The 72089-nt window shown below is 38.2% G+C and overlaps 1 protein-coding gene and 1 pseudogene across 1 annotated transcript; one reads left to right on the forward strand and one right to left on the reverse strand.

The window, feature by feature from the left end:
• The first annotated feature begins 1843 nt into the window (after positions 1 to 1843).
• Positions 1844 to 2800, forward strand: LOC132602326 (uncharacterized). Its single transcript, XM_060315223.1, has one exon. The coding sequence runs from the start codon at positions 2038 to 2040 to the stop codon at positions 2740 to 2742; it is 705 nt and encodes a 234-aa protein (XP_060171206.1). The 5' UTR covers positions 1844 to 2037; the 3' UTR covers positions 2743 to 2800.
• A 13406-nt stretch (positions 2801 to 16206) lies between these two features.
• On the reverse strand, positions 16207 to 25194 carry LOC132603561 (uncharacterized; annotated as a pseudogene).
• Positions 25195 to 72089: the final 46895 nt, after the last annotated feature.

The following is a 72089-nucleotide window of genomic DNA, read 5'->3' on the forward strand; positions in this document are numbered from 1 at the left end:
AATCAATTAAATTTGTGAGTGGGTATAAGATATGTGGTTAAGTCTCAATCTTCTTGATAAGAGAAAGATATATATATAGGTATGATATGAAGAGAGCAATGATAATCGGTGGTTTGCTCTAGACTCGAGTATCTACTAGCAAATGAGTGTTATTTGATTTAGAAAACGTAAGAGATAAAACACAGCAAATATGGACCGAAATCTGATATGAGAGAGATTCTTATATATAGTTTTCTATTACAAAGTGTTCTTGATATGATCAAGCCAACCCCTTAAGAGGGGGACAATGCCCCTTATTTATAGTAGTGCCCTATGGGCTTCATACAACATGAACAATAAAATAATGATGAAAAAGCTCTGAGTTGGATTAGGTTGGGTTAGGTTGGCCGTACGGTCTGACACCCGTACGATTGACAGTTGAGCATGGCAGAACGCTATTGACGCGTGGCAACCGAGTAACGGATCTCCCAGATCAACGGCCATGACCAAAACGGGCTAACGGCTAGGATCTCCCGGACTAACGACCACGATCTCCCGGACTAACGGCCACGATCAAACGGACTGACGGCTATGATCAAACGGACCAATGACCACGATCAATTAGGCTATGGAGAAATCGGACCAGATGATGATCTTCCCTCTTTTCCTTCGATCTCTGGTCTTACCGGTTCTAACATATGTCCGATTTTTACTGTATACAAAAGGATTGATTATGCTTTAAGATAGAAGCTCAAGTCCTATCTCTATCGTAATTGTGTGGCAATAAACCAGTAGTTGGTAAGTGGCAAAGTATTCCTCAACTTCAAGAATACAAAAGACAAAAGCAAGAAATAATGTAGGCGTGCATTGTATGCTAATACTTGAACTAAAGTTCTACCACTTGACGTGCTAGTGTGTATTGATGGCTATGTTGTTCCAAGTCTCTAAAAATATTCTTGTACTTGTGTTGGATCCTTCAATAATAAATTATTTTTGAAAAGGTCTGTCACACATTCAACAATATTTTTAAAGAGTATGAGCAACATAGATTGATGTCTCCCTAATTATTTGATTGCAGCATGACCAATAATAGGCTCTAGTGACACCATCCCCCGTTAACCTTGAATGCAATTTTGCATTGCAAGCACATAGAAAACTTTTGCCCATTTGAATCAGCTTGGACCTACGGTCCTACACTGAGTTACTGATGGTAATTTTTTAAACTCGTAGAATAGAATGTGACACGATAAGATAGAATCTACCATAAACAAAGACTTCCTTAAGACTTTGGAACATAAATGTGCATGCTTGGTTGTATAGTCCATTATAATTTGAGGATGTTTTAAAATTGTCATATCTTGATTCGGTACTCTTGCAAACCAACATAAATTACTAAATTTGGACAGTAAAGCATAATGGTAAAGAATGATATCCACGGTATAAAGTTAATTCAGTTACTTGTTCAAAAGTAAAAGTAGACTTTTTTTTTTTTTGGTCGTTGTAGGAAGTTAACTCTCATAGAGTTATTGTACTTCTTAACTCCCTCTGCATGGGACCGGACTTGCCTTTCATCTTTAAATTCATACTGCTCCTTCAGTTTCAATTTAAGTGTCTTGTATTTTTTTTTAATCTGTTTAAAAAAGAGTATCTTTCTATATTTAGTAAATTTTTCAATTTCAACATTCAACATGACAAGTTTAAGATCACAAAATTTAAAAGTCTACACATATAATTAATTTAAGACAACGAGATTCAAAAATATTATTTTATTTTTTAAACTCCGTGTTCAGTCAAATTAAGAAACTTTAAATTGGAATGGAGCGAGTAGTTTTCTTTTTCTTTTTACTTTTTGACATTAAAGCCATTATTCCTCCTGTCTACTACTACTAAAGCCCCCCGAGAAACCAGACCATATTTCTAGCCTTTCTTCTTTTGACTTTTTTTTTTTCCACTTCACATTTGAATCTTGTCTTCTCACCACAACAATCCCAAAGATTTAGTCTTTTCTTTCCAATTTACTCTCAGTAATTGTAGTACCAAATAAAAATAACAAAATACATGGCAATTGGCATGATCTCAGAGGCTCCAAGCATTGTTACAAGTCCAAGAGTCTCATTTTCAGACGATCTTTGCAACAAAGATGCTAATGCAGTCATTGAAGATTTCCAACATCAATCAGATCATTCTAATTCTGATTTCGATTTCTGTATTAACAACAACACTAATACAGAAACTTCTTCGGCAGACGAGCTTTTTTTAGATGGCTTAATTCGCCCGCTTCAACTACAAGAAAAGTTTGTCACGTTAAATCAACAAGTTCCTTTATCCAAGAGTACTCAAACTTTATCTTCTCCTCAAAATAAACCAACCCCAAATGAAATCTTGAAACAAAATGTTGTTACAACTACTAGAAGAAGTAGTAGTCTACATTGTGTCAATGGCAATAAGAAAAGCTCTTTTTGGTCTTTACCTTTACTATCAAGAAGCAATTCTACCGGTTCAGCGCCTAATCCAAAGAATTCAACAAAGGAAGGTCACAAACAGAATGCACAATTCAAGCAAATGAAGAATATGAATTTCCCATCATCACAAAAGCCTCCACTGAGAAAGAATTATGGTCACGGAGGGCTTAGTTATGGTAATGGGGTTAGTGTTAATCCTGTTTTAAATGTGCCACCTACTTTTATTCCAAAGGGTACTGCTAATCTCTTTGGTTTGGGATCTTTCTTTGCTAATGGAAAAGAAAAGAAGAGTAAGAAGTGATTTGTGTTGTACTTTGTACTTGCTCTAATTGTTCTTTATAAATTATTGAATTCCATCATATTGTGTTTATAATTTTAATGTTCTTTCACCTCTGGTTATTTAACAGATGATAAGAACTGTACTAAGGATATCTGCATAAGCTGGGTACTTTTTGTCCCTTGTGTCCATCTAAATAAACAATTAAAGTCACAAAATAATACCGAGTTAATTAAATACTACAGAGGCGATGAACGGAGACAGGAATAGGAGGATTCGGTCGATTGAATTAGCACTAGGAATGTCCATAAATATCTAAGGGTCGTTTGATAGGATGTATAAGAATAATATTGAATATGGTGTATTAGTAATGCTAAGATTAGTTATATTGAAATTAGTTAATGACATTATTTTTTATCGACGGTTTGATTTGTTGTATTAACTATCATGCATTGCATAATTTCTAAATAGTATTGAATAGGGTGTATAAGTATAAGAATAATAGTGGTATAGTTAATGTCATGGTTTCCTATATATAAGAATAGTACTGAATAAGATGTATAAGTACTATTGACATTAGTTATACCAGACTTAAATTTGTAACCAAACATTGTACTGAAATAGTACCAACATTAAAGGTGCAAATATACCCCTAACTTTATGATTTAGAGCAGATATACCCTCGTTAAAAGAAATGGTGCATATATATCCCTGCCGGTATACAAATGGTGCAAATATAGCGAAACACTGATATATTTTAAAAAAAATATTATTTAGCTTGTTTTTAGTTGAAAAAATGCCATGTGGCTTCAAAAAAATAAGTCTAGCCATTTTTTCAGTAGACCTATTATTAGAGCCACGTGGTAAATTTTTTCTCTGGTGGGTCGGGTCTGGTTTTTTTAAAAAAATTGGGTAGACTTATTTTTTTTAGAATCCAATGCGATATTTTTTTTTAAACGAACCAAACAACGCACTAGAAAAAAAATTTCCTCGTGGCTTTAAAAAATAAGTCTACTAAAAATATGAGTAGACTTACTTTTTTAGTAGACTTATATTTTCTTATAGACATAAAAACCTCACAAGTTGTGAAAACTATCAAAATATTCTCAATTCTTATACAATCATACCAAATGAGCAAGTCATAATTCATAACAAAATTAATACGCTACTAAAAGGCCTTTCTAAAAAATACAACATCAATTGATCAAACTTCAGTTCAATAAAAAAGAAAATTTAACATGAATAGTAATGTAACTACTTTTTAATATAATCCCCCCACATGGTAGACATAAATAAAGGTTGTTAAATGATTGGTGAGAGTGATTGTTAAAAATATCTACTAACTTATGGGTCTTTAAAATATAAACTTATGGATCAAATTTTATATTTAAAATTTCTGAAATCATGAGATGAAATGCATGTCCAAAAGCTGATTTCATCTCGATTTCAAATTGCATGTTCACGGGATATGCACTCGCTCGATATGACTTGTGCTACCAGTAAGAGAGGGGGATTAAACAACCAAAGGACAAGCTTGGCTAAGGAGAAGAGAAGTTATAAATGAAAGGACGTGTTGTTGGGATTTTACAAAACAAGATAAGCTGGTAAAGTTAGTAGAGGCGGGTAGAATAAGTGAAGTGTAAGGAATAGATATAAAAAGCGAGTGAATGTCATAAGATAGGCGTGATGGTGCGACAAGATTCATGGTCAAATAAAAAAAAAAAGGCACGAGGAGGCAAGTGTCGGGAGTACAAGGGATGCAAGTCACGAGGTTATGCGTTCATTATGAAAAGTGAACTGGCCACTCAGGAAGGAGATATAAGCTGACCGACTTAGCACCCCGGCTAAGAAATACCAATAGTGGTTAAGTAAAATAAAAAATAAGTTAGGATCTTGGGAGACTTCGATAGTAATGGGCGTTGCAACATTTTCCCATAAGCAATTAGGAAGTGAAAAGGCGTACGATATAAGAGCGACCCTTGAAATTCAATAAGGACGACCACACTAAGGCACACATCGTGAGTAGAAATTAAGTTCATTGAGATCAAGACTGCTAATTGTGAATAAGCTGTGCGTGTAAAAGATTCAGTTGTTCCCAATAAGTGAAAGTTAAAGTACGGCGAACGATAAGTATCAGATGTGTGAAGAATTGGTAAAAGCGGAAAGGTAGGAATGTGACGCTACAGGGATAGAATGTTTAGGCATGAGATATTAGCTATTCTCCCAAGGGAGGAGGTAATGCGGTAAAGCATCGAGATAAGATTATAGAAACGCTTAATAGCATAGTGGCAATAAGAATTGCAGCTAGAGGTGAGAATCGGATGAGATAGTAGTAGTTTAAGCCCTACCAATGTGCCACGACTTAGAACGATAAGTAAGTATGAGTGCTAGGAAGGAGATAGTAATAAACTGGCAGGGATACCGCTGGATAGTAAGTACAGTTAGACATTGAGAACTTGGGGATTTATGAAGAATAAGAGAAGCCAAAGAGATAACTCAAGAGAAGATCTTTGGAAATTAATGTTTAGAAGATAGCTCGACCCGAACAACCAATAATTGACTTGTGAAAAGCCTAGGTGTGGCTATACAAGAGGTCACAGATGAGCCACTAGATCCTACAGGACTACATAAAGGCCTCGAGTGCATGAGATTTCAGTTTTGCAGGACACAGTTGCAACCCTAAGGACACTTTAACGAAAGTGATGGCCGCTAAATTTCAATATGCGTGCTTCAAATACAGAAGGGACCATTGAGCCTAAGATACAAGGAAAGCATTTAAAGCTTATGGTTAAGGAAACACTACTAGAATAAGAGAGAAAAAAGTAGTTATAGGTGGTTCAACTCACTTGAGGTGCTACGGAAAGCGCACAAGTTAGCATGACCAAGGAAGCCCTTCTAAATGTAAATCAGGGAGGAGATAGCTCAAGTTATTAAAGAATTATAATATTGACATCCTATGTTGTCCAAGCAAGCTAACGTTGTACTTGATACCGTCAGTTTCAAATTTATGACCACCCTAGCCTACTGAGGCCGAGAAGTGGAAGTTAGCTAAGTTACACCAGTTGAACTACTTAGGAGTCCGATTGCTAAAATTATAATATGGCAAGTGTTATTATTTAGAAATACGACACCTTCATTTGTAAAAGAGAGGGCGAAAATAAGAAGATCCTCCCTTGATTTGTGAGTTAAAGAAAAAGGTATGTTGGAATGAGGTAACAACATGTGAAATGGAGAAAAAATGAGGTTCCGATACGCCAAGCCAATTACATGTTGTATATGTAGTGGGACTACGACATTAAATCATGGTAGGGATACATTACTCTAGTTATCCTAATCACCCAGGGTCAACTGAGATGAAGCATTATGTCAAGAGTTTTCAAATGGGAACCTCCTTCAGATGAATCATATGGATGGTATGATTGTTAACGAAAAATGGAATATAAGGAGAACCAATCATCTGGTTAGAGTCAATTGAGGTCTGTTTTAACGGATACGTTCCAGAGTCTCGCCAATGAATTCGAGATCGTTGCTTAAGGTAAATCATATCGACAACATTAGACAATTATTATGGATCTATAGTTCTCGACTTAAGGTAAAATGTGTTAATGGCATTCAAATTGTCATTATTGGGTTGTGGAACATCCCTAAAGATAAATCTTATCGATATAGATGAACATAGTCTTCCTATAGATTAAGACGAATGTCAGACGAATAGAGTACAAGTTGGAAGGTACAAAATGAGGATCCTAGAATAGTATGTGCAAACGTCTTCATGTGTGAAGATTGATAGGCCACGAAGTGAGGCTAAAGAGGTTATGTGTCCTTGCCTAAGTGATCACATTTAGTACAAGCTTTCATCCATGGACAAATGTTCAAACGGAAGGTCTTGAGATGTTTACATCTAATATATGCTGATTGTGTAGGGACATGTATATATATGATACTTGTATGGCCCTGCAACGCACGTAGGTTGGGTTTTGGTTGTTTGCAAGTCTTGAATAGTGTCCAATTTCAGGGGAGGCTTTGTCAAAATTTTCGTAAGATTCCTAATAAGTTTACCCTCCCCATACACTTCTACATTTGAGGACGAATGTTCCTAATAGGGGGAGGATGTTACATCCCATGTTTTCGTGCGTTAGAAAGCCTGCAAGTTAAAAGACATAAGTAGGAGAAACCGAGGTTACCCCCAAGCTTATAGGTGGTTAGGATGAAGTCCCGAAACTATTGAAGACTCGAAAGTGGAATGCGGTGATTGGAAGTAATATTTTGTATGTACCGAAAGGAGCTATGGACTAGTGCCATGTCACATAATCATGACAATGAGTATATGATGTTTATGAAAAATGATTACGATTTAAGTGAATTGAGATAAAAAAAACTAATTATGTGGATAATTGCTTAAATATTGGATTTTAGTGGGGGATTAATTAGCTAATTGGTGGATTGTGGATAAAGAATTAATAAAGACACCAATTACACATGGCAGAACTGGATAATTGAACAAAGGTCAACCATGAAAAATTTAATTAGTAACCTAGGTGGCACCCTTAGGAGGATTCTTTGCAAGGTAATCTTTACAGGAATGGGACCCACTTTCCACTATGGTAAGGAATTAAAGTGATATATATATTTGGCAAAAGTAAAGGAGGTGTATCAATATATATGTGTATATACGTGCAACAATATATATACGTGCAATATATATACGTGCAACGATATATATAGGCCATTCATATTGATTTACCACCTTCTTATTTGGAGAAATTTCTCACAAGGAAATTTCGCAGCTAATTGATTCTTTTTAAATTTTAGTTATAGCAACGTATTCAGTGTGTAGATACACACAACAACGTTATTCCATGAATAGATATACACAATAATGTTATTCAATTTTGTTACGGGTTTCGCTCACCGCTTCGATCTCGTTATTCTGTTTTCTTGCGTTATTGAATTCAGACTTTCTTTGAAGTGAAGTGAGATGAAGAAAGAGGAGTTCTTGGAAAATACGGGATATGGTGCAGGTTGATACAAGTTAAATTGAAGGCTGATCGAGTGAAATTAAGGTAAGATCCTCCCCTTTTGGTGTAATTAGAGTTAAATCCATGTCATAATTAAGTGATTATCTTGTAGAATACGAAATTAATAACGAGAAATCGTATATGTTATTGTTGGTATTTTGTTAGATGTATGGGAGTTAATTCAAGTTCATTATGGTAAATTGGGTATGGTTGTTGTTGTTCTTGGTGTTGTGAACTTGGGGAAGTATTAGAGACAGGGGAGATGCTATCCGATTCATGATACGACAAGTTTTTCATTTGATATACATGGTATACCAAGTATATCCTTAGCCTAATGAGAGACGTTATCATTATTATAGGTTGTAACGCTAGACGAGCTACGAGGTTCAATTGTACAGGAAGCCATCAAGGTATGTAAGGTGTTTGTTTCCCTCTTTCTTTGGAACGAATCCAACTAGAACATAAACACGAGCGTTCCATAACAATTCACTCCATTATTATGCTTTGTACTTCAAATTTCAATGCCTTAATTATCTGATTGATTCTGGTTATGATAAATTACCTTCACTAAATGGTTTCTTGATGTTGATATGAGTTTCCATGACGTCAGCCAGGCAGGCATGTAGATATGCACAACACTGTAGTGGGCATGTTACGAGGATGATACTCCCTGGACGCGGGTTGAGGGCGATATGATGATGATGATGTACTATATACATATACTTGCATATGATTTTTAAACTCATGCATTGCATGTTGCACGTCCTTAGATGGATTAGGTTACTTCTATTCTTTTATATCTATGTCTTACTTATGTTATTGTTTCCTGCCTTACATACTCAGTACTTTCATCCGTACTGATGTCCCATTGCACAGGACGCTGCATTTCGTGCTGCAGGTCCTGACAGGCAGTTGGAGGACCATCTGATTAGGCTTGCACCGTTTAGCGGATAATCTGCAAGCTCTACTTTTTCTGAACTTGTTCGGTTTTGGTATGCGACGATATACATGCTTTATCTATATCTTTTGGGTATGGCGGGGCCCTTTCTCGACCGCTATGTTACGTTTATGCTTACTCTTAGAGGCTCATAGATTGGTGTTGTATGTATAGATGTTATATGTGGCTTGTCGGCCTTAGTTTGGTATTGGTACTGTTGTTGTGGCCTTGACGGCCGTGTGATCTTTTGTAGACATTAGTAGTGGCCTGGTCAGCCTGCGTGTATATATATAAATTACCGTGTTGGGTCTTTTCTGCGCGCAGGTGATCCTTTATGTTATATATATGTCATATGGTTCCTCATAGTTGTTATAAGTTGAGTACGTTGAATGAACGTCAGGTGGTACTCGACCAGTAAAGTCGGATGCCCGTCATGCCCCTCAATTTGGGGTGTCACATGGACTTTCTTTCCGGAATGGTTCAGTGACGTAGTCGCGCAACAGAATCGATTCATTTTTCTGACGTTTACCCCGACCCAATTGTTCCTCCGGTGTTTTATCGTTAGCCCGGATATCTTCTATCTGTACTTCCACCCTATTTTCTTTATCTGAAACAGCATCTGTCTGGTTTAATTCTGGTTCTTCCATGGATTCGTTATCCAGTGTCAGTACTTCATCTAACCGGGTTTCATTCGTTCCTACATTATCAGTCTGATCTTCCTCGAAGTCGTGTTGGTTTCTCTCTTCCTTTATTTTTTCCGGGATCACTTCTACGTAGTCGACTAAGTTACCTGATCCCACAGCAAAGGGGAACTTAGTCTCGTAGAAGTTCACATCTCTTGAGACTAAATATTCATCATTCTCCAAGTCATACAATCTCCAACCCTTTTGTCCGTAGGGATATCCCAAGAATACATACCTATTACTCCTACTCTCAAACTTGTCCCTCGTTCTTCCCTTTGTGTGTGCATAGCATAGTGACCCTAGCACCCTTAAGTGTTCATAATGGGGTGCTTCCCCGTACAAAACTTCATAGGTAGCTTTCCCATTCAAAATCGAGAATGGTGTTCTGTTGATCAAATGCCCTGTAGTCAAAACACATTCACCCAAGAACCTGATTGGAAGATGACCCTGAAATCTTAATGCGCGTGCCACATTAAGAATGTGACGGTGTTTTCTTTCGACTCTTCCATTTTGTTGTGGTGTCCCTGTGCAAGATTTTTGAAAAAGAATTCTATGTTCGAAGAAGTATTTCTTCATACATGTGAATTCAGTTCTGTTATCACTCCTAACAATCTTCACCTTTTTACCAAACTGCCTATCTATCAAGGCGAAGAAATTTTTCAAGGTTTGGGACACTTTTTTCTTATAGATTAAGAGAAAAATCCACACGACTCGCGAACGATCATCCACAATAGTCAAAACATATGAAGTAACACAAGATGAAGGGGTTCTATATGGTCCCCATAAATCACAATGAATCATATCAAAATAATCTGAAGCTATATTATCAATTAAAGGAAAAACACTTCTTGTTTGCTTTGCCCTTTGGCATACATCACATTCTTTATCTAATCAAACACTACTCTCTTATAGGTCTAATGTCGTAATAGACTTCGTAACTTATGCCGGAGGGTGACCTAACCATTTGTGCCAATGAACGAACCAATTGACTGCTTCCACTTTCATAACTCGTATCCACGACACATTCCGAAAATAGTAAAATCCAGCTCGACGCTTACCCGTTCCAAGCAGCTTCCTCGTTGGAGGGGGGGGGGGTCCTGTATAGAACACAGAATTTTGTTAAAATTTACATCACAATCTAAATAATCAACAAGTTGTGACACAGGAATAAATTTGCATGATAAATCCGAAACATAAAGGACATCCTCCAACCAAATCTTATTATTTAGCTTGATTGCTCCTTCTCTCATGGCCACCGAGCTACTTCCATTCGGAAGCCCAACCGTACACTCAGGAATGTCTCACTGGTCACTCAGTTTCTTTGGACTACCTGTCATATGGTTGGTAGCTCCAGAGTCAATGATCTAGGATGAGTTTTCGGCCTTACCGTCCATCTTGCCATTTGGGTTTATTCCTTGAGAATTTAACACGTGAATCACAGTCTTCCAGATCTCTTCGCTCAAATTGTGAGGTCATGTCCCGCCTGTGTTCGCCTGTCCTATCTCTGTATGAGCTCCTTCCTTGGAAACCACTGCGTTAGCCCAGTAGTTGCCTCTTTCACGTCCGGATCCGGGTCCAACCATCTACTGCTGTTGCTGTCCTCTTCCTCTTCCTTCGATTTTTTCATCTCCTTTTTCATTTCCTGGCCACCAATCCAGATAACAATGAGTTGAAAACATCCATCCGCGACGTGTCTCTTACAATGTGTACAGAATGAACCATCGCTTTTCCGTTCACTTTGGTCATGGTGAGGGTTTCTCCCTTGCATGGAAAAAGCCATGGTTTCACTCCAGTCCTCCATTTTTCGTGTGATTCCTGTTACACGCTCTTCTTGCACCAGCTTCGAGTAGACCTTGTTTAATGTTGGCAACAGTTCCTGGGCCAATATGTTCGACCTCACCGTTCCATACATTGCTTCATCCAATCCCATAAGGAAAAGATGTACTTTTTCTTCTTCTCTTTTGGTTTCTAGGGCCGTCCCTAGATTGCACGTGCACTTTTCACATTTGCAAGTCAGAATCTGTTCGTAATTTGTCAATTCCTCCCACAACTTAGTGAGTCTTCCATAGTAATCCACTATGGACCTTCCTTCTGCTTGCACTCCGCGAGTTCGGCCTTAAGTTGTTGCATCTCAGGGCCATTAATAACGGTGAACCGTTCTCGGATGCTCGTCCACAATTCTTCTGCTTCCTCTTTATGCCAAAATCGTTGAGCGAAGTGTTGGTTCTATGGTGTTGTGAATACATGACACCAATAGCAAGTTTATTGTCACGACTCAACCAGAGGGCCATGATGGGCACCTGAAGCTAACCTACCGAGCACCTCATAACACATATTTCATAATCATATCTATGTGGGCCACAAAACTAACTCACAAATACGATGATCTGTAAGGGACACGAGTCCAAGAAATATATGCACATCTATATACTCATCATCAAACTATGCCCATATAAATAAGCCGATAAGGCTGCCAAAAATGATATACAAAATATGAACAGAAAAGGTCATAGAACATCTAACTATATACATTTGTCTACGAGCCTCTACATGGAGTGCATAACATCATAAAGACGAGACAGGACCCCGCCATACCCATATGTACATAAAAGAATAGTACTAGTTGAACTGCAGTCGACACAAGCGGAGCGCTCCTGTACAATCGCTGATGAAGTAGCCTAGGGGTCTGGTCCGTCTCCCTGTCTACCTGTGAACATGCACGCAGCGTCCACAACAAAAGGAAGTCAGTACGGGTAATGTACTAAGTATGTAAGGCATGAATAACAACACAATAAAGATATGAATGAAACATGAGATAAGCGAAATAACCTATACATTTGAATGTCTCTTAAGGCGGACGTCATGCATGCTTAGCTTCTTTAAAAAAACATTTTTCATACATACATGTATAGTACCGTACCCGGCCATATAGGCTCGGTGTTATCATCCTATCATCCTCATCCCGCGTCCAGGGTAATATCATAACATACCCACTGCAGTGGTCTGCACATCTACGTGCCTGCCCGGTCGACTATAGCGCCGCGCGGTGTGAGAAAATTCATACATATATATAAAGCATGCATGAGATCCCAAATAAAAGCTATAAATCTATCGAAGTGACGTAAGGTCAGTAAACCTCCAATTGTCATTATGGAACTATCATCATGGGCATATCTCACCTTGAAGGAACAATAATCGTAAGATGAGATCAATGTCAATAAACAAGATCAATAATCATAAGACAATATCAATAATCAATAATCATTAAACAAGGATCAATAGTATCATAAGAGAATAAAGGACAAAAGCTTCTAGCATTTCTAGGAGTGTAGTTATTGTAGTTATCCTTCGTGTAGGTTCGTAACAATGGAATCATGCCATAAGAAAGAAAGGGACAGCCTCAACATAACTTTTTGTCTCATTAACTACTTAACGCTTATCCTCCCAAACTTGTGAATCTACATTCAAGATAATTCATACTAGAGTTAAGCCTTGAAAACTCTCATAAGATCAAACTAGAGTAATTAATGAGCTAACGAAAATTGGGCAGCACTTCCCCTATTAATTACTCTAGTTCCACCAAATTCCAAAAAAATTCCCAACTAACAATAACAACATCAAAAATACCATAATCAAGAGATTTCATTCAAATTAAACTTAAATCAATCCAAAATCCCCTTTTAAAATCAACCCATAGTCATCCACTTCAACTTGATACCTTGTAACATCTCTACTATGATTCCTTTCCTCTTTAAGACTTGTTAAACCTTTAAGTAAACTCAACCATAAGAAATAAGATGAAGAACATACCTTTTACTAGAAGAACTTCACCTCCCTCAACTTCTTCCATGACCAAATTCACCATAATTTCAAATAGAAGCAAGAACAATCATCTTCCATGAGTTAGCTTGGGTTTTGGAGTTTGATATTCTCTTTGGATGGTTTGGAAGGTTTTGGAATGATGGAGAACCTTCAAGAGCACCCTAATAATATAGAGAGAGAAGTGTGAAAAGTGAATATGAAAAATGGTATCTTTGGAGTTTAAAAAAGGCTTAAAACCGCCCCACCACCCCGTGTTGAGAGGGAGATGCGGCCCAGCAAGTGGGGAATTGCGGCCGCATACTCCCTCTAAAATATGAGGAGGTGCTGGGCAGTAAGGTCCCCCAAAAAGGGGAGTTTCTGGCCAGTATGCTACACATCAAACTCAATATGCGGCCGCAAACTGCCCACAAACTCCAATTTTCGCGAAAATGCATTCTTTTCGATTTGTTTGACCTCCAATCCTTATGACACCTTCTTGACACTTATGTAAACCTTAATCAACCATCTAAGGATCCCTATAACTCCCTCTCAAGCTATTGCTAAACAATCTATAGCACAAATGATGCAAAACCTTCCAAAAACATGACACCAATTCTAGTCTTCAACAAACTTGCTTCCACCAATTCACTTAACTCTGAAACCTTAAGGTACACACTTAGAATTTGTTAGATATCTTCCTTAGCTTTGTACGGGCTTCATGCTCACCTTGGTCTTACGTTAGTTTACTTATAATGCGAACGACGCGAAATTTTTCCAAGGTGTAACATTTATAGTCCACCAATCTTGCGACTCTTGATCCGGCTTCTTGATCATACCATTAACGAAGCCAAATTTCTTCCTAGCTCTTAGGGTTGTCCTCATAGATCTAGCCCATCCTTCATAATTTTCACCCTTCAATTGGCCTTGTGTGACCACAATTCCAGGGTTATCATTCGACGTAATGTCATAAGGCTCTTTGAGTTTTGTTTTCTTCACCGGCGATTCCTTTGCTTTTATCGCCAGTTTCTCCGTCACCTGCCATTTTTTAGGGTTTATGTGTTCTTTCTAACCTGGCCCTGATACCATGTTAAATTTAAGACAAGAATAAAAATTTAGAGTGACAGAATAATGGGAGAATTCTTTTCTACGTTTCATTCATCATAATGACCTCCTTATATACAAGTAACGTTTCTCCTTGCCCTAGTATAACAAGGTAACCCTATTCTAAAAGAACTGAAATCCTATTACCATAATCACAAATTCACCATAAATAACTATTACAATTATACCGAAATGCCGACGTGTCCGGACCAACTGGTCCGATCACATTAGGTCTCAATAGTTTTTGACCATTATCTCTATTAAATAAAGAAAGGTGTCGTTCTTTTTTAGATTGATTAAAAAGAAAAGAGTGTCATATAATTTGGGATGAGGGAGCAAGCGTTTTTGCCATCAGATGTCCAACTTCTGCTATTGTATTCACTTGCATAGTTAGAGTTCTTGTTTGACTGTGTTTACTCAAAGTGGCTAGAAAAGACGCTTCATCAATTCATGCATTATTTTTAGGTTTGGAAGGGATAGCTGTTTTGATGGGCTTTTTTAATGGGAATTGGGTCGTGGGGCAAGTATGGTGGGTCGGGGCAATCCGATTAAAGGGAAAAAATCTGGTGGGGGTTGGGGTTTTAATTTTGTCCAATAGAGAGGCACTACGTAATAAATAATAATATAGAGAGGGTTGTTGGTTTTAAGGGCAAACGCAAGCCAAAATAGATGAAACGTGAGCCAAAATAGATGAAGTGTACTTTTAGCAAAATAGGTGGATGAAGGTATTTTTAGACCTTTTCAGATAGTACAGAGGCATTTTTGGCCCTTTTTTGTTGTTTTTAATTTTTATATTTTGGTCTTCTTATACTGCAGCCTAAGTTGAAACAAACAATTCTTTAGCAGCTGCCTAAAATTATCGATTTGTTATATGATAAATGCTTCTTGTACTTATATTCTTCCCCCTACATACCTAGTCGTTGAGCAGTTATTGACCTCTCTGTTGATTCAACTAGACAAATTTTAGTAGCTAAAAAATGACATTAGCCGAATAAACTCATATGTTCGTGAAAGAGCATGATTGTTAGTAGTCATCTCTCAAGTACATATGTTCGTGAAAGAACAATCAGTGGACTAAGCCTCCGCTATGCACAAGACTTGGAAAAGGGCCAATTACATTAAGTCTATTATACAGAGTCATACTTTGTAGTTCTGCAAAATAACGTATCCACTGAAAATCACAAAATAGTTTTGAAGAAAAAGTTCCGAGTCATCTGGCTAGTTCTGTGAACTCGTTGTAAATGCTTGTCACATTAATTAGCAGCGTATCCAACTGGCCGATGAAGCAACGACTAAATAATCCTTTGATATTGCCAATGAAGCAGCGACTAAATAATTGAAATATAGAATTAAGTAATCAACAGTAAATAATTTCTTTTTTTAAAATAGGAAAATAAAGTTTCTTATTGATTTCCTGAATGAGATGAGGAATGTTGCTGAAGAGTAGAGATGAACATTCGTCTTTATTGAATTTGAGTCAAAAAAATATTGTAGAATATTCTATGACGCTTGCCACGTTTAAGAGTGTGGAAAGGAAATATACAAACTTACCTAAATCCTAAAACACATCCTCACAAGTTTGGCATCCGTACAGCTGGTTACTTAGTTTAGATATTTTAAGTTACATTAGTCATGTGTGAGCTCGCTCACATTGCCGGTCCCAAGCCCGGATAAAGGAGGAGGGTTGCCGAGGGTCAATCGGAAACAGCCTCCCTACCCAGGTAGGGGTAAGGCTGCGTACATCTTACCCTCCCCAGACCCCACTATTGTGGGATTACACTGGGTAGTGACCATTAGTCATTTTCAGTGTGTGCATAATCATGCCATCCGGGTACCCTACAACGGAACTAAAAGGTGAGAATGATCATTTAAAGCCCAGTTTAACCGGAAAAATGGTCATCTTGAAGTTTCTCCTTTCACCACTTTGCTAAAATTCTACAAGCAAGTACGACAATAAAGGGAGGACCATTGGATTTAATATCTTAAGACGAAAGGGGAAATTAGATAAAAAAAAAAGATCTATCAAAATTCCTCCAATGTACAAGTAAAGAATGATCCGTCCCCAAAGATTCCCCCCTTTTCCTCAAAAGCATCCTTTAGCAAACATCCGGCTACAGATAATGAAGGGAAGAAACCCGTGTCTAGAGTAATGCCACTGTAAAATCACTAATATTCGTCGCAACTACAAAAATTGTGGATCGCTACCGAAGACCATGACACTCTCAAGTCCGGAAACCAGGTCATCTCGTTCAAGCTACAGGTCCTCACAAATGTATACCTTGATTCTGGGCATGCCAAACCTCATTCTAGTAGTGGTGATTTGTCTATTCTTTCTTCTCTAGAACTTGAGTCACGAGACCAAGAGCGATGGTTCTTCCTGATGCCCTGAGGGACACCCTTCCAAGACCCTTACATTTAGAATGCTCTTGAACACAAATCATTCCTTGCAAAACCACCTAAACCATGACAAACAAAAAAAGTTAATCTCTTTTATAGCTATTATCCAACCTTTAACCTAGATACACAGGCAGTTGCCTTCCCACTCCTGCCCAAGTTTTTTTTTTTTTTTTCTAAAATGGAAAACATAAGCATATCAGTATACATATTAGTCGCCTTTGAGAGAAACCTCGATAATAGCATTCTGCTTTGCTAGAAGACATCTAGGTAATTTCTTGGTCTCCTTTCCAGTCTTTGGATCAAGCAATGACAAAATCCTCACAACTCTTGCAGCCTCCTTAGCATGGTGTACATGAAATTCCAACTGCACATTTTCAAATATCCAGAGCTCTAGAGTTATTAACTAAAAACAAATGTCATGAAACTCTTATTCATTTGAGGGTAAAATGATAAGAGTTGTTACCTGAGAGCCAATCAAAATTGGAACGGCAATATCCAGGATAAGAATCTTCAGTTCCAAATGATTTGTAACAGCAATAGGATATTCAGGGTGGCACAGCACATCCCCTGCCATTACACGATTCGCATCTATACCTTGTAGATTAATAGTGACATTGTCTCCAGCTTTTGCACTGCTACAAACCTGAGAATTATGTTCCAAAGAACGCACTGTAGCCATTTCTCTTGATGGCATAACTAGAACCTGACCATGTTAAGAATTTAGCATTAGAAAAGACTATTATCCTCCCAAAGAAGTCAACAATTTGCCATTCTTATTACAAGGTCAAATCTGGTTGAATAGGAAAATAATCTACACGTAACACAAAATCACCCATGGCGGATTTCTTAATAACATTAAACAATTATTGCCCACAGATGATTGCACCGTAATATAATTATGATGGCAATCCCGGTAATGACCTAACAGCATGTCCCGACAATGCACTAACAAGATGAATGCCAAACTATCTGTTAGTTATCTTAGTCACTCTGTTAACTTGAGCCCGCCCAACTATCTGTTAGTTATCTTAGTCACTCTGTTAACTTGAGCCCTTACATTCTGGTGTCTTACATTACAGGGAGAAAAAAGAAGTGTCTTTGTGTTTCACCATATACCTATCTCATTATTGTCAATGTGCAGATGTCCCTTCCAAGGCAAGTAAGCGAGATATAAAACACTGAAGTAATTAAAACCACCTCAGGTTTCAATCCAACATGGAGTCCCGCAAATCCTAGCTCAAACAACGGCCACCTTGAACTCCCATCCCCCCTCCCCAAACACGCCCCAAATAAAATTCGAAATGCTGTAGAATATACAGTGAGAAAAGAGTGTTACACTCGGAGACAAAAATGTAGAAGCACCTTGATGGAAAATTAGGATATAAAATTACTTGCCTAATGCCTCCCTCAGCCCTTCCTAATAAGAGCATGGTGTTTGGTCAGGTTAATCTGGGTGATGGTCAGACTGATTGACATAATCTATAGGCACCAGTATTAACTCCCTCGACAGTTATGACTCTAAAAGCCCAAGTCTTCTAAAAGCAGGAATATAATAAAAGGAGAAGGATCTCGTTCTCAATACGATATTTGATGAATTTAAATGTTAAGTGACAAAATAAAGGAGAAGGATCTCTCTTGCATTAGTGGTAATTGAGTACCTTATCTCCAGTTTGAAGAGCTCCTGTCTCCAACTTCCCGCATACTGACACCTGTCCTTGTGATGGTGATTTAACAAGATCACATATCGGCATTAATATAGGCTTTGAGTAATCTCTTTGGGGAGATTGGAAAGAGTCTATGGCGTCCAAAAGGCAAGGACCTTGAAACCTGAAAATAACCTTCATTATGAGCTACACAAGATAATGGGGGCTTTGCCAGCTATTTGCGTTATGACACTAAATTACGCAGAATTTTGACTCAACAGCACAATCATCATTTTATCTATTAGCTTGCAAATTTGGGTTGTCAATCTTGAGAAGACTTCGATTGTTTCAAATTCCAGTTGCATGAAGTTTAACTCGTATCTTTGTTATGTATCCTATTGTTTCCATTGTTCCGCCTCAGGCAAACTTAAAACTTCCAGAAAAGAATTTTCTTCTAAGCAATGCAAATGTGATAAAGTTGAAGATAATGAGTAACACTACGCTTCTTAGTAGTGCTAGCAGTTGGCTAGTAGACTAACCAGGACAACAATCTTGCATCAGAAGGAATTGTCACCAAATTTTGGTTTTCCATGGCACTCAGGGGAATCCACAATACTGACGAATCTTTAAACTTACAAGCACGAAGAAATGTTCCTAGTTGATTCTTAATTGTATCAAAACGTTCTTTGGTGTATCCCACTGCATCCATTTTGTTAATAGCAATTATTATTTGATCCACCCCAAAGCTTTTGATAAGTTGTGCATGCTCCCTTGTCTGGCCTCCAGTAACATCAAGGCCAGCTTCAAATGCGCCTATTGAAGCATCAACTACGAGAATTGCAGCATCTGCTTGTGTTGCACCTGATATCATATTTGGGACAAAGTCTCTATGGCCTGGGGAATCAAGCAGTACAACACGGTAACGTTTTGTGTTAAAGTAGGCAACAGCCACTGTCATAGTTATTCCCCTCTCTTTCCTCAACACTTTCATCCAATGCCCAGGCATAAGCAAAGGACCCTTTTCCCTGATTATAGACAAGAGATTTATCAACTAGTTAATCAAGATTTTGACATTATCTTACAAAAACAGATGAGAAGTGAAAAGTAGGATTACTTGCTGCTTGGCCTCCTTTTCATATTTGTGCATCTCCTTCTGAGATATCTGCCCCAAAAGATGTAGTAGTCTTCCTGATAGTGTTGACTTCCCAGAATCAACATGGCCAACCTGCATGGTGAAAATTTTGAAGTAGCGTCAGACGATTAGACATTGTAAATGCTTGAAAATCTTGAATCACATAAATGTTTAACTCACGATTGCAAGATTTAGCTGGTCTAATTTGTCTTCTAATTGATCAGCGGATACAATTTTCTTAGGTTTACTCTGTGATCTTGAAGTTGCAGTTCTACTCTCTGCATTGTGAGGATCTGATGATACAGAGATATTGCTCATGTTGTTCATGATGCCTTGATTTCCCCTAGTTTCTATAGAAGAACCTTTATCCTTCACATCATCACGTCTAACTTTTGCCATTGATGTGGAAGAGCTAGTAGGCCCTTCAGCAACCAATTCTCTTTTAACTTCACTAGCTATTTCTTTTTTACTCAATAGGACATTTGACTGTTTGACTTTGTCACTAGTAGCTGCAAAAGGAGCAGTAATGTACACGAAAGATGTCAAACTCTCAATATAGAGAACAGGCTATAAAAATATTAGAAATTAACACAACTAAATATCCATTATAAAGTTGAATAGGGACTTCATGAAGACCTATCCAAGAAAATCAGGATAAAAGGAGGACAATATTGAAAGACTTAAATAATGTTAAACTAGAAAGGCAGATAGGATTGGAAATGAACCAACTTAATTTCATCTGAATGAGAAAAATAGAAGACCACATGCATTGTACGCAACCAGTCGCCAGTTATCTCTAAATAATACCAAAAGGTCTTTATATTTTTTAGCTAACCCGTCGTTGCTATTTTTAGCAGTGTTTCTAAAAGCAAAAAGCACAAAAAGGCGACAAGGTCCATGTAGCTTGAAGCGATTAGTGAGAAGTGAAGCCACAATTTACACAAAATTAAAAAATATCAAATATATATGATTTTCATACTGCAATATCCATTTTTCAATTAAATACTAATTTCAACATCCAATATACAATAATGTTGAGATCAATCCAACCACTTAAATTTGAGATTCAAAGAACCAACTGGTTCTTATTTGGATCACTTTGCATCTTATCACTTGAAGGGCATGGCTTCACCAATGAAGCGATAACCCTTTCCTTCGTATGGAGTTAAGCAACCGATGACTTTTAAATATCGCTGCTATTTATAGCTAGAATTTTAACTATATCTCGAGAAAGGGAAAAAAACGTATGTTCCCATGGAAGCACTCATTTACCAATTCCAGAGACGAATCCAAACAAATCCTAAGAACATTAGCATAATCATGCTGAATTTTATTTTGCAACAACTAAAGCCTAATGATTGGCATGTAGTCGTTTCACTCATCCAAGAGGCCACTAGCCAGCAGGTAGAAGTTTCATGCTGAAGGGAAAATAAGTTTGTGTAGCCTTTGTTCTGGGACTAACATGCAAATTAACCTGTTGTTTCTCATTCACAGATTGTCCCTTGGCCTTTGCACTTCCAACACAAAAGGAAACTTTTTATTTTAGCATGGGAAAAGTCCAAATTTGAGCCTGAACTATGCGAAATGGTCTAACTTTGCCCTCTGTTAATAGTTGCGCCCCTCCATGTCCCTGTCATTAGAAAATTAGACTAATATTGCCCTTATTGTATAAGGTCAACTATTAAAAATTAATTAGTATATAATTAGTCTGCTTAGTACTAATTGCTTCCACTTGTCCAAAATTTCATAAAGAAAACCCTTATACCTCCCCTCTCACCGCCCCACCTCTTAATATTTTCCTCCACCACAGAAGCAAGCCGTCCCTCTTATCTTCACCGCAAAATTCTTGCGCCATGGATGCCACCTGAAAACCACCACAAAACAGCCCTTCATAAGTCCAAAACCATATCTTCGTTTCTCCATACTCCTCAGTGAAAAAAAGACGCCTTTCAAGCCGACCTTCTTAATACATGGTCTCCACCACCTCCATAGCCGCTGCCCAGCAACACCCTCACTCCACCATCACATCCTCATTTCATTATCATTGCCACAACTAGCTTCACCTCACCACCCTTGAACCATTTTCATATTTCTTCTTTTACCCATAAACAAATCCATCACACAACCATACTCCATTGCCACCAGAAAAACACCACAGAAAACCACCAGATCCGTCGTCTCATCATTGGATTATCATCTTTCCTCTAAAGGGTGGACGAACCCCGAAGCTCAAGCAATGTATTCAGAAGGTGAAAAACATACTGTAAATGGTGACTCATCAATTTTTCAAGGCTTTGTGGATTCACAAATCCACCAACTGCAACCGCAAGCTGGAGGCTTTCTTGGTGGAAAAATGGATACTCAACACTCATCCTTGACTCACATCTATGACCACGGTGGCTCCGCTGCGGCTAATTCACCAAGCAGCAAGTTGTTAAAACCATGGTTTTCGGACTTTCTCAACAAACTCGGGTTCAGAGGTTGATAACTCACGGAATATGGGCACTGAGTTTGCTGGTGAGTCTAGCAATGAGATGGGTTAAAATTGTCACGTGGAGGACATGAAGCAATCCCAAGTGTTCCCCAAGTGTTGATCATTGTATTTATAATTTAATTAGGACCAATTAATAGTCCATCTGTGAATAAGGGCATAGGTGAACTCTTTTGCTAACTTCAGGGGCTCATTTGACCAACTATTAACGGAAGGTAAAGTTAGACCATTTTGCATAACTGAGAGGAAAATTTGGACCTTTCCCTTTTGGCATTGTTATGCAATTTTACCGCCTCTTTCTCACTCACAGATTGACACTTGGCCTTTGTGGTCCATATACTTCCAATCACAAAAGGCCGCAGATAACCAAAACACTAGCATCATCAATCACAAAAGAAAGATACTACCTTAAAGTCCAGAAGCACTTTTCCCTAACTAATGTGGCAATCGCCTTCAAAAAAAACTACACTGTTTTATGAAGTAAAAAGATCTTTTCATCCTAGGTGAAACAAACACAAACACGGTATTAGAACCGTGAAGAAAGTATCATTAGCCTACAGTGGGCAACAGCATCCCGCCTGAAACTAAATCATCTGGAGATGGAGCGTCAAACTTCAAGCATTTTGAACCATAATTAGCATGCTTTGAGTAAGAAAATTAATTATAAGATATTACATGTTATGTGACAGCAAATACTGAAAATTTGGAAGAAAGATGATAATGCATGAAACCCATTTTTCAAGTATAAGGAAATAAAAACATGCGAAATTTATTTCTACAGGGTGGCATCCTGCTCTTGATCATGTGAAGGCATAGTGTCAACCTTGCAATAATTTTGACAGCTAATAGCTCCATGTATGAAAATGTCCACAAATATATCAAAGCTCGTGGAAGTTAAAGTGATCCCTCTGTTTTTGTTTTCTTAAAGTTTTGTGCTTCAAAGTGAACAGCACTTTTGGTTTCCAATGCGGCACTGATGCAAATAGATACTTGGCCATTATAGGCACCCTAAAATCTTTGCATATGCCACCGACCGCAGGAAAATAATCTACTCTATGAAGAAGCAAGCAAAATACATAAAGAACTACCTAGAATGGTATTAATTAGTGACATAGTCCATAGATGATGCAAGACACTTTCGTAAGGACCATTGCTGAAACAGAAAGGAGAATTCCCACAACCAAGCTTAACACCACATTACTTATTACCATCTACTGAGGGAAGGAAAATAAGCATGAAATAACATCACTGAGAATAATAATGCAACAAAAAATATTATCTACAGAAATAGTTCTCTCTCCCCCAGCCCTGAAAAGAACACTGTATGTGTATCAATATGAAATTTGTAACAGACATATAGCCAGTTGCTAACCTGCGCTAGATTTGCCACCACCCCCTTTGATCAATGGGTTACGCAGGACCCCACAAATATCACATAAATTTGTGGTATCTTCATTATCAAATGTGCAAATGGGACAACGCCACACCCCAGCCTTAACTGTTTCCTGTTTTGAATTTCCACAAATATCACATACATTCATACTATCTCTGTTATCAAATGTGCAAATCGAACAACGCCAGGTGCCAACCTTAACCAGATCCTGTTTTGTATTCGTTTCTGATGCCCTGCCTGTAGCAAAACGTAAACAACATATTGAGTTCTTTAAAATTAAGCTTTTATTATTTTAGGGTCATAAATTACTGAAAAGACCAATAGTCGTGGTAAAGTAACCATAAATATGAAAATTTACAAAAATCAAATGGAAATTTTCTACAAGTAGACAAATATTCCCCCTGCCCTTTTTTGTGTCACAATTTGACTTGGTGCGGAAATTTAATAAGTTATATTTAGTTTTATATAACATTGGTATAATAGATACATCATTTTGTGGTTTTAAGTTTTGATTGTTCAGAATACTTGAAAGAAGTGAAAGTTGTATAAGATGCAGTTACTTGTGAAAGTGTCAAGCAATTTGAGACATTTCAGAACAGAATGTGTCGTCATATAAAATGGAAGCGGACAGAACTTTTTAAGAGCCATTCATTAAGCTTTTGATATTATATAGCCCATAAATAGTTTTACTAACTGAACAAGTATTCATCCTTTTATCAAATCCCTGTTAGCAGTTTAGAGCAGTCCGGTACGTACAGTAACTCATATTTTCCACCAACACATTTCAAGACCATATTCAACAACCAAACAACGAAATAGAAACAAAAACATTATTCTTATCGTGTAAATTAAAACAATTTCTGATAATGCCAGATGAACAAGAAATTCAGAGGAAAATGGACACAACTAAAGCAAGTCGCATTGTAATAGTTCAATAGAAAATCACAAGTGTTTGGTATGGCTTGCATACATTGGGAGAAAAATTAGAATAGTTCTACATAAAAGATGACTATGGAGAAAAGTAACTCAGAATTATCATGAAGTGATAATCTTTATATATGATTAATATTTTCTTTCTGCTTGTTCGTTTACATTTTTTTTTTTTTGGGGGGGGGGGGGGGGGGGGGGGGGGACGTGGAGTGAGTACGGATGAAAGATGCAGCCTTCAGCTATATAGCACTGGGAAGGGCTGGAGACACTCACCATTTGTCTCTGCATATTCATATCCATCATCATAGTCATAATTGTAATCTTCATAGTCATAAAAGTCTTCCTCATAATCAACTCCATAATTTACCTTACGAGGCATGGTGACGCTTTCAGATATGCCTAAGAAAAAAACATGAGCTTGGATATCACTGTCTACATGAATCAAATCCAGGTCATCAAAGCAATGTGCAACATAAGCGAGTCATCTCAGCTATTCCGAAAGCACAAACAGAATACACTGCGCATGCTTCACCCTTCAATTAAGAATGTAATCATACCTCAAAGACGACCGTGTCAGTAGGAAAACATTTCAGATCCTATTCAACCACCAGGAAGTGCTCACCCAAGAAATACCATAAATCCAGCAAAACAATATAACTGGGACGAACTCCTCTTAAGGTCCTGAGTGGGTAAGCAAATCTACAGCTTCCTGTCTGACAAAATAAGCCACCAGTTTCAATCTATTGGAACAAGCTTTCAAAAGGAAGATAGAAAAATTCTACTTCCTGACAATACAAATCTGCAGACATGAAAACACTAATAGATGTCTTTTATCTGACAGTTTTCTGTGTTTATCCTTTTTTTATAGGAACAACTGTATTCTGTAACATATAAAACATTTCCATTTAGTACTATTTTCTACATTCCGTAGCAGAGTCAGTGACAAAGTCCTCAAGTTCTTGAGAGGATCTATAAATATAAGTCGCTCTGCCAAACCTGAGTAGTTACAAAGCATTAAGGGGCCGTTTGGTTCGAAGACAAGTTATGCTGGGATTAGTTATGCTGACATTATCATTACCGCTGTTTGGTTTGTTGATTTAATGATACATGGATTGCATAATTTCTAATAGTACTGAATAGAGTGTATAAGTATAAAAAATGTACTGGTATTGTTAATGTCATGGTTTACTATGTATAAGAATAGTACTGAATAGGGTGTATAAGTAATACTGGTATTAGTTGTTCTAGACTTACATTCACAACCAAACATTGTACTAAAATTTTATACCAACACTATTCTACCTAAGACACCCTACGAAACGACCACAGTGCGGTTAACAAAGAAGCACTTCTCCTGATGGAAATGTCATACTGTGTTACTCGACATGGATTCAGGATTACAAACGAACTCATATGAATTCTCCATCTGACCCAGAGATAAAAACTTAATGATGGTAAGTTGATTTGGTTTGTTGTATACACCCCATGCGGGTAAGTGTTTACACTGAACAGTACCCCATAAAACTGATGAGGGCTGACTACTCTTTTAGTAGTTTTGATCAATTCAAAGATTAAGTGGCAATAACATCTACAAGTCCAAAAATTACGAAAACATAGGGGTCGTTTGGTAGGATGTATTAGAGAAAATAATACATGTATTAGCCCTGGTACTATTAATTTCTTGCTTGGTAGTGTTTTTCAACCAATATTAGTTACACTCTATGCAGTACTATTCTTATACATAGCAAACCTATGTATAACTAACACCAGTACTATTCCTATTCTAATACACCCTATTCATTGAATACAACAAACCAAACAGTCAAAAGAAAATAATGCCAGCATAACTAATCCCAGCATTACTAATACACCCTATTCAGTATTATTCTTATACACCCTACCAAACGACCCCTATGTGATTGATCAAAATAAGTTACATTTCTTCAGTAATGGTGTAAACATCACTAAGTTAGTCCATCAAAGTAAATGATAACAATAACGGTAAAACTCCATTAATGAAAAATTAACCGGTCGAATAACCCTACAACACCACCCACCCCCCACACACAAAAATACTTTTCCAGCCTTGTATCCTGTGAAACAATATTTATTGTTAAATTGAAGTTTTATTTAGGAAATAACAGTTAAAAGAGTTCCTAGAATAATTAACTTGCATAGACTTCTTTCACATAAAAAAATAAAATAAAATAAAAGAAGAAGAAGAAGTAGAGATTAAAGATGGAAATTATACCGAAAGAGTTTGAAGAAAAAAACTCAGCAACGTTAGCTATAGGGAGAGAATTGAGGAAAACGAATCGTAGTTTAATCTTACCTTAATTTGTTTCAACTCCAGCGACCCTGTATTCTCCGAGACTCAGATTTTAAGGACACGTTTGGCCACGGAAATTATTCACTTTTTCCGGATTTTTTTTTCACTTTTTGGCCACAAAGTTGTATTTAGAATTTGAAAAACAACCTAATTTTTGTTTTCACTATTTTGACTTTTTATTTTTGACCCTTGCTTTTGTTTTTCCATTTTCAAATTTTACCTTAATTCTTCTATTTTTATAAATTTAATCTCATTTATTATAGTATTGGTAGTAAGACTGGGCATAAATACCAAAAATCAAAAAATCGGACTGAACCGAACCGAACTAGTTGGGTTCGGTGTTTAGTGTCCACCTTTAAAAAATCAAAACTAAAATAGTCGAACCGAAGTTTGATAAAACCAAATCGAAGAACCGAACACCCACCCAAATTTAATACATTACCCCAAAAAAATTAAAATAGTCCAGGCTTATTAAGTTTAAGCCCAAAAAACCCAATTGTAACAAGCTCTCTTTTGCTTTTGTATCCCTAATTTTTCATTTCAGTTGAGAAAATCAAATATCCTTAACAAAGGAAGGTGACTAAGATGTGTATTTAGGATTAATGCATGTCTTTTATGTGTTTTCTTAATTATTCTTACCGTATGTATATAACACCTAGTAATCCTATATCATGGTTATGATTTTCTGCTCTTGTGTATCCTGTTTGTTTGATTTTGATTTTAATTTATCAGTTTTATGTTTTATTGCGTTTGAGAATATGAATTAGTGTAAATGAAATCGCTTCTAATATCATATCAAAAAAGCCGAACCGAACTTCAAAAAATCGAAACCGAAAGAACCGAACCGAATTGAACTAGTTGGGTTCAGTGTTCAGTGTCCACCTTCAAAAAATCAAAACCAAAATAGCCGAACCGAAGTTTGATAAAACCAAACTGAAAAACCGAACGTCCACCCCTAATTGGTAGTGTTTACAATTAGTATTTGTTTTAGCTCTTGTGGGGTTTTGTATGGAGTACAAGTGCAAGGTGGGGATAGTTGCATAATAGTGTTACTCTTTCTAGCTTCACATATTCAAGAAATATGCTTAAACCTTATGAATGGCGATACATTAGTGGTAATTTATTGTTTACTTTCGGTAAAAACTTACCTACATCGGGTGTTTAACCCAACAAATAAATAAATGACACTTGTCACATTATTTAATTATATATATATATATATATATATATATATATATATATATATATATATATTAATATTCAACCATAGTTAACCAAGTATTTTGCAGGTGGTATTAATTAATAATATAAAATATTCTCACACTATTTCGGTTATCTTCTAAACAATAAGTAGATTGACTGCTTAATACTTCTATGCCAGTAATTAACCACATCCCAAAGGCCATAACTATTTTTATTTTTCATTTTCCATTCTTAGAGTAGTTAGTTTTACAAATTTATTAAAAGAAAAATTCTAGACCTTAGTTTATTATCTATGGTTAACTTAACCGAGATGGGTGTAAACATCTGGTGCTGTTGTTTTAATTCAACCAACTGGTTATGTTTATGAATTGTTTTGGATGGTTTTGCTAGTTTTTAGAAATTAGGGTAATAATCATATTTCATGTCTTTTAGAAAGAAAAAAAAATACATTCAAACAACCCCATATTATTTGCAAAAACTATAACCAAACACAACTTCAATTTCAACTTAAAAAATTTCAAATAGAGTGAATAATTTTTTGGTATCTATGGCCAAACGCCTACTAAGATTTCGTTCAAGGGGGCTTTTAGTAATAAGCCTCTTCAACCTTTCACTTGTCCTTTTGTTTTCTTTTAGTTGTGAATTGATTAAATGACCCTCTACAAAATATTACAAATCGCTTTTGTATTATGCCATAATCTACCATGTATACATAATCATATGAGACCTTTATTCATTTTTGTAAAGATCCCTTTTAACCAATTTTTTTTTTTTTTTTTGGCGAAAAAGAAAAACTTCTTGAGAAAAAACTAAGAAATAATATTAAAATATTAATATTATTGAAAAAGGGTCGAAAATTTCCTTAGACTATGCAAAATTTAACAAAAAAAATCATATGTTAATAGTTTGGTCCAAAAATGTCCCGGCTGCTTAGTTTGGCCCAAAAAAATACATGGGGCTATTTTATTTTAATTGATAAAACGAGATTAAGAAGAAGAAAAAATTACTTCCCACTTTTTAATTAGTAAAAGGGATTTTTAAGGAAAAGAACTCTTTAAGAATAATATTTATATCAGGAAAAGAATATGTTTAAAAAGAAAAGATATGTTGGTTATGAAAAGGGCATTTTTGACCTAGTTAAGTAACGATAGGGACAATTTTTACCCAATTAAGTAACAACAGGGGCAATTTTCACCAAACAATTAATGGTGGGCCATGTTTTAGCCAAACTATTAATAGATGACATTTTTGTTCAACTTCGCATAGTTTAAGGGCATTTTTGACCCTTTTCCGTAATATCAAAGATGAACGTAATGTAGTATCAAAATAAAAGTAAAAAATAAGGAGAAAAAAGAGAGAGAGTTTTTATTATTATTATTATTATTATTATTATTATTATTATTTCATTGGCGAAATGGCCTGGGAGGCCCTTGTACTTTTCCCTGATTGTCATCCCGACCCCTGCACTCCCTACTTGCCAACTGAACACTCAAACTCACTGAAACTCGACATTTTCCTTTTTTGGCCAGGTCAGTAGTGCGTGTAATACAACCGACTATACATCGATTTTCATGTCACTTTAAAAATATCATTTAGGATATTAAATGTTAAAAAATGAAATACCCAATTTCAGATTTCATTTTCTCTTTCTTCGACATAGCCCTCAATTTCAACCCTTGGTCATGTCGTCTTTCCCACGATTTTTACGATAATTTAGTATGATTTCCAGGCTACTGTGGTAAGTTTCTTCACACCTTCTTAGTTTATTTCTCTTATCTCCTTCATTTCCTTTTTTTTTTTATTTGTCATCGTCTATTTTGCCAGATTTTAGGGTTTAGGGATTTTTTTAGTAATCATGGCTTGAATATTTAGGGGTTTTGATTTATTTCTTAACTAATATAAGTGTAATAGCCATTTGTTGTTGTGTCATGCATGCGATGACATATTCCATGATTTACGATTAGATTCTATGGCTTTTTTGTAAAATCTCAAATTCGTCTAAGGTTTTTCAATGTTTTTGTGAATTACATTGGGTATTGTTCTTGTAGTTTTCCACTAAGGTATATCAGAATATTATAGGGTTTCTTTCATAGAAGATAGAAAGGAATGTTGGAAGTTTTTTCACTTAAAAATTACGGATTTTTGTTGTATTGTTTATTGATTTGTGTAAAGGGGCAGTGCTTGTCAATTAATCACTGTTATCAATGTCTTTTGTCACTTTGTAGGCATAGTAAGAAAATGACTTCAATAATAGACATACTTCAAATGTACTACAGTGGCTACATTTTATCAGACTCTGGGCTAAGATATGCTAATGGAATATCTAGTCTTGAGCTACTGAAAATTGATGTAGATGAGCTCTATATTATGTTGTTTTACAAGTTAACTAGTGAATCGGGAGTTGATAATGTTGAAACTTTTGCGTGTAAAGTTAACAAAAGGAATGACTATTACATGTTAAATATTGATGTTGATGTGCTAAGATTTCTTAATACCTTGAGGGGTGAGGACTTTTTTGATGTTTATGCGGTACATTTAATTAATACACCTCTGATTGTTGAGGATGTAACTGAAGTGCATCTAGCCCAAACGTTAACCCTAACAATGGTTAGCCAAGTGTGTTAAACGTTAGGGATCATGTGTCCCACCCCCCACCCCCCCACCCCCGCGCGCTTACCCCGGTTGTAATTAGTATGTCTCTGATTGTTCAAGATATAAATGATGATGAAAAAAAACAATTCTTTCTGTCAGAGAAATAGATTTTGGTATTGATCTTTTGTCAAAAACTCAGTCCATATCTATCCTGCCTTATCGAATGGCTCCTGTGGAGTTGAAGGAATTAAAAGAACAGTTGAAGGATCTTCTCAACAAGGGTCTTATCAGACCCAGTGTGTCACTGTGGGCCCCGATTCTATTCTTGAAAAAAGAAGTACGATTCACTTTGAATGTGCACTGACTATCGTCAATTGAACAAAGTCACAATTAAGCAAAAATAACAATTGTTGAGAATTGATGACCTATTTGATCAAATTCAATCTGCCAAATGTTTTTCCAAAATTGGTCTGAGGTTAAGGTATCATCACCTAAGAATAAAGAAGAAAGATACCCTAAAACGATTGTTTGGATGGACATTATGAATTCTTAGTGATGACCTTTGATTTAACTAATGCTCCAACTGCACCTGAACATTCAAGTCATTCCTTGATGCCTTTGTGATAGTATTCATAAATGACATCTTGGTACTCAAAGAGTAAAAAAGAGCATACCAATTGCTTCCAAATAACTTGCAGAAACTTAATGACCGGAAACTCTATGAAAATTCTTAAAATGTGAATTTTGGCTACAATCAAGTGGCATTCTTAAGCCCCGTGGTACAAAGAGAAGGCATCAGAGTAGACCCTCAAAAGATCGAAGCAGTTAAAAATTAGATAAGGCCAACCGCGCTGTTATTTTGCACAACAAAAAATCTATCCTACGTTTTGCCAAATTTTCACCTATGGGATAGACCAAGTTACTATACATGTTTCAAGCTAACGTTTGCAGAATAATAAAGAACAGGAAAATAAGGACACAGTATTGACGTGGAACCCACCAGACTCACAAGGGTGAAAAGACCACGACCTACACCTCTGCATGATTTTCCCCAAAACTCCACTATAACTGTGAGCCTATGCAAATCCATATTACAAACTCTATAACCTAGGAACTAGCTCTAATTCCAATCTCAACAATCTCTCTAAACTATCGAGCCCACTTCAAGTTGCCCTCAACTTGAAGTTGAATTTGACAAGTGTTTATACCTATCACAATTGCTTCTATTAAAGCTGGTAAAGGTACAACTCGATAAACAATCCTAATACACGATTATAGATTTGAATTTTGTAAAACACAACTCTATGAAACAGGTTCTTTAATCTTATTCTTTGTACCAGGCCGCACTTCAGGAATCAGAACACTCAATTATGGCATTGACTGTGTTTGATCAATTTCTGATTTTCTCTCTCTATGTGAGTGAGTCTCTTTCTTCATGAGAGGACTTGGATAAATATAGCTTTTGGTGTGCAGCAAGTCGGCTGAACACAAACCCTACACGATGAGTCCGATTATAAGAATTAGGGTTTGAATAGACTTGGATTTCTTGCATTCATGCGGCTTCAGTATTCCTTTAGGAGTTTGAATTGTATCTTGATAACTATGGCAAGAAATCATGTAGCTTGTCCGCCAAGGCCTTATCTGTTAATTTAAGGGTCTACTCGCAACAGGACTCTGAGCTGGAACATGTTTATGGACTCGGTTCATTCACTTTATCTCGCATATGGTACTGAGATGGAACATGGTCATTGACCTGGTTCATTCACCTTGTTCACTTTGTCAATCACAAAATATACACGAGCTAGTGCCAACAAATTACCCTTTTTTTATGATGACAAACTCATGTCCCTGATGTCTCTGTGTAACCTGTTCCAAACATCTCACAGCCTAGAAATTGAACACCAACACTGAGATTGAACTAGGTTAACATAGTAGGGTTATAAACATTACACAGTACATCTTCCCTCTTTTGGCATCATTAAAAAGTTGCTTCAGTTAAGAACCAATTGAATGTTTGCTAATATTAAACTCATGGCCACTGGGGCTATCACATATACAAACATAATAGAAACATTAGTTCAATTTATATCTTCTTGAATATTTTAGTCACACAAAATAGGCGCAAAAATATAAGAGAGAAAATAGCTTTCATTAAGCAGATATTGTAGCATCAAACCAAGGAAAACAAAACATATAGACCAAAATACACAGGGGCTAGGATTCACAACAGGAACCAGGAAGACTAAGAATGATGGGCTAAAAGAGACTAAATAAGGGGCTTGGAGGTCAAAGAGGGATCTTTGGTCAGAGTTGTGACCAAGTCCTGAATGGTCTTAGTGTTTTCCGCCCTTTCCTTGTCTAGTGTAATCTGTAGACTCAGAATCTGAGCATTAAGAACATCTTGCTCATGTCATACTTGACATACAACATATCTGTATCATACTGATACTTTTCCTTTAGTATTGCAATTTTAGCCTCCTTGGTTGCGAGTTAGTCTGTCAAGATATGCAACTTAGCATCAGCCTCCCCAATTGAAACTGGTTGATCAACTAGTTCCAAGGCTCTAATGACATACTTTGAAGTCTGATATTACCAGACTTCAACTGGAACTTGGTAATGTTCAAAGATGTTAGCCAACCAGAACTCATAGGCCAACCTGTGGCCTTTATTCTCCAACAGAGTTATCTTGTAAATGTGCTAAATCACGAGACTGGGCAGATTTATTTTGACATCAGTGTCGAGGAGTTCCATCAGGTCTATGACCAAAAAGCTTGCCTCAGCCCTACCTTCCTTCCTAGGCACAATCATATGATGCACCACTTCAAAATGAAGTTGATACAACCTGGGTGTCTCCCTCTTCTGCACCCTCTTGTGTTGCCTAGCCATCAGGTTATCTGAGAATTTTCTTATGATCTCCAAGGCACTTGCTAGCCCCTTCAAGTAACGACCATTCATTCTTAACATATTTTTCCTAACCCATAGAGGGCACATACAAAATTTCACCCAAAATTTGAGCATTCAAGGTAATCTCAACTCCCAGCATAGTGCTAGTGAGTTGCTATCCATTGAAAGTAGCATTAACATAGAATTTAGTAAAATGTTCGATGCACAACTTTCTCTTTTCTTCTCTTGGAAGGAACAGGTTAGTCCACCTTTGGTACTCAAGCCTTTCCAACAATATAGCCATCCAGGCCCCCCCGAGCTAGTGACTACTCTTCCTCCTAGCACAAACTGCTCTTGATCATCAGGATTATTTTCTTGGTTGGATACTTTACAGCATCTCATGATTCAAATTGGTTATCAATGTCCTTGAAATCTTGATCCTCGAATCATCCTTTTCGCTCTCAGTTGGCTGATCCAGCAGCTTGAACTGAGATTTCCTCTTAGATGAAACAGGTTTGCTAACCTATTTCATTGTTGCAGTTTGTCTTAACTTTGGAGTGACCATAATATTACCCTACTTTTCCTTTCCTTTTACGCAATGTCCTCTGTAGATTCCACAAATAATACTGAAACGGGCTTAGTGGCTCTAATTTTGGGAGCTGTGCGCCTTTTACTTGCTAGCATTATCTTTTTCAGTTATTCCTCAACCTTTCTCTTTTGTACCCTGGTGTGAGGGGCTCTGGGCATTGCCGAAGAACCTTTTTCCTCAGTTATTTCATCATAAGGCTTTAGAACCGGCTCACCAGATGCCTTCTATGCCTAGACCTAACGTTCTTCATAGCTAGCTCAGTAATGAGCAAATCATCATAATCTTTTGGAGCAACATTCTCACCTGGAGCAAGTTGAGAAACTTATACCATTTGGAGTATCTCCATCCATTGTTGGAACGGGTTTCTCAACATGTTTCATGGGCACATGGGTATCATCTGTTGGTAATCCTTCCTAAGCCCCAACTGAGGTTTCAAGATTCTAAACTACCTTTATTTTCTTTTCATTAACTGTAACGACCCTCTTGGTCGTTATGCGTGCGTTGACCATTCTACCCTTGCTAGTACTTTTCCGAAGTTAGGAATGAGCGGACCTAAATAAGTTGGGGCGTGTTTTATGTTGTGTTTTGCGACTTATAAGTGACTATGTGATGTGTTTTAATTTGGTTTGTGTTTTGGCTGTGTTGATAAGGCCTTAGAATGATTTGTAGAGACTAAGTATAAAAAGTGAAAATTTTCGAGCTCACTACCCAAAATCCACCGCAGCAGCGGAAGGATTTCCGCAGGAGCAAAGGGTCAGTTTTCCAAATGGCCGCCGTAGCGGACCTCAGTAAATCAGAATCCCAATTTGAATACCTTATTTCAACCCCACTCCTCACATAATCCCAAAAGTAGTTCCCAAGAGCATAGAGGCGACTTTCTAAGTCTAGGGCACTATTCTCCATCAAAGGTAATCCTTAATCACTAATTTCTACGCGTAATGTTCTTAGCTGATTCTTGTTTCAATCAAGGGACCTTTAATTGGAATTGAAGGGTAGAACACAAACATCAAGGAAAACCCTAGAATATTAATGGGTATTGTTTATTGTTGGTTAATGTTGTTTATTTATCTAAGAATAGAGATTATCGCTTCAGGGCATGAGAACTTGTTATTCAATGATGGGAATTGGTTGTTGAGACCTAAGGTTCCAATAAAAATGGAGACTTTGGCTAAAATCAGATTGGTAGGATTAAAATGATTAGAGAACCCACTAATTGAGTTCATACTCCATTACTTACTTGAGCATTATGATTTCTAGACTTTGAACATTCCGAAGCTTTGAGGAAGGAAAAGCTATTGAGGAGGGATTTCATTATTCCAGTTCGGCTTCGATGTAGGTTACGGTTTACTTGAGTTAGACTTTGATTAGTTGATTGTATATGTCGTAGAATCTATGGGAGAAAGCCTGTCTAGGACTTCGGATATGGAGTTTGGGTGATTGTTGTTAGTTGTATGATTTAATTGTGTAAAGTGATTCTCCATTGTTGAGGCTGATGAACTTGAATTGTATTCTTGAAATTGTAGAAAGGAAGGTGTTCATATATACCCTTCAGAGATGAATTGTTGTCAGTGACATGTTCTATTACATTGAGTAGATTAATTGTGAGTCTTATTGTGACTTGTTTTATTAAACTATACTTCATTGATTTTGACTTGATACGTGTTCTTGAGTCATTCCTTGTGATTTGATTATGAGACGTTGTTGATGATGATTGAGATGGAACATATACATATTTTAAGGCATGTTTGACAGAAGGTGATGATGTAGCCTAGTGTGAGCTCGTGGTCCGAGGTTCTTTCCGAAACGAGTGGTAAATGGACACTATGGGTCCCCTGCAGGTCATGGATATTTAGGGAAAACATTACCATTTAGCATGTGTGTACAAATATGTGACAGAGAGGGGAACTTCATTGTCTATTTTACTTCTTTTGGCTTGAGCATTGGTGTTCATTGTTGATAATTGGTGTCTTATTCTGAAGGTGGATTATTTGAGGGTATTATTTGTGATACATGTTTTTTGTACTTTTCTGCCTATTTCATTTATTTTATGTATGTATGCATGATACTAATCTTAGTTGGCCTATGATACCTACCAGTACATGTTGCTTGTACTGACCTACACTTGCTGCACCTTTTTTGTGAATGCAGACGTTGAGCTACAAACATCTTCTAGACCTTGCATCTAGTTGAGGTTATTCGCTACCAGATCGGAGGGTGTGCTCCTATTCCTGCCATGCCGCTTGAAGATATTTCTTTATTTTAGATGTCTATTTTCATCCCAAATATTATGTTATTTTTAGACGGTACTTCTTCTTAGACATTGTTGGTTAGAGTCCTTATACGGTGATTTTCTGGTTTTGGGGATGTAATAGCTAGATTTCCGCACTTTCCATTTATTTATATTAATGCTAGGTTCTCCTTATCATTTATTTATGAGTAATATTTTTATAATTGGTTAAGTAATTGGAATTGGCTTGGTCATGGGTTAAGGGATTAGTTCGCCCACTATAGGACTAGTATGGGTGCTATTCACGTCTGTTTGGGACGTGACAAAGTCGGTATCAGAGCTTTAGGTTCGTTGATTTTATCGTACAAGGACATGTCTAGTAGAGTCCTGCGGATCAGTACAGAATTGTCTGTACTTATCTTCAGGAGGCTATGTGACACTAGGAAACTTTAATTTTTTTTCTTTCGTGATACTTGATTCCAATTGGTATCTGGATGATTCAAATTGGTATCTGATTTTTCTTATATTCTCTCACAGATGGTGAGGACTCGTGCGGCAGCAGTAGCTAACAAAGTACCCGCGCCGGCTACTGGGGCCACAGTTCGCTGGAGAGGACAGGCCGCAGCTCGTGGAGGAAAAGGCCTGGCCGGGGGCCAGGGCGGTAGTAGAGGCAGGGGAGCAACAGCACCAGCCAGGGGCGGGGCTCCTGCGGTTGGTCAGCTACGCGTCGAGTCCCCTGAGCCTCAGCTTGTTCAGGATGAGGCAGCCGAGTTAGCACTAGAACCAGCTCAGTTGAACATTATTGCTACTCCAGTGCTGTCAGATGTTATGGTCCGAGTGTTGAACCTACTGAATGGATTAGTAGAGGCAAGTATGTTACCAGCAGCAGTAGGTAATCAGGGTGCGAGAGCAGGTGGTCTGGTTCAGACGCCAGGAGTATAGCATGCCGCAGCTGTGGCTCCACGTTTGGATGAGGCCCCAGGACCTGATTTATTCCCTAGGCTAGTGGGAGGACCTGTAATGATAGGTAATGAGCACGATCTGTTTTTGAGGTTCACTAAGATGAAGCCTCCAAAGTTCTTTGGTACTGAGGCGGAGCATGCCTATGAGTTCATTATTAATTGCCACGAGATGATCCACAAGATTGGGGAGGTTGAGAAGTATAGAGTAGAGTTCGTGACTTTTCAGCTCATGGGAGATACTAAGCTATGGTGGAGGGCGTTTGTAGAGTGTAGAGCAGCGAATTTGCCTCCATTAGCTTGGACTCTGTTCTACCAGATTTTTCTTGAGACGTATGTTCCTCATACTTTGAGGGATAGGAGGCATGATGAGTTCAGTAATATTGAGCAGGGAAATTCTTCTATGGCTGCTTACGAGTCCCGATTTCACTCCTTGGCTCGTTATGCTCTCCAGCTTTTGCCCACTGGGAGGAAAGAGTTAGACATTTTGTGAAGGGGTTGAATACTGCCCTTCAGCTGTTAGCTCTGCAGTTGGTGACCAAGGGTTGTACTTTTCAAGAGGTTGTGGATCACGTAAAGACTGTTGAGGTGTTTGTCAGGATGGCTACAACAAATATGTAGAGAAAAAGTCCCGAAACGGTGGTAATTTCAGTGGTACGTTTTCTAAGGGACAGGGATCCCAGAGTTATTCGAGTCATCAGGTTCAGTAGACTATGCTGGCTTCGGTTGAAGGCTCATCAGGAGTGTTTAGTACTCCTGAGCTCCGGATCAGGGAGGTTATTCAGCTTCTTCGGTGTTAGTTCAGAGGCCCACTCTTGATCGTACCTTTTTTAAGTGTAGCGAGAAAGGGCACATCAAGAGGTTTTGTCTTAAAATCAGGCAGGGTAACCAGAGTGGTCAATTTCAGGATCCCAGGCCCCTCGTTTCTCCGGCTAGAGAAGGGGGATCTTTCGGTGGGAATCGTGCTCAGACTGGGTGGGGTGGTCGTACAACTGGTAGAGATGGCTCTCATCCCAATAGGGGCGGTTATCAGGCTGGTAGGGGTGGTGCTCAGACGGTTCAGGGGGACCATAGAGGTTCTCAAACTAGTAGTGGGCGTGCCCATCTCTATGCTATGCCAGGCAGGCCAGAGGCCGATAGCTCAGACGCAGTTATCACAGATACTATCTCAGTCTTTCGCCGACAGGCTTCTACACTATTTGATCCAGGCTCCATATTTTCGTATGTGTCTACTTATTTTTCTAGGAGTTTTGATACGACTTGTGACTTGCTTAATATTCCTATTTTTGTGTCTACTCCGATCGGAGATTTTGTGGTGGTAAATAAAGTATTTCAGCCTTGCACTGTTACGATTATGGGTTATGGTACCTGGGTAGACTTAATGATTTTAGACATGGTATATTTTGATGTTATTCTGTGTATGAGTTGGCTATCTCCCTACCATGCGATCCTAGACTGTCAAGCTAAAACCATCACCTTAACCATGCCCAGAATACCTATACTTGAGTGGAAAGGAAACCTTAATCCCTCTCCAAAGAAAATTATCTCTTATGTTCGTGCTAAGAAACTTGTTGAGAGGGGGGGGGGGGGGGGGGGTATTAGCTTATTTGGCTCATATTCCTGATATTGATGCTGAGATCCCACCACTTGAGTCAGTTCCTATAGTTTGTGAGTTCGCAGAGGTGTTTCCTGCGGACTTACCCGGTATGCCACCAGACCGTGATATGGATTTCTGCATTGACTTAAAGTCGGGGACTTGCCCTGTTTCTATCCCTCCATATCGTATGGCTTCAGCAGAGTTGAGGGAATTGAAAGAACCGCTTTAGGACCTTCTCAGTAAGGGTTTTATTCGCCCGAGCATCTCTTCATAGGGCGCTCCTGTGCTTTTATGAAAGAAAGATGGAACTATGCGGATGTGCATTGATTACCATCATTTTAATAAAATCACCATCTGGAATAAATATCATATTCCTCGCATTGATGATCTGTTTGACCAGCTTCAGGGAGCATGTGTGTTCTCTAAATTTGAATTGAGGTCGGGCTACCATCAATTAAAGATTCGGGCTGAGGATATCCTTAAGACAGCTTTCCGGACTAGATACAGACATTATGAGTTTCTTGTCACGTATTTCGTACTTCCTAATGCCCCTGCTGCTTTTATGGATTTGATGAACCGAATTTTTAAGCCATTCTTAGATTTTTTTTATTGTATTTATTGATGATATATTGATTTATTCAACGAGCAAGGAAGACCATGAAAAGCATCTGAGGGTTGTTCTTGGATTGTTGAGGGATAGGGAGTTGTATGCTAAATTCCCTAAGTGTGAGTTTTGGCTGGATTCGGTGTCCTTCTTGGGGCATGCGGTTTTGAAAGAGGGAATTATGGTTGATCCCAAAAAGATTAAGGCCATCAGAGATTGGACTAGGCCCACGTTTATGACAGAAATCTGTAGCTTCATAGGGTTAGCTAGTTACTACCGCCGGTTTGTGAAGGGGTTTGCTTCCATTGCATCACACTTGACCCGTTTGACTCAGAAAGAGGTACCTTTTCAGTGGTTCGATGAGTGTGAAGAGAGCTTTCAAAAGCTCAAGACGTTGTTGACTACAACACCGATTCCTGCTTTGCCCGTGGAGGGTAAGGATTTGGTAGTCTATTGTGATTCTTCCTTTCAGGTTTGGGTGTTGTGTTGATGCAGGATAAGAGAGTTATTGCCTATGCTTCTAGGAAATTGAAGATTCATGAAAAGAATTATCCTACTCATGACTTAGAGCTGGCAACAGTGGTGTTTGCATTGAAGATTTGGAGGCACTATCTCTATGGTGTCCATTATGAAATATTCACTGATCATCATAGCTTGCAGCACGTGTTTACTTAGCGGAATTTAAATTCTAGGCAGCGGAGATGGATAGAATTATTGAAGGATTATGATATTACTATTTTATACTATCCTGGCAAGGCAAATATAGTGGCGGATGCCTTAAGCAGAATGTCAGCTAGTATGGGCAGCTTGGCTCGTTTGGTCACTTTTCAGGCTCTAGCTAACAGTTTGGTGCGACTTGATTTATCCGGTTTTGGCAGAGTGTTGCCTTTTATTGAAACGAGGTCATCTCTTCTAGATTAGATTAAGGCAAAACAATATGATGATTCGGGTTTATGCAAATTCGGGACAAGGTAATGAGTGGTGAGGCCAAGGAGGTTGTGATCGATGAAGAGGGCGTGTTGAGGATTAAAGGGTGCGTGTACGTTCCTCGAGTGGATAACTTGATTCAGACGATTTTAGAAAAGGCCCATAGTTCTAGATATTCTATTCATCCTGGTGCTACGAAGATGTACCGTAATATGAGGCAGCATTACTGGTGGGCTAGGATGAAGCGTCATATAGCTGAGTATGTTTCCAAATGTTTAAATTGTCAGCAGGTTAAGTAAGAGCACCAGAGGCCCGACGATACTCTTCAGAGGATGCCCATTCCTGAATGAAAGTGGGAGAGGATCGCCATGGATTTTGTTGTGGGTCTTCCAAAGACCTTGGGTAAGTTTGATTCAATCTGGTTCATTGTTGATCGGTTGACTAAATCTATACATTTTATTCCGGTCCAGCTTACTTATAACTCTGAGAAATTTGCGAAGATCTACATTTATGAGGTTGTTCGACTACATTGGGTTCCTATCTCCATCATATCCGATAGGGGCACAACGTTAGCATCTCAGTTTTGGAAGCATCTGCATTTGGAATTGGGTACTAGGTTGGACCTTAGCACAACTTTCCTCCCCCAGACAGACGATCAGTCCAAGCGGACGATTCAAGTTCTTGAGGACATGCTTCGTGCGTGTGTGATAGATTTCGGTGGTCATTGGGACCAACTTTTACCATTGGCGGAGTTCGCTTATAATAATAGTTATCATTCGAGCATTGATATGGCTCCGTTCGAGACACTCTATGAGAGGAAGTGCAGGTCACCTATCGCGTGGTTTGATGAGTTCAAAGTAAGACATTAGGATACTGATAGATTGAGAGAGTCCTTAAATAAGGTCAAGGTGATTCAACAAAAGCTCTTAGCAGCCCAGAGTAGGTTGAAAGAGTATGCAGATCGAAAGGTCCGGAATCTTGAGTTTATCGTAGGGGAACCATTGGCGGAGTTCGCCTATAATAATAGTTATCATTCGAGCATTGATATGGCTCTGTTCGAGACACTCTATGAGAGGAAGTGCAGGTCACCTATCGGGTGGTTTGATGAGTTCAAAGTAAGACATTAGCGTACTGATATATTGAGAGAGTCCTTAAATATGGTCAATGTGATTCAACAAAAGCTCTTAGCAACCCAGAGTAGGTTGAAGGAGTATGCAAATCGAAAGGTCCGGAATCTTGAGTTTATGGTAGGGGAACAATTATTGTTAAAAGTATCACCCATGAATATTGTGATGAGATATGGGAAGAAAGGTAAGCTTCATCCTAGATATATTGGCCCGTTTGAGATTCTCGATCGTATTTGGGAAGTAGCGTATGAGTTAGCTTTAACCCCCAGGTTTGTCCCGTGTTCATCCGGTGTTTCATGTCTCTATGCTGAAGAGGTGTCATGGTGATGGGTCCTATATCATTCGTTGGGATTCGGTTCTATTAGATGAGAACTTATCCTATGAGGAGGTGCCTGTTGCTATATTAGATAGGGAGGCGCGTAAGTTGAGCTCGAAAAACATCCCGACAGTTAAGGTCTAGTGGAAGAATCATCCTATTGAGGAAGCTACTTGGAAGACCGAGTAAGATATGCGTAATAAGTACCCTGATCTTTTTGCTGAGTCAGGAACCTTTTCCCATGTTTTTTTCCTCTTGTCCGTTCGGGGACGAACGGTTGTTTAATTAGTATCTGATGTAACGACCCACTTGGTCGTTATGCGTGCGTTGACCATTCTACCCTTGCTAGTAATTTCCCAAGGTTAGGAATGAGTGGACATAAATAAGTTGGGGCATGTTTTATGTTGTGTTTTGTGACTTATAAGTGATTATGTGATGTGTTTTAACTTGGTCTGTGTTTTGGCTGTGTTAATAAGGCCTTAGAATGATTTTTAGAGACTAAGTATAAAAAGTGGAATTTTTTTGAGCTCACTGCCCAAAATCCACCTCTGCAGCGGGAGGATTTTCGCTACCACGGTACCGCTGCAGCGAGGGAGGGTTCGCTGCAGCGAAGGGTCGGTTTTCCAAATGGCCGCTGCAGTGAAGGTGTTGCTCGCTATAGCGAGGCCGCTGCAGCGGACTTCAGTAAGTTAGAATCCCAATTTAAATACCTTATTTCGACGCCACTCCTCATATGATACCAAAAGTAGTTCCCAAGAGCATAGAGGCGACTTTCTAAGGTTAGGGTACTATTCTCCATCAAAGGTAATCCTTAATCACTAACTTCTACGCAAAATGTTCTTAGTTGATTCTTGTTTTAATTAAAGGACCTTTAATGGGAATTGAAGGGTAGAACACAAACACCAACGAAAACCCTAGAATAGTAATGGGTATTGTTTGTTGTTGGTTAATATTGTTTATTTATCTAAGAATAGAGATTATCGCTTCATAGCATGAGAACTTGTTATTCAATGATGGAAATTGGTATTTGAGACCTAGGGTTCCAATAAAAATGAAGACTTTGGCTAAAATCAGATTGTTAGGATTAAAATGATTAGAGAACCCACGAATTGAGTTCATACTCCATTACTTACTTGAGCATTATGATTTCTAGACTTTGAACGTTCCGAAGCTTTGTGGAAGGAAAAGCTATTGCGGAGTGATTTCATTGTTCCAGTTCGGCTTCGATGTAGGTTACGGTTTACTTGAGTTAGACTTTGATTAGTTGATTGTATATGTCATAGAATCTATGGGAGAAAGCTTGTCTAGGACTTTGGATATGGAGTTTGGGTCACTGTTGTTAGTTGTATGATTCAATTTGTAAAGTGATTCTCCAGTGTTGAGGCTGATGAACTTGAATCGTATTCTTGAAATTGTAGAAAGGAAGGTGTTCATATATACCCTTCAGAGATGAATTGGTTTTAGTTACATGTTCTATTACATTGAGTAGATTATTTGTGAGTCTTATTGTGACTTGTATTATTGAACTATACTTCATTGATTTTAACTTGATATATGTTCTTGAGTCATTCCTTGTGATTTGATTATGAGACTGTTACACCTCGGAAGTTTTCCCGTACTGGTATGATGAGTGTATGGTGTTTCACTAAGTCGGGAATGGCTAATTATGAAATCTCGGAAAAATAATAAAGTTGAAGAGAAATTCACTGCCAGTGGTCGTATATGGCACTATACGGACCGTATAGTGGTTTACGGACCGTATAGTGCACTCGTCCTTCAACCTGCCAAAAATCTCAACTTTCTGGAATTTGTTGAATATGGCTAAATACGACCCAGTTTACGGCCCGTAAACTGGTTTACGGACCGTAAACCAGGTCGTAAACTGCCCTGTCCACCAGCCAGACTCTCTGTTTTGGAGAATGCTTAAATACGATCACTGGGACGGACCGTAAATCAGAATACGGTCCGTAAACTGCACATTACGGTCACTGTTCATCCCGACAGAAATCCATTAAACATTAGCTTTTGAGTTATTAAAAGGAACATTTGGCCTCATTTTATTTCATTCATCATTCATGCAACTCAGGAAACCTCCAGAACTTTCCAAATACTCCATCCACAAGAACCCAAGAGAATCAAAGGGGATATCAAGTCCAACAACACTAAATCTATGAAACCAAGTGCAAGAACACATCAAGGCATCATCTAAGTCAAGAAATTCCCAAGAAGGTGGAACTAGGGTTTTGGCTAATTGAAGTATTTCCGCCTAAGGATCATTCAACCATCATCCAAGGTAAGTTTCATGACTATTCCATGTTTTTTGAGTGAATAGTGACACAAATGAATGATAGTGGAATTGAACTATGATCATTGAAGTGTCGTGATTTATATCATGAAACAAGCACTAAATGCATGAAAATGCAAGGATAAGCTAAAGGTAGAAATAAGGGAAAAAAATTGGAGGAAAATGATGGATTTTGCCAATCGTATGTAAATGACGAATGTTGAGTACGATATTGATAGTAGAATTATAAATGTTGGGAGTGATATGAAACATGAGAAAAATGGTATGAACGATGGAAGCGTTGTGCGACTTTTCCTAGAAGTTGCGATACGTTCTTGTAGTTAATTACTAATTCTGATACGGATTCTCTTATGAAGGTAACGACGTGATATCGACGAAGAATAAGTGAACGACATCTTAGCTAAGCGACCAAGGTATGTGAGGCTAGTCTTTCTTTCTAATGGCATGAATCTTTTGATGTAATTTCCTATTCCCTTCATGAGTTCTCACTTCCTAAGAAGTTAAAAGCCTATACCTATGAATGTCCATATGAGATAAGCTATATGATACGATGACACTAGAATGATGATGATGTTATTTCTTGCCTACGCTCACCTCATGTACTAGTCCTTTCAAGGTGAGTCATAATGTCTATGATGACTTCATAATGTAATCGGGGGATCACGACCTCACGTCACCCCGATAGACTAAAGTTGATCATGAGTCATGTGTACGCATTATGATAAGATAAGCATGTTATGATAAGCATATTATTATGAGCATTCACATTGAGCATGTCATGAGCATTTCACACCGGGCCTAGTTGGCCGGGCAGACACCGCTTCGGCGGGCGGCGATACGGATACACCACGGCCTACGGGCGTGGGCAGACACCACTAGTGGGCGGCATGAGATGGTACCCCGGACGCGGGAGGCCTGGACGCGGGCTAATGATATTGATGATTACACCGTTCCGACATGGACGGGCAGCTTGCATATGATGCATACATGTTATGATGATGACTATGAGTACGATAGCATGCAATACTGCATTTATGATTATCAGTCAGATCCATATGTTTTATGTTGATGTTTTCCTTCTTTATGTATGCCTCTCATACTCGGTACAATATTCGTACTGACGTCCTTTCTTCGGACGCTGTGTTCATGCCCACAGGTAGACATGACGGAGAGCTTGGCCCAGGTCATCAGTAGCTGTCAGCTAGAAGATAGCACTCCATTGTTCGGAGGTGCTTGTGATTACTCTCTTTTAATGTACACTCCTATATGTATATTCTGGGCATGACGGAGTCTTGTTCCGTCTATGTATTCCTTATGTTAGTAATGGCTCGTAGATACTCAGTGTGGGTTAGATGGTCTCACAAAACGGTTTTCTATGTATGTATATTATTTTGGCGGCCAATAGGCCAATGTATATGCAGTATGTATGTTTTAATTATATATGATTTTCCCACAATCAGTATGAAAAATTCATAAGAGAGTATTAAGTGAGCAGAACAAGCAGTAGAAAGAGCGGTGCTCGGTCATCTCTCCGGGTACCCGTCGCGGCCCCTAGTCGGGTCGTGACAGAGACGTTGTTGATGATGATTGAGATGGAACATATACATCTTTTAAAGCACATTTAACAAGGGGTGACGATGTAGCCTAGTGCGAGCTCATGGTCCGAGGTTCTTTCCGGAACGAGTGGTACATAGACACCATAGGTCCCCTGCAGGTCATGACTATTTGGGGAAAACATTACCATTTAGCATGTGTGTATAGATATGTGATAGAGAGGGGAACTTCATTGTTTATTTTATTTCTTTTGGCTTGAGAATTGGTGTTCGTTGTTGATAATTGGTGACTTATTCTAAAGGTGGATTATTTGAGGGTATTATTTGTGTTATATGTTTGTTGTACCTATCTGCCTATTTTATTTAGTTTATGTATTTATGCATGATACTAATCTTAGTTGGCCTATGATACCTACCAATACGTGTTGTTTGTACCAACCTACAAACCTACACTTGCTGCACCTTTTTTGTGAGTGCAGACATTGAGCTAGAGACGTCTTTCAGACCTCATATCTAGTTGAGGTTATTCGCTACAAGATCAGAAGGTGAGCTCCTATCCGTGCCATACCGCTTGAAGATCTTTCTTTATTTCAGATATCTATTTTCATCCTAGACATTATGTTATTTTTAGACAGTACTTCTTCTTAGACATTGTTGGTTAGAGTTCTTGTACGGTAACTTTCAGATTTTGGGGATGTAATAGCTAGATTTCCGCACTTGCCATTTATTTATATTATAGCTATGTTCTCCTTATCATTTATTTGTGAGTAATGTTTTATAATTGGTTAAGTAATTGAAATTGGCTGGATAATGGGTTAAGGGATTGATTCGCCCACTATAGGACTAGTATGGGTGCCACTCACGTCTGTTTGGGACGTGACATTAACCTTACATGCTTCCCAGCACATCAGATACTTCCTCTTCCACCGATTTTGCAGCTCCAACTAATTCTTCCACTAATTCAGTCTTATCACAACTACTAGAAAAACTTACCCTATCCTCAGCTTCATTTACCCCAGCAGGTGAACTGGTGTTAGTTGTGGGGTTTCCCATGAGTTCCCCCTCACTATGTGCTCTACCAATGTGTCCCTCAATTTTCTCTATTTCAACCACCAATTCCTCAATAGAGGTTGCTACATGAGCCACCCCAGAGTCACTTACCATCACAACTTTAGGAACTAAAAATGGAGTTACCTGTTCGAGAGGACCCGTATAATACACTCTTTGTAACTCAGATATTTTGTGATGGGTGTAAATTATTATTGTAATTTTATACATAAAAAAATAAGTTTTAAAATAAAACATGAATAATTATATCTTATTCTTGCATATTTTTCTGACAGAATCTTGCAGGAAAAAGAATATCCATAAGAATGAAAAATAAGCAAATGCCAAAGAGATAAGAAAATATTTCATGGGTGCAACCGCAACTCCATGTTCACAACCGTGAAATTTCACATGTGGGAATTACATAAAGACAACATTGAGAGAAGTTGCAAAATCCACGGGTGGACTACCATTGTCATACTCTCAGCCGTCAAGTCTTGCCATCAAGAAAGGAGCTACAAAGTTCACGGTTGTGACCACCACTCCAAGAAATGCATTCATGGAGAGATACTATATTTTCCTATAAATAGAGGCATCACTTTGCTTAGAGATTATCTAATCTAATCCCTTAAAAAGACATAAGAAATAGTCTTCGCTCTATTTCTCTTCTTTTTATTTTAAATTTGTAGAAGTAGTATTTTATTTTTAATTTCTTTCTTACATTCTCCTTAATGAAGTAGTTTCTTTTTGTTGGGATATTTGAAGAAGCTTGGTATGATGTTATAATAATTATCTTTAATTTTTTTCATGTCTTGATATTCAAATCTTTGATCTTGCTTCTTTTAGTCCTAATTCTCACGGAGGGATTAATTCAAGCTAGTTTATCTATTCAAAAATCTCAATATTATTTCTTTTAGTCCTAATTCTCCTGGAGGGATTAATTCAAATAATTTTGTTGGCTTAAGATTGTTATCTTATTTATTTCGGTCCTAATTCTCAGGGAGGGAATGACTCAAATAAGTTTAATGATTTGAGAGGTCTCTATTTTATTTCTTTCAGTTCTAGTTCTCGTGGAGGGACCGACTCAAATAAGTTTATTGATTTTAAGGGCTAATCGCAAGAGGTCTGTATTCCAAATAACACACATCAAGTCAAATAAGTTTTCCTATTCTTTTGTGAAATTTACTAGAATAAGATTTTATTATAATTGTACCAAGTGGATTCAATGACTCCCAACTCTTTTCTATTTAAATTTTTTAATAAATTGTTTGTTTTATTTTAAGTAATTTATAATTTCAAAACCTCTCCTTTCATCAATTTGATTCTGTCAAATAATACCCAAGACAATACGCATCTATAGCCTAAGTGGTTCCAGTGGGACGATATCTTAAACTATACTAGAATTTCACAGAGTACAAGCGAATTTTACTATGCACTTTGGCCTCGTCATTTTGTAATTCAGACTTTTAGTTTCCTCTTCCTGTACCTCAAAAAGACCCCTGGGCATCTCCAGAGCATCAGAATGGTCAAAGAAAGATGTTAGAGATGGGTCGAATTGGGAGTCATCAGAGCAAATGGGTTCATATGTGCGGCCGACTTTGGCTTTGATTCTCATTGGGGTTTGAATTTGGGGGTTAGCAGTGGGTACAATAGTAGTGGGTACTTTTGTGTTGGGTGGTTCAGTGATTGTTAGGTTGGATATTGCGGGAGTGGTTTGAGGTGTTGTAGTAGTGGTAGGAATGACGATGGTAGGGTTGAGAGTGGATGGAGAAGTGGTTTGTGGTTCTTAAGGAGTAGGAGAGGTTGATGCTTGATGTTCCATTTGCTTGATGTTCCATTTTAAGTATAGACTATGGGTGTTGAGAACTTTGAAACAAAGAAGATAAACTAGGTTAGACGATATTGCAAGAAGTAGAGGATGAAAGAAGAAACGGTCAGTGAAGTTTAAGTGGAAGGGAGAGAGAGAGAGAGAGAGAGAGAGAGAGAGAGAGAACGGGTGAGTGGATGTGGACTGGTTTCTTGTTTTAAGGAGTTTAAGTCCGTATATAAGTCTTGGGAAGTGATTGACTTGATGGTTGCATGTTTTCAAGAAAAAAGACATCATTGTCTAGGACTCTTTTAAGGATAACGATGGTGACATACATCCTTCCCTTTTTTCTTTTTTAATTACAGACTTAGTGACTGGATAGAGGATGTAAATGTTTCTTGGTCTGCATATTTATTTAAAACACAAGGATGGTGTACATACCTTTATTTGATGAACTCTCAGCAATGTCAAAATCGAGGCCAGTTACTGTGACATTCACTATCCATTAGATTTTATGAGATTAATATCTATCATGGTATAGGACATACAAGTGAGTATACAAGACTGAGTAAAATATTATTCAATTGATGCATTATTTTATTTGGGACAAATATTCTAGCCAATCATAGAGGGATAGCTAGGCAGCCTTAATCATTCCCAATTTTAACCTATTTTTCAGAGTGATTTATTTCTAAGCCTTAACAGGTGTTTCAACACACGTTCCCCCTGTCAACATGTCCTTCTTTCTTATCCAGATTTCTTCTTTCTTTCCTTTCTCATATGACATATTCCCTCCTTCTAATGCTAAGAGTGAGCAGAGTTTTTATTTATCTTCAGTCATGTGTCTGGAGCAAGCACTATTCATTTACTAGTTTCACTTGCTCCCTTCTGTCACTCTTACTTGTAAAACAATCAGAGATTAGTTTAGGAACCCAGACTAGCTTGGGTCCTTTTCCTTGAACAATGGGATGAATCAATTCATTTTTTTCCATTATAGCAATGCAACAAGGAACCCTTTTCTGTGCTTGTTCCAACTCTGTTTGTAGGTTTGGTGTTTCTGTTTACAATTTCTAGATTTCTTTCCTTATGCTTTAGGTTTAATGGGCACCCAATTTTATAATGACCAATCTTACCACAGAGAGTGCACAATTTCTCCTCCACGGGTTCTCCTTTTGCAATTCTATCATACCCTAAGCCAGTGGTTACACTATGTATTTGACTGGTGAGGTTTGTCAGCAATTGAGAGGATAGGATCCAATGGTTAGGTATTTCTAAATAAAAATCTTTCTTTAGTGAGTCTTGAGCTGATTTCTCTGGACCTTTCTCTTTCAAAGTGCAACTCGCTTTTCAGTCTTTTCAATTCAGTTTGCCTTTACTTATTTATTACTAGTTCCAACAATTACAGTGTTAATGGTTAGCTATAGAACTTTAGATTGGAGAGCCAAGATAGATGAACCAAGTTGAATGACCTATTCTTTCAGAGAACATTTTTCTTTTTCAGCCTTCTCTTACTTGTTTCAACCTCTATGAATTCATCTTTCAAGCCACTAAGAGCACTAAGTGACTCAACTCTTTTTGCACTCATATCCTGATATTTATCGATAAGGTTAATCATCAAGGACATAAGTCTTTTCTTAGAGAATATATCCAACTTATCTTAGAGGTCAAGAACATTTATCTTGGTGTCCTCTTCAGGGTTTGAGTCTGAGTCTTCAACAGCCATGAAAGTTGAGTGATTAGCTTGTTCTTTAGAATCATCATCAGATCCCAGATTACCACTGTCACATCCCGAACCATGGCCTGGACGTAACACGACACTCGGTGCCTTACTGTATGCGATCGAGCGAACCACATGGTTTGCTGAATCATCATGAGGCGTAACATAAGTGTCACGACCCAACCAATGGGCCGTGACGAGTGCCCGACGACTACTGACCAAGCACTCCTAAACTCATACTTGCCATATGCTAAATAACCTGGTGGCCCATTTCTAACTTATATCTGAATGATAGCATCTGCTGTAAAATTTATGCAATAACCTCCACCTCGAAAACTCAGAAGTTATACACAGAGATATATATAGGCATACGCGCAAAGGATAGACAACGCAGTCTGACATGGCCACTACAGGTACTGTACATGAAATAAGAGATCACAAAGCTACATGACGTTCCCATTATACACAACTGTCTACAGACCTCAATGTATTATAACTGTAGAAAAGACAGGACAAAGCCCTATCATACCCACATATCTACATAGCAAAATAGCATACCAAAAAGGGCTGCAGCTCCGGACCAATGGAGCGCACTGATTGCGGCTGAAGGGAGATCCTACTGGTCTGAATCGTCTGGCTGGCTACCTGATCCTGCGGGCATGAACACAACGTCCGCAAGAAAGGACGTCAGTACGAATAGTGTACTGAGTATGTAATGCATGAATAACCACATAATAAGAAATATAGAACACAACATGAGATAAGGATAACCTGTATGTCTGATTGCCTTTTAGGGCGAATATCATGAATGCTTAGTCTTTTTATAAAAACATTTCTCATACTTGTATAACATAATATTGCTGCGCAACGTGCATCCCGATCCGTAAATATTTTATATTGCTACGGAACGTGCAGCCCGATTCATACCCATATATCCCGCGTCAGGGCATCCCGCGTCCGGGACAATGTCATAATATACCAACTGATCAGGTGGCTATGCGTATATAACGCCTCGCCCTTTTCCCATATCCCATATATATATATATATATATATATATATATATATATATATATATATATATATATATATATATAAGCGGCATGCATGAGAGCCCAAATAAACGTTACCACTTTATCGGAGTGAAGTCAGGTCGGTTACCTCCGATTTATATTATGGAAAAATCATCATCGATTTACCTCACCTTGAAGGAATCATGATTATAAGGTGATATAAAAAATAATGAAGAAAATCAAGGGAATCATGAAATAAGCTCAAGACTCTCGTATTGGCATCAAATTCACATGCTTTGAAATTTAATAGCATTAAAATCATAAACTTTGAAACTTCTAGGAATAGGATCATTATCATCATCATTATCATCATGAAAACATAATCATCTTTAACGTCATAAGAAACTTTAAGAATCATGAATCTCTAGCTTGTGGGAAAAAGACATCATGGAAAATATGTATGAGTTCACAAGAAAGGGGTCATCATTGTCACCACGGTCATCATAGAAAACATCTTATCTTTATTGTCATAAAAACTTTGAGAAATTGGAACTTCTAGCTTTTCGAGACAAGGATGTTATAGAAGACATGCATGGAGTCATAATATAGGAATCATGCCTTTAGAAAGAAAGGGACTAGCCTTAACATACCTTTCGGTCTCCTTAGCGATTCAACGTTTATCCTTCCAAGCTCGTAAATCTACATATAAACCATTTGTACTATTCTTAGGCTCACAGTTATACACCCATCTCAAATCCTTAATTTAATTCCATTTAGAATCTACTGAAATTCGAGCAACACCTCCCCTGTTTATATGCCTAGCCCGAAATTATAATCCAACAACCAACAATAACAACAACAATACCAACATCAACAACAATATTATCATTACCAATATGATCCATAAAACAACCCTCACGATGTTATTCAAATTTCTCAACTAACCAACTCGTTATACGACTATTTAATAGTTTTAACCTCGAAACTAACCAAGATTAACATTAGTAAAAAGAGATTCATACCTTACTCCCGATAGTACTGCAATATCTTCACTTTCCACCTTGAATTCAGGCCAAAACTCGTCGCTATATGATTTTGTAATCGCAACTATATGCTATTTGGACCAGAATCCGGGGATTATACTCGATTTGCGTTAAAATTTGATGTGTGAAAGTTGGAGGAAATTTCCAGAAGGTTGACGTGATTTCCAGGGGTGGTTTGAAGGAAATAAGGGGGTAAACCCCTTTTTATAAGGTTCCGGGGTCGGGTTGCACCGACCTAAAAATTGCTCAGTGCGTTCGCGCCTGGAAGTGGCGCGTTCGCGCTGAGTTGGCTGCCCTCTTTCTGTGCGTTTGCGCCTAGTGGTGGCGCGTTCGCGTAGACCAAATTTCTAACCTTCTAGCCCGACTTGTAACGTCCATATCTCCTTACTCCGATGCCGTACCGATGAGCGGTTTGTTGCGTTGGAACTAGACTTCATGAACTTCACTTTAGGCTTTGCTTTGCCTCAAAACTTATCATGTTCTATAAGATATTCTTCCTCCAAATTGGACCAACAAACATAGTTTCCACAACTCACCTGCTATCTAATCCTTTCACAACTCACTATATGAACTAATCCTTCATAACCATAGGATACACTCATGCAATCATATATACCCTTGAAGGCAACTCCAAAGTCCATACTTGAAACGACCAACACTTACGAATTTCAACGTACAAAACTACGGGATGTAACAATAAGTGGAATACGACATAAACACGATGAGCCTTAATAAACATGAGATTTTAAAATATCAAATAAAATACTTGTTTAAAAATATGAATATGGATTTTCATAGATAATGAGCCAAAGATGGCTATTCGACTCTGAACATCTAACATAACATAATTGTTTAGTAGATGAAACCTCTAACATGAGTCTGAACTGCTAAAAATACTTACTGGGACAAGGCCCCCAATATACCTTAAATGCATACCTATCATAAAAGTAAATAATGACTAAACCCCAAAGAAGATGGGGCTCACCAAAAGATGAAACGTGGATGATCCTATAGAGTAGATCTGTCGTCCTGTAAGTCCGCACCTGCATCGTGAAATGCAGGCCCCCGGGCAATAAAAAGGGGACGTCTGCACATTGAATATACTGGTATGTAAAATAATTGGATGAAATAACATGATAAGAATTGAAACTGAAACTGTAACCTAGTCATGAACATGAATATACATAGATATGACATGAGTAAAAACATTTTAAGTAGGGAGAACATAAATATAACCTACAACATAAAGTCTGGTATTTACGCCTTACCAGCAAAGCCTCTCATACCTTGCTAGCGTAAAAGATGTAATATGACATGAAAGGATCCAATCAATATTAAGGAATCGTCCTACTAGGCGGAGCGATCCTTATCCTACGGTGGCTAACGTAGTTTCAGGCTGCTTGAAGCCTTTTTGGTAGTTAGTGCAACTCCCAAAAACATGAGCATGATATAGTTGCCTAATAAGCCCGTGAATTTCATGAAAGCATGACTTGTATTTAGCATGAATATATCTTCTATCGTGGCATGAAAATAATTACATAATGTAATTGCATGAAAACTTTTACACATGTAGAATATTTATGAAATAAGCATTTTTTTTATTTAAAAACTTGCATGTAAGAACCCATGGAATGCAAAGGATGGGTTTGTCATGGATTACAGACATATTCTCAATAACCCTAATGGAATATGAAGAACACAATAACGAATTATTTATACAAACATGGTATATCATGGTACATATACTTATGGTTATCATGAACATATCTAGAACCCTAGTTTTCATATAATCTCATACTTTCATGGAAGAACGTGGCGTGGGGAAGAACAATGATGTCCCCATACGTAGATAGAAACTCTACGTACCTCAATCGCTCCAAAAACTTGAGACAAGTCTGAATCTTGAAGAAGAATTCCAAAAGCTGTGAATTTGAAACCTTAAGAAGAGTTTTCACCATTTTTTGTAGCTACTGTTCATAGCTCAAGCCACACTACTATGGACCTCCAAATCTGATCTTGACCATTCATATTTCATAACTATATGTTGTGACCACTAAGTTAAAATTTGGGCTCGATCCAACGGTTAAATTATCGGGAAAGGCCAAGTTAATATGACTGGTCGGAGTAAAAGTCTACATAAAATACTAGGGTTTTCTCTAACTCTTTACAACTCTTGATTTTATAGGGTAACGGGATGGTTGGATTTATTCTAGTGTTTAGCAACGATGAAATCTTATAGAATACAAAAGTTCTTGATTAAAATATTTACCTTGGAGGAAACCTTAGGAAACTAGATTGCCAAACCAAACTCTTTAAGGTTTCTTGATTTTTTTTATTGCAAGAATGAGTTTCTTGCAGTTCTTGAAAGATTGAAGTGCCTAGGTTCTTTAGAGATGGAGGTGGAGAGATAAAGAATAGTCTTTTAGGTTTTATAATAGCGTTATGGGCGTTTTTATTTCATAAAATAATAAAATAGGGCGTCCCAATTCGAGTAGGAAAAGGCTCAAAACGTAACCCAAAATTTGAAAATTCTGCTCCGACTAGTATTAGTAAAAAAGGAATAAATCTTCACACAGAGCTCCATTTGAGCTCTACAAGATACCGTCGGAAATATATTTTAAAGGTCTACAACTTTCATGTTTTATGGTTTCTTAAATTCTCAACAAATAAAGGGGTTACGGGTTCCCGAATTAGGCCTGTTTACCATTTTCGCAAAAATGCACAGACTTTCAAATTCTCCGCTAAAATCCAATGATACTAATATAACCTTAGTTCTAAGATATGGGATCTAATAGACTTTATTAGATTTCAAGAACATTTTCTACACCTCCCATCTTGGTTCCATTATATTATCATCTTACGAGTCAAACGTTAGCCCGAAGGTACGAGGTGTTACAGCCACCCTAGTTTTTGCGGTCTCTTTGTCCTTCTTGTCATGGGCATGTTCCTTCTTCTTTTCTTTATCTGGTCTTTCCCTTCTCCATTCCGTTTTCCACAATCGGCAGTTTTTGTTCCTATGATCAGTCTTTTCACACTTGAAGTATTCTCCAACCCGTGGCATGTAAAAGATCTTTCCCTTTTCAGAAGTATTATTCTTGCCATATTGACTTTACTTTTTAAGGAACTTCCAGAAGTTTCTGGTAATCAGGTTTATTTGATCTTCATCATCCTTTTCTATGGCCTTGAGTGTCAGAGACCTTCCAGTACTTGCTCCTTCATTTTTTGCATTCTCCATATCCATTTCATAAGTCTTCAGATTTCCTACTAGTTCACCTAGAGACATGAATTCTATGTCCTTTGATTACCTTATGGCAGTCACCTTCATTTTGAAGGTCTTAGGTAAAGTCCTCAAGATTTGATCCACTGAGTCTTCAGTGGTGATGAGTTTTCCAATGGATGTTAGCTCATTTATAATTGAAGTGTATCTAGTGAACATTTCAACAACTTTTTCTCCAAGATTCATTTTAAAAATTTCAAAATCAGTACCAGGCATAGCCTTCCTGAACTTCCTTACTTGACTGGTTCCTTCATGAGCATTCTTTAAGGCATCCTAGATCTGCTTAGCAGTTGTACAATGGTATTTGACTAAAAGTCTATATTTCTAGCACATTATCGCTTCATATCTTGATCATATTTGTATGATTTACATTATTTCTTGGTTGTTTCAAGCTCATTACGTGTTTTATACGTGTAGGAAGTGTGTTGGATGAAAAAGGAATGAATTGGTGCAAGTGGAGTCAAGAAAATAAAGAATTGAAAAAGTAGAGCTCATCTTCCATGCTCGCCTAGACTAGCGTGGAGAACAAGCATGTGCAAAATAGTGAAGCGAAGGAATGGCAAGGAAGTTGATGAGCTAGGCCAAAAACATGCTAGAGAGGGCTCGTCAACCTCCTCGCCACACAAGCTCATAGACGAGACAGGCAAAAAACATGCCTGAGAGGGCTTGTCAACCTCCTCGCCATGCGAGCCCATAGACGAGCCCGACCAGTTTTTCTATTTCGAATTGGACTTGGTAAGGGAGACCTGCTACATGCACTAGGTTATATTTAAACCCCAAAAGATGTCTTTTGAAGGGGAGACGGTAGGTTGGTGGCGACCTTTAGGGGCAAGAACACACTATTAGCGGAAGCGACGGAAATTCGCCATAGAGTTTCACCTTCTTCCATTCTTTTACTTGTTCCTACGTAATTCTATGCTATGTTCTTAAATAATTTTATGAGTAGCTGATTTGTTTTCTAGGGTTTTGATGGAACCTTTTGTAGGATGAATTCTTGTTACGTTTTCATATAATTGAGTCGCTAGATTTTTTACTTGTTCAACTACATGCTTATTTCAATTGATTGAATGGACATCAATTAATTGTTCCTATTTGTTATGTGTTGCTCGAGAGAGAATGATCATTTAGGTAGTTTCTGAACAACGTCACTCGTTAGGTATATGAGAGATCAATACGGCGGGTTTAAAAGCGGGATTGCAGGTAACGAAGCTTTGATGTGGTCATAGTGAGCGGTGAGAAATAGCTAGCTAAAGTAGTTCGAGAGAATACATCTAGTAAATTATTGTGACTGCTCGAGAGAGAATTACGATAAGTTGAGTGCTCACGATCAGTAGGGAATAAATTGGTGAGATTATGGATAACGTAGAGAGAATAATTACGATAATTGGGGTAATCATAACCCTAGACCTTCTTAATCTTGTTTCCAACTTCATCTTTTTTAGTTGATAACTTTTACTGCTTTATTATTTATTAGTTAAGTAGTTTAAAAGAAAAATCTTAATCTTTATAATTCAGAATATTGTTCGAACTTATTTTCTTTGTAATATTGAATTGTTATAGTTATAGTTAGTTCTCTGTGTGATTCGACTATGGACTTAAAAATCAGATGATATTTGCAGCGATCGCTTTTCCTTTTACGACTGGAGTTGGGCATGATCAAATTTTGGCACCATTGCCGGGGAACTAACGGTTTAGGTGTGATGTAAATATTGCTAGGTTTCAAGTTTGAACATTTAAGTTTCTTTATTTTATTTTATTTTTTTACTTGTTAATTTGAGAAACAAAGCGTCTTGGAATTATGGGAGTGTTGATATTGGTAATTCTAATTCTGATCTTCCTTGCGCATATTGTGGAGGAGACCACCTAAGCAATATTGTCAAAACGTTCCCGGAAGAGAGTTATGTGCACCAACTCAATCTTATGTGCGGAGTGTGTGTGATATGTGTGGTGGTCAAGATGGCCAATTTTATGGTTGTGCTTATATTTCTTATCCTCCCCCAACCCCTTATTATGATGGTTCTACTTTTTCTTGTGAAGCTAATAGGAATAAAGAACCAAAGGATGCTGATATAAATGAGATCAAAGATAAGTTAAAGTGCCTCATGGAAAAAGATGTTAAGAAACAGTTACAGATACAAAGGCAAGAGAGAATTATTCGCAAGTTGGAGGCTCAATTGAGTTAACTGGTTGAAGCTTTTATAGCTCAACAGACTAATATTGTGAATTTTATCCAAGAAGAGTTCAAAGTAGAACACCAACAGCTTAACCAACAAGAAGTTGATGATGTCAATGATGGCACTTGATCAACCAAGGACCTTACAGATACAATATTAACTGACTTTAGTTCATGTTAAAAGAGGAGGTTAATGCACAGTTTTACCATAAGTCGCTATTTCTTCGGTCTTTGGCCTACCAGTGAGTCTCTTTTACCATCTTATGTTAGCATTGAGGACAATGCACAGTTTTAAGTGTGGGAGATTGTTTGGATGATTTCCTGTGCTATTTTAGTTAAGGGGATTAGTCTTTAGGATGAACAAGCAAGTAAGAAAAGGAAGAACTATAGTGTCGTAAGCGGTGTGACATGTTTTATGTTGGGTTTATGAGCTGAGCATGTGTATTGTATACCTTCTTTGGATGTCTTTAGAATTTTTATTATCTTCTTTTGATGCTTAAGCCTCGACTTTTGACTTTTATTATTGCCTCCTATGCTTGAATTATATTTATTAACTGTGCCCTATTGCTTGTAAGTGATCCTCTATGTAAGCTTTCCACTATCTAGGTACTTTCCATTAAACAATGGTCGCCTTCAGGGTGATTGGCCTTCACAATGTCTGATTGGTGGTGCAACATTCATCATGATCTTCTCTTAAGGTGTTAGCCTCTTAAGAGGACCTGCTTTGATACCAAGTGTTATTTTGCATGACCAAATATCTATCCTACGCTATGAAGAATTTTCACCTATAGGATGGACCAAGTTACTTTACCTGTTCCAAGCTAACGTTTGCGGAATAATAAAGAACATGAAAGTAATGTCACGACCCAACCAGAGGGCCATGACGGGCACTCAGAGCTAACCTACCGAGCACCTCTTAACCTGTCCTCATAATCACATCTAGGTGAGCCACAAGGCTAACTCATACTTACCATGAGCCAAATCACACGAATTTCATCAGAAGTAGGCGCTTTTATCTAAACATCACTAACTATGCCCATATATATACACAAACCGGCAAAGCTATCAAAATGATATACAAAATATGAGCCGACAAAGATGAGGGATATCTGGCTATGCACAACTATCTACGAGCCTCTACGCAGAGTATGCAATATCATAAAGACAGGACAGGACCCTGCCATGCCCATATGTACACAAAAGAATAGTACCAACTACTGCAGCTCCAAAATAAAAGGAGCTCTTCCAGGAAATCTCTGATGAAGCAACCTAAGGGTCGAGTCTATCTCCCTGTCTACCTGCAGGCATGAACACAACGTCCACAAACAAAAGGACGTCAGTACGGATAATGTACCGAGTATGTAAGGCATAAGTATTAACATGATAAAAACATGAAGGATAACATAAGATAGAAGACCATTTATACTTCTGGAGACGTTCATCATACCTACTTACCTTTTCTCTAAATAAGACCTTCCATACATATACATATACAAATAGTGATGCCATACCCGACCATGTAGCTTCGGTGTCATCCGTACCCGGCCATAACAAGGCTCAGTGTTGTCCGTACCCGAATGTAGTGGTGTGCGCGCAATAGATATCATACCCGACCATATAGGCTCGGTGTCACAACATGGCTTTATGTATATATATATATATATATATATATATATATATATATATATATATATATATATATATATATATATATATATATATATATATATATATATATATATATATATATATATTTATATATATACATACATAGGAAATACATAAGTAAGAGCAACATCATAATCATCATGATCACTATGTCTTTCCCTAAAGGGTCAACTGCCATAAGACGAGATCGATGACGATGGACAAGATCAACAAAATCATGAGCACTTTGAGAATCATGAGCTTCTAGCGTTCCTAGGAATAAGACATTTCAGATATCTTAAATAGATTCACAATAAGGAAATCATGCCTTTAGAAAGAAGGGTTAGCCTTACATACCTTTACGTCTTCTTAACTACTTAACGTTCTCCTCTAAAGCCCGAAAAATCTACATCCAAGAGGATTTATACCAAGGTTAGGTCTCAAAGACACTCTTAAGTTCAAACTGGTATAATTTGTGAGCTAGCGAAAATTGGAAAGAATTTCCCCTATTCCATCTACGTCTGCCAAACTCCAAAAAAACTCCCAATCAATGGTAACATTGTCAACAATACCATAATTAAGAGACTTCATTCAATTTATGCTCTATTCAATCCCCAAAACCCCTTTTCATAATCAACCAATAACAATTTCAACACAACTCCATATACACTTGTATACAAAGCTTCCTCTACATCATTATTACCACTCATAACTAGATTATACTCATAACATGCCAAAAATTGTAACCCAAGTTAATTTTATAGCTCAAATTATCCTCAAACTCATATCTGAACTCTCTTTTCATTTTCCTCCTTCACCCAAATTGTATGACAATCAAACAACCTTAACTACATGCAATAGATGTAAAAACTTACCTTAATCACACAAGAACAAGCCTTGGATAAGTTTACTCCACCAGAGTGAAACCTCCAACTTCAACACCAAAGGAATTCTTTAGCTCCACAAACCCTAATAAGCTTTCTAGCACTTGAATCTCTTGATCCTCTTGGGTTTGGCATAGATTAGTAGATAGACTAGGGGAGAGGGTTTTGGAGAGTTCTAGGGTATAAAATGTGGAAATAATCAATCCAAATGGGGCAAAATGAAATATAAAGATTCATTTAAAATCCCGCCGACATACTTTGACAGCCACTTTGATGGACCGTCAAAAATTCTGCGATCCGTCAAATGGACTGTCAAATTGCCCAGCTAGCCAGACCTCTCTGTGACCATTTCACGGTGGAGGATCCACCATTTGACGGGCCGTCAAATATTTTGCGGTCCGTTAAATTGGGCTTCAAAATGCCCCTCCGCTAAACTCTCTCCCTTTGATTCGTTTGACTACCAATCCTTATGGAACCTTTTTGGCACTTGTGTAAAACTTCATCAACCATCTAAGGGGTCCTATATATCCCCTCTCAAGGCCTTACTAAACAACGTGTAACTCAAATGATGCAAAATCTTCCCAAAATATGACTCAAATTCAAATTCCTTCGACGAACACACTTCCACCGATTCATATGACTCCAAAACCTTAAGGTACGTACCTAAAGTTATCAAATACCCTCCTTAACCTTACAAAGACTTCATGTCTATTGTAGGCTTGCGTTAGTCTACTCATAATGCCACGACACAAAATTTTCAAGATGTAACATTCCTCCCCCCTTAGGAACATTTGTCCTCGAATGTTAGACTCTTAGAGATTCTACAAAAATTTGGCCAGAGTTTCCCCCATAATATGCCACTACCATCTTATCACAACAACCCAAAATATATCATCTCATAGGGCTGCATCAACAACAAAAACAATGGCCACACATGACCAAGAAATCATCAAAGAAAACATTACATACCTGGAAATAATGGCGCCTCTATCTGAATCTCCTCTGGGGGTGGAAATAAATGTGGATACCTGAACTTCATATCTTCCCTAGCTTCCCAAGTTATCTCTTCCCTATTATTGTTTATCTATAAAACTTTAACTAAAACTACGTCTTTGGTTCTGAGCCTCCGAACTTGCCTATCTTGAATTGCAATGGGAACTTCCTCATAGGATAGTTGTTCGGTGACCTGGACATCATCTACAGGTACAATTTCGGAGGGATCTCCTGTTACATCTCGGGAATTTCGAGTTGTTGCGCTGTAAGTAGACTAACTCAAGGTTAAGGTAAACATGAAGTCCTTAGGAAGTTAAAGGGATTATTTGATATCTTTAAGTGCGTACTATAAGATTTTGAAGTTGCATGACTCGGTGGAACTAAATTCGTCGAAGGAAGTGAAATTTAAGTTGTGTTTGGGAAGGTTTCGCATCAATCGAGCTAATGTTTATTTAGAAATGTCTTGATAAGGAGCTATAGGGCTCCTTATATGGTTAATGAAGTTTTATATAAGTTCTAAGAGGGTTCCATAAGGATTGGAACTCAAATGAATCAACGAGAGCAAGTTAAAAAAAGTGGGTTGTACGACCACTTATACGGTCCGTATAATGGTCCGTATAACCATTCCAGAGAAGGGTCATCCCATGGTGGGATTATATGACCATTTATAAACCGTATAAGTGGCCGTATAATCGGATCAGGTCACTTTTTTATCTTTTTATATATAGATGACCCTTGCCCTTATTTTTCATTTCCCACATTTTCCCTAAGTCTTAAAAGCTCTACAACCTTCCCCCTATCATATTAACTCAAATCCAAGAGAAATCAAATATTAAATACCAAGAATCAAGAGAATCAAGTGTGGAGAGACTCACTAGGGTTTGTAGAATTCAAGATTTCCTTTGGTATTGAAGTTGGGGTTTCATTCAAATGAAATACATCAACCCAAAGTTCATCCTATATGATAAAATGTGAGTTTTACATCTATTTCATGTTGTTAAGAGTATTTGGTTGTTGAATAACTTGGATGAGGGAAGGAAGTAGAAGATGAAGCTCAAATATGGATTTAATGATATTTTTGAATAGTGAATTAACTTGAGTCATGATTCTTAGTATGCTAAGAGTATAATCTTGTTGAGGGGTACTAATGATGTTGAGGAAGTATTGTATATAAGTGAATATGGTGTTGTGTTGTAGCTATTGTTATGAATGACCTTAAAAAGGAGTTTTGAGGATTGGACAATGCTTAACTTGAAAGAAGCCTCTTGATTATGATATTATGGATGTTGCTGTTGATGTTTGGGAGTTGCCTATGATATGGAGAAAGTCAATGAAACAAAGGAAATGCTGCCCAAATTCTGTTAGCTCTTAGTTGCTTTAGTTTAAACTTTATCATGCTTTCAATGACCTAATCTTAGTATGAATCCTCTTGAATGTAAAGTCGCGAGATTGGAAGGAGAATGCTTAGTCGTTAAGAAGACAAAAGGTATGTTAAGGCTAGTTCCTTTCTTTCAAAGGCATGATTCCTATGTTATGATTCTATCCATATTTTCCATAACCTCCTTATGCCTAAAAGCTAGAAGTTCATCTCTTAAAAGCTTCTTATGATACCAAAGATGAGATGTTTTCTATGTTGAACTTGATGATGATGATTTTAATGCTAGAAATTCCAAAGCTTATGATTTTGATGATATTGTGAGATTATTGAGTTATTTTATGAATTCCTTGATTTCATTCATTGTTGTTGATCTCACCTTATGAAATGTTCCTTTGGGATGAGATATAGTGATGATGATTATTCCATAAGATAATCGGAGGTCACCGACCTTATGTCACTCCGATAGAGTTGTAGCTTTTAATTGGGCTGTCATGCATGCTATATGTATATGATAATTGCACCGTGCCTATTTGGCCGGGAAAACACCACTTCGGTGGGCGGCTTATGGATAATGATAATTACACCGTGCCTAGTTAGCCAGGCAGACACCACTAGTGGGCGGTGTGAGATGGTTACCCCCGATGTGGGAGGCTCGGATGCGGGCTAATGATGATTACACCATACCTATATATATATATATATATATATATATATATATATATATGTTATGATGTTGTTTTAAAAGTAAAACTTAGCATGCATGGCTCCGCCTTCAGAGGTAGTCAGTTACAGGTTATCACTTTATCTCATGTTTCTTTATTTCTTTATTATGTTATTATTCATGCCTTACATACTCAGTACATTGTTCGTACTGATGTCCTTTTTTTTGTGGACGCTGCGTTCATGCCCGTAGGTAGACAGGAAGAAGGTCCAGATCCCTAGGAGCTTTATCAACAGATGTACAGGAGCACTCCACTACTCCAGAGTTGCTGTTTATTGGTATACTCTTTTGTGTTTATATTTGGGGCATAGCGTGGTCCTGTCCCGTCCTTAGGATCTTCAGCACTTCAGTTAGAGGCTCGTAGACATGTGTGGATAGTAGATATTTCATGACCTTATTAGTGTACATTCTGTATATCATTTTAGAGCCTTGCAGGCTTGTTCATATATATGTTTGAGGTGGAATCAAAGAATGCTTCGTAATGAGTTTTATTTTGAGAATGACATTTATTCAGGTTGAGTTATTTGATAACTAGAAAAGTGGTCCACCGAGATAGATTAGAAGGAGTATGACAGGTGGTGCTCGGTAGGTTAGCTCCGGGTACCCGTCATGACCCCCTGGTTGGGTCGTGATAAAAGTGGTATCAGAGCAGTTCCATCCTTGGATGTGTCTACGAGCTGTGTCCGGTAGAGTCTTGTTTATGGGTGTGAATCGCGCCACACTTTTAAACAAGAGGCTGCAGGGCATTTAGAAATAATGACCTTTCTTCTTCCTTATAGATCGTGTGATAGAGCCATACTATAAGATTCCTCCTTTTCCTAATTGTGTGTTATGATTTCAGCGATGCCTATGAAGAGGAAAGCAACAGCTGCCCAGAGGGGCAAGGCAGTGACAGGAAGGTAGACTGAACGGGAGCCACCGGTAAATATAGAGGAGGGTGAGTCCCATAATGAGGCTCCATCTCGGACCTCTAACTCTCTGCCTATTTTAGAGGAGCATGAAACGGCCTCATCTCCAGATCCAATGCCTCTAGTTCCTTTTCCAGGTGCCTCCGTCCAACAGATGACAGAGGCTATTCAATTACTGACCCAGTTAGTTGCCTCTCAGGCTCAGCGGCAGGGTGTGGGTCCTAGTGACTGAGCGGTTAGCGCCAGAGCCCGTGATTTTATGAGCTTGAATCCTTAAAAATTTTTTGGGTCAAAGCCGGATGAAGACTCGTAGGACTTTATAGATGAGATGCTGAGAACATTGAGGATAATACATGCTTCTAATACTGAGTCAGTGGAGTTGGCTTCCTATAGACTGCGGGATGTGGCCATTCTTTGGTACAATAATTGGATATCTTCGAGAAGGGAAAATGTGCCTCTCCCGGTATGGCAGGAGTTCGTAGATACATTCATCCGCCATTATTTGCCACCCGAGGATCGATGGGCCCGAGCTGACAGGTTTTTGAATCTAAGGCAAGGAACTATGAGTGCTCGAAAGTATAGTCTCCGCTTCAATTCATTGGCTAGGTATGCTCTGGCTATAGTAGCCGATATGGGATATCGGGTGCATCAGTTTGTGAGTAGCTTGGGGCCACATTTGATTAAAGACTGCTTGACAGCTTCACTCCAGAAAGGGATGGATATTTCTCGTATTCAAGCTCATGCTCAGAATTTGGAAGAGCAGCAGCAGCCGCACAGGGGGCAGCGCGATTCAGATAGAGGGCATAGTAAAAGAGCTAGATCTGCAGGTGCTAGCAGTGAGTATAGAGTGGGTCAAGGCAACAATATTCCAGGTATTCAGGCCAATCCGCGGCTGGTGCACCTTCTCAATTTACGGGTAGGATATTTGACCACCCTATTTATTCTGGACCGGGTCAGAGCTCGAGAGTTTCGGGTTCCCAGTTTGGAGATGATCCTAGTCAGAAGAGACCACCTGTTCCACGATGCAGTTAGTGCGGTATATTACATTCGGGTCAGTGTCACCGAGGTTCAGATGCTTGTTATGCCTGTAGTCTGACTGGGCATATGATGCGTGATTGTCCATCGATGAGTGGTAGAGGTGGGACCTAGCCCACAGGATCAGTAGACGGCTCTTCTTCGTCTGTGCGCCCTATGAGGCAAGGCTCACAGGCACCACCAGGTCATGGTAGGGGCAGAGGGGGAGCATCCAGTTCAAGTGGCCCTCAGCCCCGTATTTATGCATTGGTCGGGCGACAGGATCTTGGGTCCTCCCCTGATGTTGTCACAGGTATATTATCAGTATTCTCTCATGATGTTTATGCATTGGTTGATCCGAGCTCTACCTTGTCATATATTGCTCCTTATATTGCTGATCGTATCGGGGTAAAACCTCAGCCAATCAAACCTTTTGAGGTGTCTACTCCTGTTGGTGACCCGATAACAACTAGACGAGTATATAGAAACTGCGTGGTTGTGGTGTGTGATCGTCATACTATAGCTGATTTGATCGACCTAAAAATGTTAGATTTCGATGTTATTATGGGTATGGATTGGCTGGCTTCATGTTATGCTAATGTGGATTATAGAACAAAAATGGTTCGATTCCAAATATCCGGGAGAACCAATGCTTGAATGGAAAGGTAACACAGTATCCCCAAGAGGTAGGTTTATTTCCTACCTCAAAGCAAGGAAGATGATTGCTAAGGGCTACATTTATCATTTAGTCTGGGTTCATGACACAAAAGCAAAACCTCCAACTCTTCAATCCGTTCTGGTAGTAAATGAGTTTTCAGATGTGTTTCCAGATGAGCTTCCAGGTCTTCCACCGGAACGGGAGATTGATTTTACTATTGGAAGGTTTATGACAAGTGGTGTTCGGTAGGCTAGCTTCGGGTACCCATCATGACTCTCTGGTTGGGTCGTGACATCTCCAATGCACTTGCGAAGCATTGACACATGAAAAACCGGTGTACTGACTCTAAGTCCAAATGTAGATCTAACTCATAAGCCACTTGGCCTACCTTGTGTACAATCTTATAGGGCCTAATATACAGGACTAAGTTTGCCCTTCCTACCAAATCTTATCACACCTTTCATAGGTGACACCTTCAAGAATACCCAATCATTAACTTGGAATTCTAAGTCTCGTTGGTGATTATCTGCATAAGAATTCTGACAACTCTGAGTTGCTAATAATCGATCCTGAATAACCTTGACCTTTTCCATGGCTTGCTGGATCAAGTCTGGCCCCATTAGCGTAACTTCTCCTACTTCGAACCGCCCAACTGGTGATCTACACTTGCGCCCATATAAAGCCTCATACGGGGTCATTTGGATGCTGGAATGATTACTATTGTTATAAGCGAATTCAATAAGCGGTAAGTGATCATCCCAACTACCCCCGAAGTCCAACACATATGCTCGTAGCATATCTTCGAGAGTCTAAATGGTACTCAGCTTGCCCATCAGTCTGTGGTTGAAATGTTGTGCTAAGGCTCACCTGAGTCCCCAAACCTTCTTGGAAAGACTTCCGAGAATTAGCTGTGAACTGGGTTCCTGTCACGACCCAACCCCGTAGGCCGTGACTAGTGCCCGTGCTGGACACCCATACACACTTACCTAACCGATCGATATATCCATAACTTATTCTTGTCCAACATATATTAGTTCATAAAGATGCTAAGGTCGGACATAGTCTTAAGCGGTCGCAGATAACAAACGTATCGTATAAACACATATATGTATATATATACACGTACCAGCCGTTAAGGCTATTACCGCAACTGGAGCCACTTAAACGCAACTACACAGGCATAACAGAATCATAGCGACCCATGACCCACATACATGTCTACAGGCCTCTATCAAAGACAACAGAATCATATGGCGGGACAGGGCCCCGCCGTACCCCTGAATAGTCATATACACATAAATATACAACGGAAAAGTTTGTACCAAAAGTGTGGGCTCCAGACCAAAGGAGCACTCCTAAGTAGCAGAATGGACACCATAGGCTGGCGGATCACCACAATAAGCGTCTGTACCTGCGGGCATGAAACGCAACCCCCGAAGAAAGGGGGTCAGTACGGAGTATGTACTGAGTATGTAAGGCATGAAATACAAAAAACAGAATCATAACCGGAATGACAGTACAGGACTAGGTACATCGTCCAGAATACCAAGATACTTACCTTCCAGACATAAATCACGTATACCGATATCATATGTCAGAAAAGTACAGAAAAATAAGTGAATCTTCCAGAGTGCCAAAAGAGCTCACTTTCCAGACACAAATCATGCATGGCAGAATTATATATCATGGATGCATATAACGTGCCCCGGCCCTCCCGTGAGAGACGCGGTAGATCATGTTTCATGTAAACATATATCGTGCCCCGGCCCACCCGTGAGGGACGCGGTAAATCATGTACCATGTATGCATATAACGTGCCCCGGCCCTCGGTGAGGGACACGGTGAATCATATATCATGTATGTCAATATCATGTATCATATATGAATGTAACGTGCCCCGACCCTCTTTTGCGGAACGCGGTGAATAGAATCATCATATGCTATCCTGGCCACCACCCCGTCATTATATCATCATGTCAATATATCATATATAACGTGCCCCGGTCCGCAAGTGAGAGGGACGCGGTGAATAATGCAGAGGTGTACGCACGAGAACATATCCTGGCCCGGGCTCAGTGAAGGACAAACTGAAGCTGCATGAACAGAGTAGTGCGAAACCATATACACATAAATCGAGACCCGATAGATAGGTATACTTATCAACACCTGAAGGTTCAGAACAAGTTTCAAACCAATCGGAGCTAGTATAGGAAAGTTACGGATATTTTACCACAAAACCTTTACGGACATTTCCGAGGCCATTTTGGAAAACTGAATCAATAATCACATATATATATATATAACAGATTTTGGAACAATCATGTTAAATACCTTTCGGATCTCGTGATGAATAAAATCAAATATAGCTTTTGAAACCGTATGTACATATCAAAGTATATCAAAACTTAACGGAGTAGTCGGACGTGCTATCATTCGAAAATCAAGACATTAATCATATCACTTTTCTCTTAAATGCCAATTTAGGAACATATTAAATAAGTCTTTGGACATCATGCTGACGTCATATATCAGATATATCTAACAGATTCATGCACGCATACTCGGAAAACATCGTACATCGTATTGCTGCGGAACGTGCAGCCCGATCCATAAACGTATTATAGTATTGCCGAGGAACGTTCGGCCCGATCCAAGATTGTATGCAAAAGTTAGAAACATTAATACTTACAAAATCATTTTAAGGACATGAATTCTTATACTTGGCTTATTATCCAATTATGCAATAATCTCAACCATACTACGTATCTTCGTATCAATAGGCCATTAGAAATCGTAGACAAACTCAGAAACTTATCAAATAAAGCTTCGGAATCATGAATACGTATCGAAACCATATGAAACGGCTTACGGAGGTCAAAGATATTAGCCACCCTAATGGCTCTAAGAACGAGAATTTCTTTGAAATTATACATATACATCATTTGTTCATTTCATAGAGATCATGCCATAAGAAAGAAAGGTAAGCCTTACATACCTTGATCGTTCGCTAATCAAATCCCGACTCAAGTCTCTGGCTCTCCAATATCTACAATAATATTATCAATTTCCAAATATTAGCTACAAGTACTTAGAAATCCAATTCTAACTAGTACTTGTCTACAGAAATTTCGGCAGCATCTCCCCTGTAAATTCAACATCCCCGAGAATTTAACTCGGCCAAATTCATCAACAACCATACCAACAATACTAACAACCATACCAATAACATCAAGAATCAATTTGAAACTCATTCTAATATTAGTAACCTTCCTTTCTACATAGTTCATCATTATTCAATTCAACTACGCATTCCAAGCCAATATCGCCACTTACATATTCATTTACTAGCTCAAGATTATTCAAACATAATTCAAGGACATTTCAAACAATCTACACAATATTATGACAATCCCACCAAAACCATACCTCACCCGAAACCTCCAATCTTCGACACGAACATTCACAACACATTTTTATCTTCCAATTCCATCATCAACAACAACAATTTACACCTTAACAACTCCATTCCAATAATTACATAAAACTATAATAAAATCACATACTTTCCTACAACAACTTAACAACCAATTTTCACGCCAACTTGAACTATTTGTCTTCCATTTACATCACAAGGGTCACAACAACACAATTAACATACTACATAAATTTAATTCATGTTCCTCCACCAACTTAATACACACGGCCATACACACACACACCCACAACACACAAATTTCATATTTTTCATTTATTTCCACACACTACAACATATATATAAGTCTTTCATAATATATAAAAAAATAGAATTCTTACCTTTTCTAGAATTTTCCACTTGGCACAAAAGGTATTTTCTTGCCCCGAAAATTATACCACGTTGAAGAGGGTCTTTGAGTTAGTAGGAATACTAGAAGAAATAATTTTTTTGCATCAAAGTTGAAGGCTCCAATTTTTTTTTTGTTCTTGGCCGAATAGGCCCTTGTCTCTCTCTCCCTCAAGTTTTTCTTGAATGTTCTTGAAAATGAGATGATCTTTTCTCTTCATATATAAAAATCCCACATGGGCCTTGGCCCATTAAAGTGGATGAATTTGTCATATTTTTCTCTACATATTTTAAAATCCCACATGGGCCTTGGCCCATTAAAGTGGATGGCCAAATGGCCCCTTAAATTTCCAAGCCCATTTTTTTTTTTGGTCTTGTACTTCATGAAAATTTAATTCCCAAATTTTCCCTTGGCCTTTCCCAATATTTCCACATCAAAAAAATTTCATAAACCACTTATGTGTTAACCAAGATCAAAATATGGCCTTGCCCTTGGCTTGTCACAATTGTCTTGAAATATCCGAATGTACGAAATGCGGGATATAACAGTTCCTCTATCATAAATAATAGATACTGGAACACCATGGAGTCGTACTATATCTTTGATATAAAGCTTTGCATAATCCTCAGCTGCGTATGTAGTTCTGACAGGCAGGAAATGAGCTAACTTCGGAAGTTTATCCATAATTACCCATATGGATACTTTCTGCGTATGTAGAATCATACTTTCGCTGAGAACGAGGTAAGGCTGCAATAAAATCCATATTAATCACTTCCCATTCCCAGTCAGGATTTTCATAACTTGCAACAATCCACTGGGCTTTTGATGTTCAATATTTACTTGCTGACAGTTTGGACACTGGGCTACAAATTCTGCTATGTCTTTCTTCATTCCGTCCCACCAATATATGGATTTAAGATCATGATACATTTTCATCGCTCCCGGATGGGCGGAATAACGGGAACAATGGGCTTTTTCCAAAATCTGATGACGTAATCCTGTAACATCAGGAACACACAATCTGCCTCGGCATCGGAGAACTTCATCTGTAGAAATCTCAAAGGATGACTTTTTCTTTTGAGGGAGTGTATTTCTGTATTGAACTAATATGGGATCCTCATACTGGCATTCTTTCACCTCAACCACCAATGACGAAACAGCTGAATTCTGAATGGTAACTCTCATATTGCCCGAGTCCATTAATCGAACTCGTAAGCTGGCTAACTGCTGAAGCTCATGAGCTAACTCTCTTTTATCTGGCTGAACATCAAATAAGCTACCCATAGATCTACGGCTAAGAGCATCAGCTATGACGTTCGCCTTCCCTGGGTGATACAGGATGCTAACATCGTAGCCTTTCAACAACCCCAACTATTGCCTTTGCTGGAAATTCAGCTCTTTCTGCTTGGAAATATACTGAAGACTCTTGTGATCTGTATAAATGTTAATATGAACACTATACAAATAATGCCTCCACATCTTCAATGCATGAATCACCGCAGCTAACTCTAGATCATGGGTCGGGTAGTTTTTCTCATGTTTTCGCAACCGCCTTAAAGCATAAGCAATTACCTTACCATGCTACATCAACACATAACCTAACCCAATGCCCGAAGCATCTCAATAGAAAACATAGCCTTCCGATCCTTCTGGAAGTGTCAGAACCAGGGCCGAAGTCATCTATTCTTCAGCTCTTGAAAACTGCATTCACAAGCATCCGTCCATTGAAATTTAGCTGATTTCTGAGTTAGCTTTTGTACCGGTGCAGAGATAGAAGAAAAACCTTCTACAAATCTCCGGTAATAACCGGCCAAACCCAGAAAACTACGAACTTCCGTAGGTATTGTAGGCCTTGGCCAAGTCTTTATAGCTTCAATCTTCTGGATATCCACTCGAATACCATCAGCTGAAATAATATGGCCCAGAAAATTCACAGATTTTAACCAGAACTCACATTTCAAAAAATTTGCATAAATCTCCCGAACCTGAAGAACTCTAAGTACAGCACGTAAGTGGTCTGAATAGTGTACCTCAGATTGAGAGTATATCAGGATATCGTCGAAAAACACAATCACAAATGATTCTAGAAAAGGCCTGAACACACTATTCATTAAATCCATGAACACCGACGGTGCATTAGTTAATCTAAACGGCAGTAGCCGAAACTTGAAATGACCATATCTAGTTCTGAAGGCTGTCTTTGGAATGTCCTTCTCCCTAACTCTTACCTGGTGACACTCGGATCTTAAATCTATCTTTGAGAACCATTTGGCACCCTGCAATTGATCAAATAAATCATCAATCCTTGAAAGTGGATATTTATTCTTGATCGTCACTTATTTAGCTGTCTGTAATCAATACACATTCGCAATGAGCCATTTTTCTTCCTTACAAACAACACAGGTGCTCCCCACGACGATGAACTAAGCCTGATAAAATCTTTCTGGGGCAAATCCTTCAATTGCTCCTTCAACTCTTTCAACTCTGCCGGAGCCATTCTATAAGGAGGGATAGATAGGCTTGGTATCCGGTAGC

Source organism: Lycium barbarum, chromosome 7, assembly GCF_019175385.1.
Source record: "Lycium barbarum isolate Lr01 chromosome 7, ASM1917538v2, whole genome shotgun sequence".
Classification (NCBI taxonomy): Eukaryota; Viridiplantae; Streptophyta; class Magnoliopsida; order Solanales; family Solanaceae; genus Lycium; species Lycium barbarum.

Coding starts and splice junctions, on each gene's coding strand:
- LOC132602326 (XM_060315223.1), top strand. CDS start 2,038: ATGGCAATTGGCATGATCTCAGAGGCTCCAAGCATTGTTACAAGTCCA.